The following is a 72089-nucleotide window of genomic DNA, read 5'->3' as shown; positions in this document are numbered from 1 at the left end:
CGCGTCTTTCTTCCTATGCTCAGAGTCTGGCGGGCGAAGTGAAAGAGACAAGAAGACCTTCACCAAATTCAGCGCGGAAAGAAGGCGCACGGAGGGAGCGAGCGGGAGAGGGTGGGAGATGCGATTCCCTGTTGGACAGGCGATCGGTGGGGTCACTGAGAAGGGCGATCCATTCCCCACTTCCCCGCCCCCGCGGAGTGCTCTGAATCCCGGCTGCCGTCGAAGAAACGTGTCGTTTGTTCCTCGCACCTCGAAAAAGGCTGTCTCCGCGGAGTCCTTTCTTTCGAGAACAGGCCCCGAGGCGCTGCATCCTCTTACCCTCAAGGCAGGCCCTGCCCTGCCCAGTCCCGAGGGCAGCAACATCCCGCTGATAGGGTCCACACGTAGGATCCGAAGTCACTTCCTTTCCAGTTTGTCCCTGGCTGTGGGCGTCAGACGTGCTCTCGCTAGCTCGCTTTCACGCGCGCCTAGGGCGTCGGTAGAGCTACTCTGGGCTTAACTGTTTGCAGGATCGCCGCAATCTGCCGCCGCAGTTCCTCCGATCCCGGCGAAAGTCTCCCTCCCTAGTACCGGTTTCTCTGCTTGGGCAGAGCAGGCGAGCTCTGTAGGCGAGCGGCGCTCCGAGGGAAGGGGGGGCGGTTTCTGCGCCCTCCAGCATAAGTGAGGCGCTTTGGGGTCCCGCTGGCTTCTACTCCTGCTTACCTTGGTCTGGATCGGGTGGCCTGTGTTTAAATCTATAGGGATGGGCTCTCCGTAAGCGATAAATTAGAATTAGTTATTGTTCCACTGCGAGGAAGCGGGAGACTGATCTCCTTCTTACTTCTCAGCCCACAATGCGATTCAGCCGGAATAAGCCTCACTGAATACGACGTGAGCTGCTGCCGAGTAAACGCAATTTTTCGCGGCTTGGTGGGATAGGCAGCGCGATCCTGCGCCTATTTCCTAAGTAATAAGTCTCAGTGACTTCATGAGACTGGATCCCAAGCAAGCCTCTTCATTTCCAGCGCAAAGTGCACTTAAAATGCGTGCCAAATGTGTGGCTAGCGGCTCCGTCTCTAAGGCTCATCCCTAACTTAGGCTACTTCGGGCCTAATTTGCTATTTGCTATTTGTACAGATATCCCACCCGTCGAAAAGAAAAGAAATATTAGCTGATCTCAACAGCTCTGGGCAAGCAGGTTTCCTAATCTTTGCGCCCGCGACTTTGTAAAAATTGTCCTCAGTTTTCAAACCGCGAGTCTTGAATCCTTACCCGGGCGACCCTGACCGCCTTTGGAGAGCCTCGCTGGTTTAAATGGAAGAACGAAGCAGCTGCAAATACGTTGTCCGGCGACCCAACCCCATTAAACTCAGTGGGACTGAATTGTTGGATAAACGTGGGCGGCAGGGATAGAAAATGTGGCGCCCGCGAGATGCTTGCTGGACTCCCAATTCCCATCAGCCCTGATCCAGTATGGCCAAGGTGATGAAAGTTGTAGTCTAGCAATATCTGAAGGGGGCCGCGTTGGCGACCTCGGATGCACAGGATCGCGCTGCCCGCCTCCCCCAGGGAAGTGTGCTTAACCAGACAGCGCAAGTATTTCCTCAGAAAACAGTCCCGTTGGTTTCAGGGAGGCGCGAGTCGTATAGGATCAGACAAGTGCATAAGATCACAGCCGAAATGTACTGAACATCTTGAGTTGGATCCTACTCCAAGATGACCTTGGAGAAGAAGGAAAGTCTTCCCTAAAGAGCTCCTTGCATTTGAGCCTCCTCAGCCAATAGATGGTGCGTCGTGACCATACCCCAAAGCCCAGATCACAAAATTCCCTCCCAAAAAAGTTTCCTTTTCAATCCGTTCACGCCTGCGCCTGTTCTCCCTCCTGTGCCCCCGACCTCGCCACGTTCCCCACCTCGCTCTCGCCTCTGCGCGTCCTTCCCAGCAATTCCAGGTCTCTTATCTTCCAAGGAAGGTATATTGCAAAAATTAACATTACAGATGTCCTACACACTGCGAAGCCCATAAAAACGCGTTTACAACGGTGACTTTAAAAAAAAACACCTCGAAATTTATAACTTTCATATGGACCTTTCTGGTGCAATATGCAACCACCATATGTTTCCTACTTTCATCATTCAATTCTTCTTTTCTTTCTTTTTTCCTCGGCCGTTCTTTTTCTCCCTTTGTGGGTCTCTCTCTCTCTCTCTCTCTCTCTCTCTCTCTCTCTCTCTCTCTCTCCCCCCCCCCCTCTCTCTCTCTCTCTCCCTGGACAGCTGGAGCAGGTAGTGCTTCTCCAAATCGATCTCGTGTAACCTGAGAACCCGCCTTGCGCGCCGAGGGAGGCGCGCTCGCCGCAGCAACCGGCCCAGAAGAAACAAACCTCTCCCGGCCTCAGCCTCCCCAGCGCCCGCGCGCTTCTCCTCCGCGGAGGCGGCCTGGTTCTCCGGAGCTCGCGCAAGGCAGCGCCGCGCACATCCAGGGATATGGCCATTGACTGAGTGCCTCCACAGAGAACTAGGGGTGTTTTTACCCAAATCGTGCTTTTTTGTTATTTTCATTTAAGGACAAGCACACTTTGGCGGACGGGCCCTGCCTGTTACGTTTAGAGTTTGCCACTGAAGAAAGAGCAGAAGTGGTACTGCGCGCTACCAAGTTTGTACATAGCCAGAGTTGCAGTGAAGTGGAGTTTAGACTCCGGATTGGTCTTTCTAAAGGGCATCACCTCTTTCTTGTTGCATACTTGTGCCAATTTTGCTCAAGGTTACCTACATGGTTCTCCTCTGCCCGTGTTATCCTCACAACAGGGGTTCTAACTTGAATAAAATATTGGGGGGGGCAGGTGAGCCCCGCCCTGCATAATCGATCACATGACGCGGTGAACGCAGAACATTTGAATGGCAATTGCCATCAACTTTGGCTGGGGTGCACCCCCGCCTAGTATTTTATTGGGGGAGGGCGAAGACCCCCTCAGCCTCTAGGAGTTGGGTCCTATGCCTCCCGACAACCCTGCGAGGTGGGCTAAGAGGCAGGGACTGTCCCAAGGTTACCCAGTGAGCCTCATAGCTGAGGGGGGATTCGAACCCTCAAGTTCTAGTCCAACGTTCTAAGCAAACTGGTAGCATAAGGCGCATCACTTCGGCATGCGGTCGACCAGCACACAACTCCTTCTGGGTGAAGGCTGGTCTTCCTGTCCCAGAGTCCTGTCTTGATAGGCACCCAAATCCTAGATACGTCGGCTGAAATAATTGCATTTAGAGGTACCGGCTTCAATAATAATAATAATAATAATAATAATAATAATAATAATAATACCCGGATCCTAAAAATGGCACGGATCAGAGTGGAAATACCACCACCACCTGAATAAGGTTCACCTTTACCATGAGGGAGAATAAGAGTTATTATGGCCACACAGTAATGAGTGTTTAGATAATAATAGTTTTCTTATCTAACTTTCTAAGCTATGGTTTTCCCAGTAGTGATGTATGGAAGTGAGAGCTGGACCAAAAAGAAGGCTGATCGCCGAAGAATGGATGCTTTTGAATTGTGGTGCTGGAGGAGACTCTTGAGAGTCCCATGGAGTGCAAGAAGATCAAACCTCTCCATTCTTAAGGAAATCAGCCCTGAGTGCTCACTGGAAGGACAGATCGTGAAGCTGAGGCTCCAATACTTTGGCCACCTCATGAGAAGAGAAGACTCCCTGGAAAAGACCCTGATGTTGGGAAAGATTGAGGGTACAAGGAGAAGGGGGCGACAGAGGACGAGATGGTTGGATAGTGTTCTGGAAGCTACAAACATGAGTCTGACCAAACTGCGGGAGGCAGTAGAAGACAGGAGTGCCTGGTGTGCTCTGGTCCATGGGGTCACGAAGAGTCGGAAACGACTAAACGACTAAACAACAACAAATCTAACTTTCTTTTCTTATGTATTTCAGTTTGTAAATGAAGTTATATCTGAGCTAGGGACTTTTCACCCACGAAAATCCTACCCATGTCTCAGTGTGTATGTGTGTAAACGGGAAGGAAGGACGGACCGACGCCCAACTGTGCTCAGTGGTGTTTACCTGTTTGTGGATGGGTTTAGGATCGCAGCCTTTAGAAGATGCCACCACGAGGCGCTGGGATGTGACATCAAAAGCAGCAAGAAGCCCCTTTAAGAGGTGGTGAAGAAGGAGAAGGAGAAGGAGAAGGAGAAGGAGAAGGAGAAGGAGAAGGAGAAGGAGAAGAAGCCTTTATTAGGACCAACCAAAATTGTCCCGAAAACGTGGCAAGCTTTCGAGTTCTCCAAAGCTCTTCAGATGCTCCACCAAGCAGCGAGCGAGCTTGGGTGTGGTAGCTGGGGGGTCAGCTCCAAGGTGTGCACTGCAGTTCACTAACTCGGCTTCCTCCACTTTAGGCGTCCTTGGTTCCAGGAGTGCCAACCTGAATAAAATATGGGGGGGGGGGAGGAAGCAGTTAAGCCCCGACCAGCATCATTGATCACAAGACCCATGCACACCGTTTGAATGGCAATGCCCAACAACGGAGGGGACGGATGGACCTCGGCCCCTAAGGAGTTGGCTCCTATGCTTGATTCTAATGTCCGGAAGTAGTATTTAGGGTGGGTGCCGGTGGCTCTCCATCAAAGCAAGCTCTTCTGGGTCAACAGAGGTTTCCTTTAAGGAGGCGCATTTGATGTCAGGAGTGTTGAGCAGGAAGATATCCTGAATCCAAAACCTAGCGGAGGGGCCCGGTTTACACAGGAAGGCAAGTTGGGTTTCACACAGGCGATATAAAGGGAACTCTGTAGGGGAGAGGGTTGTTGTTGAGCATTCCCTAATCCAGATCTTAAACTAGGAGGGCTCTTTGCTGAACCAGCGCCATTCACACAACCGGTGGTTCTCAGTCCTGGCTACTAAGGAACTTGAAAGCGGTTTAAATTTGTCGTCTAAGGTCAGAACAAACCGGATCCCCTACTGAGACAACTTGTCCACCGCTTCCTTCGACTGGGTTGTGGGCAGTGTCTCTTAAGAGTTTGGGGTTTGTCTGGCTGGTTCTTCTCCAGGGCAAATTTATCTTTTCAAGAGGGTCAGCCCACACCTCTGGACCCTCAAGACAGGACTTTGGGGGCAGAGGGCCGGGGTCAGGGCCCCTCTCAGCGGAAAGAGCAGCGCTTGCGTTTTGAAGGCAGAGAAACGAATAATACGCGATGCATTGCCAACTAAAGAGCGGAGGGCGTAAGACCACGAAGCCCAAATTTGCAAATGTCAGCGATTTCATCCTCTGTTAGAAATAAGAGATGGTATTTTGCCTTGATAGCCCTGGTGAGTTTCCACCGCCAGAAGCTCTATTAATTCCATTCCTCCAGAGTTTTTATCAGCCAGGAAATGCAGGCGAGAATAAAGAGTTTATTTCCATCCTACAACCTTATCCTGGTCGCTTTGATCCTTTCCCACGGAAGGACTCCCGCGGCGCGGACGGGTCTACTTTTTAAGCTCAGAGTGTCAGGGAGGCGGCAGCCTGCCGACCTTGCAGGGGTGTAGCCTCGGAAATCAGTCCCGGAAATTGCGAGGCGTGTCCCCCCCCCCCAAAAAAAACAAGTGAGAAAATCTGCGCGACAGAAGATTGCTGCGCGGCAGAAGATAGCCCAAGCGGCCAAACCCCATTGAAGCCAGCAGGGCGTAAACATTCCCACTCAAGAAGCAGGCTGGCTCAACCAATTGCAGCAACAAGGCACGATATTTTTATTTTTATTTTTAATCTTGTTGTTGTTACACCGCTCAACGCCAAAGTAGGCTCCTAGCAGATTTACAAAATCGATCAAATCTCCTCCAAACTAAAGCGACCTTCCTGTCACCCGGGCCCCACGTCCATTCTCAACAATGCTCAGGCATACTGTATTTGCCTTTTGCACGGTGGGCCTCCGCTCGGTAGAGCAGGATGAATCCCACTAGCTTGGTGAAGGGGGTTGCTTCTAAGCAAGGGTAGGAGGAATTAGGAGTCCGGGCTGATTTTGAAAGGCAAGGTTCAATCCTGGAAGATATGAAATAATAAATGAGTGGTCTCTGAGCATGTGCAAAGAACCGTTCCCTCAGCAGGCACTCCGCAATGAGTCCGCCCCTCCTCGCCCACTCCCCTGCAGCTGAAATGGGAGAAGGGTGGCGGGGCTTGCAGTTCATTCTTGGGGACATTCTTCGCCTCTCCTTCCTTTCTTCCTTCCTTCCTTCCATCATTAACGGCGAATCACCGTTTCACCTCGTTCATTTCAAGCGGAAATGGAATCTGGAGTCCGTGTGGCTCCAAAGGCCTTGCAGAGTTTGTGCCTGGTTTAGCAGCCACATGGGGGGAGACACCTGTGCCCCTTCCCTCCGAGGTATTTGCCCCAAGTCGCAGCCAGATCCAAGTTTGGGAGGAAGACGAGGGCACGCTCCTCTTGCCCCTCCCTTCTTCCTGCCTCACGTCTCTTGGGACCTACACTGCACCCCGACTCCACAAAGAGGTTAAGGGTCTCTGTTGTTGTTTAAAAAACAAAACAACAGTAGCCCAGTTTGGGCACCAAATCCACCCGAAAAGCCTTCCCTCCCATTTGCTGCTACAGTGTTTGCCATGACTTCGACGGGACGGGGCTGTACTTTTGAGGACCGTGACTGCCTTCACGGCTGCAGCGCCCGGTTGGACGCAGCGGCGGCCTTAAAACTCTCCGGCGTCCCTCGCATAGCTGTCAACATGTTTCATATTTTAAGGGAAATTCCCTTATTCCGAATAGGATTCCTCGCAAGAAAAGGGAAAAGTTGACAGCTATGGTCCCTCGGAGCTCAGCGGGACGCAAACACCTAGGTTAGAGAACCTGCTCATACAGTTTCCATCATCCGTGCCTATCGGCCATGCCGGCGGGGCTGACGGGAGCTGGAGGGTCACAGCGGGGCTGGGGAGATCCCGGCACAAATCCATCCCCGCTCAGCCACGAAGATCGTCTTGGCTTGGCTTGGCTTGGGGTCAACCACTGCCTGTTTCTCATTCTAACTCACGGTTGCTGCGATGATAAACTGCGGGGGGAGAGGGAGGGAAAGAGAATTGCGTGCCTTGCTTTAAGCTCTGGGAGGGATTGAAAAATGTGATCAGATAAACATAATAATGAATCCATCGCAATTGGCTTTGAGGGGTTCGAGTCAGGGTGATCTCCCTGCCCTGGCCAAACGTGAGCGCCTCTTTTGCCTCCTGCTGAGCCCGGCTCTGCTTTAAAACACCGGGATGCTAAGAAGCGAAACTCACCGCCGCTTGCTTGCTGGTTGGGTGGAAGGAAGGATCTTTGGATCTTTGCGCGAGTTTCAAAGACCTCCGGAGGTCTGCCAAGAGCGTCGCTCTCTGGCTCACCCGGGCAGAGAACGGCTGAACGAAAACAACCGCCTGGATCAGAAGGCAGGGCTCCTGCCAAGAGTTACTCATTAGCGTCGGCTGGTCAGGGGGTTCGGACGTCCCTGCGGAAATCTGCGGGACGCACCTCCACTGGAGCGCAACCTGGAGGAAGCGAGGCGACTCCTCTCCGATTCCTGTTGCTCAGCACACACCGACCCCACCACCCGCAGAGTGCACGCATAAGACGCGTTTTGGGGTTAGGCCCAGCGTCCTCAGGATTAGGGGCTGCCTAGGATTAAGGGCTGGGCGGAAAATCGCTAAACCTCGCCGGCCTTTCCTGGAGCTTGCGCAGGAAGACTGACCCCGCGTGCTTTGTATGGGAGGGAGGGTAAGGACGCCTAGGATCGCATTCATTCCACACCTTGCAGGGCAGTGGGCCTCACTTCCAGTTGAGGGTGGGCCCTTGGAAACCCACACATACCCCCCCCCAGTACACCCTTAGCAAAGGGATGCTTACAAGCACTAGATTGTCTTCTGCTTATTGGACGGAGCAGGCGGTCTAAAGTGATCCAGGATGATGATCCTGAACATGGACGTATCCAAGAGAGGGAGAAGGGGGGCAGCTCCCCCCCCCCCATCAATAAAAAAAATACACAGCAAACTGAGGTTCTGAATAAATGTACTGGAGGAACCAGATGTTGATTCCTCTTAAACCCGCGTATCTTGTGGAGGAAACAAATCAGGGCTGATACTCTTATTCCATTTACACGGGCGTTGTAGAAACTTTTCCGGGACCCTTTTGTTATTCCCTAAACAAAAGGGAACTTTTAAACAATCGTTCGGTGGGCTTAGTATGAGTCCTATATCTGATGCAGCCCATGTATATAGTACTGTACTAGGAGATAAGCTGCTCGAACCACGAGTCCTGTCAAAGCCTCGGTACAGACGCTGCTTGTACTGCCTGCGATGAACGCAGCCGAAAGTTGGTTGCTGTTGCGGTCCCGATGAATTCATCCTCGTACAGTTCTCAGATGAGACTGGAGGGGAGAAGACAAAGTTCGAGTTCACCTTTTCCTCCCAGTTATGGAAGTAAATTATATTTTATTCCAACAGATTTGTTTATTTAAAAAAAAACAAACCTCAAGTTCCAATGAACTCAAAGCGGTTTCAAAATATGCTCTCAGATCGGGAGTCATTGACTCAACTGCAGGCGGGTGACAGCGATTTGCAGATTGCGGCCTAACTCGCGGGTGGGAGGTGTGCAACGGGACTTACTCGCGTGTAAAGCGGGTCCCGCTCGACGAGTGGGAATTAAGTTCGAGGGGGCGTCCTGCAGATGCACTCCCGTCCCTTGCCGGAGATGAAAAGCACTCGAGCGCATGTTAGATTTCACGCAGACCGCGAATCTGAAGGAGAGAGAGAAAGAGGGAGGGAGGGAGAGAAAGAGTCCTCAGAGGACAAATAGTCCACCAAGAGAAACCGACCCCTCCCCTTTTTAATTTTGATTTCCAATATGTTTCTTCCAGCCTCACGATCTTTGAAGTACCTTTTTTAAAAAAATGTTAACGTTCTACCATTGCTTTGTTGGCTGATAGTGAACGTGCAACAGGGGAAAGGAGGGAGGGAGGGAGTGGAGGAGGAGAGAGAAGCGCTACAGAAGCAAAGGGGAAGGAGGAGGCTTAAGATTCCTCCTTGTTCCAGAGTCTGATTTGGCCCGGGAAGGCGAAAAGGAGAAAGTGTCCTGTTTTCACAACGAGCCACGCCACGTCTCCTGTCCTCGGTTTTGCAGCAGTCTGCGCGCTGCAATGCTTGCTAGCCATGGTCTACTCGGTCGTAAGCGCCACGGACTTCCATTGGACACACATCCTGGACACTTGCATACAGGATTGCAACCCAGATTTAGCTCCCCATGACAATAATTCCAGAGCAAGCTATAAAATAATAGCGCAACTCATTCTCTCCCACTTTTTCTTTTTTGCTCAACGCAAAATAGACAGTGCCCCTGGAAATATTTTGATTGATCTTCCATAATCAGCAGACCATTTACCTGGGAAACACAGCAGGCAAACAAGGGGTTTGTTTTGGAACTCAGATTCCTCCTCCCCCCCCCAGCCATTAAAAAAAATCTACGCGTGTATAAGATGTATAAATAACAGAGGTAATGTCTGTCGATGGATTTCAACAACATTTACTTCCCAGTCAGTATATTTAGGCTGTCAGAAAAAGGCACGTGAACGGGAAATAACATAACATCCATTTTTTGCGGAGGGGGAGATTTATTTCTTTTTACTAACAGGCTGGCTTCGGCTACAGTCTTGTGCCCCCTTACTTGGGACGTGACCCGAGCTGAATAAAATGGGACTGGTAAAAACCGTAGGATCGCGAGCTACACGATGCCCTTATACCGATTCTAAGCTAAACCCGTTTAATAGGAGATTTCTCGTAACGGATAAATAGTATTAGTGATGGAATCCTGTTGATAAAAATGACTACCCTTCTTATCGAACTCATTGGAGTTCCCATCTCAGCATTTCATCTCAGTTGTTAAGACAATCGCATTAGGGGAACAGATGCAGCGTTCACAACATCTCATATCGGCGTCGCGCTGCAGTTTAAAGCGACGCGCGTCTCTGCAGGTTCGAACTGCACCAGCACCTTAAGAGACCAGCGGATGGGTCCTTAAAGGTATATCTCGTCCCCATCCTCTATAGCAGCAGACTTTGCAAGACTCCTTTAAAACGATTTTTTGGAAACATTCTTTTTTGGCAGATCGTCTGCCTGAAACCATGAAGAGGAGAGTCCGGAGGAATGAATGACAACCTTGGGGGGAACCTGCACAAATTGCTTGGCGCACTCTCCCAGCTTTTTTCTCAAAGGGATGCGGAGGCAGAATTCACCTTCCGTTGCACTTGTAGAAAGCCCGGCGAATCCAAGCATCTATTATTTATTATTTTAAAGACAAGCAGGACACTGACAGACAGCTGCGGAGCACCGGGTGGAAAATCTGGGCTCCGGGAGGGAGCAAGTGACTGAAAGCTTCCAGCATTTTATTTTGGCGAAACGGGACTCTCTTTAGTGGTGACGAAAGATAAGCCAAGGTGCCTTTCGTAGCACCGCGCAGCCGGATCCTGTGAGTGTGGATTTGGAAGCAAGCCTCCCTGTGTCGGAGGAGGCTGACTCCCAAATAAGTGTGCGTGGGACTGCCTGCCCCCTCCCCCCCCCGCGCCACCTTTTCTGTCCAGGACCACAGTAGTGAGATGCTATGGTCTATTCTAAAGCCTTTTTCTCCTTCCTTTTTGCTCAACGCAGTTTCCTTGAGATTCTCTAAGTTCTGTCACACTAACACGCCGCATTACACGCCGGGACACACTGACCTGCCTCGCTGAGTACAAGGTGCAGGGGGCCCTGCTATTTGGGGGGGGGGGAGGACGGTACCCCGAAGCCTCATATCTCGGAACAAGGCGCCTCTTCAACCCTGGAGGGCAAAGTCGGTGAAGAAGCCAGTTCAGCCTTAGTTGTTGAACGGAAATTCGCTTTAATCGTGCCCTGTCAAATGCTTTGCCCCCCCTAGTAACCACACACACACACACAGTGGTACCTCGGGTTACATACGCTTCAGGTTACATATGCTTCAGGTTACCTATGCTTCAGGTTACACACTCCGCTAACCCAGAAATAGTGCTTCAGGTTAAGAACATTGCTTCAGGATGAGAACAGAAATCGTGCAGCGGCAGCGGGAGGCCCCGTTAGCTAAAGTGGTGCTTCAGGTTAACAACAGTTTCAGGTTAAGAACGGACCTCCGGAACGAATTAAGTACTTAACCCAAGGTATCACTGTAACTATATATATATATATATATATATATATATATATATATATATATAAACACGGGAATACATTTGTTTCAAAGTTATTTATCTCCCACTTCCCTTTCTTTCTTCTCCTCTTCCCTTTCCTGTTAAGGGGTCTTGTTAAGTGAAACAACTTTATATATAGAGAGAGAGAGAGAGAGAGAGAGAGAGAGAGAGAGAGAGAGAGAGAGAGAGAGAGTTGCGTTCAATTGAGATTGCTTTCTGCCGATTGAATGTGTTTGTTACTCTTTGGGTCGATAGCTGAATGGTTAAACGGGTGGAGAATTTCTTAGATGCCCTTTAACACCAGCAAGAGAGACCCAGGAAGGAAGGAAGGAAGGAAGGAAGGAAGGAAGGAAGGAAGGAAGGAAGGAAGGAAGGAAGCTCAGAAGATGTAATCTGTAGCCTATTTCTATTCTGTCTCTCTCTTCCTGCATAAAGCGAAGCGTTTCCTTGGCACTCGCCTGCCTCTTAAGAGTCACTTTGACTTGCTCCCAAGGAAGCGTGCACAGAACTGCAGCCTCTACAGATAAACTCTGTTGCTGATCCCCGCTCCCCCCCCCGGAACGACCCTTTATTTCTCCAAGAAAATACTAATAATGATCAACCCCCCGATTTACCCCTCTGGACACAAGACAAGACCGAGGAGGAAAAGTATTTCCCCCAGGAGACCCGTTGCTGCTTTAGCTTCCAGTGGAAAGGGCAGACCGCCATTGGCAACTGCTTGCCTGGGTGACCCCAGTCGAAAAGAGCCGCCCCACCGAGACCCACCAGCGACCTCTTTTTTCTAAGACTCTCGCAGGAGCTTTAAAGCTTAGCGCTCCTTGGGCGTCAGGGCCAAACGGGCTTAAATCTATGGGGCAGGGCTTGGAGCGTAGCTTTGTTGCTTGGCTAGCAGTATTAACAGCCCGATCCATAGCATAACTTGGAGGAAGCTCCGCGTTAAAAATCAGTGGCGCTGACTTTTAACCAGGTTTGCTCAGGAGAGTAGTGATTATATATGCATGTGTGTATGTGGATAGATGGGGAGCGAATGATCACCGAAGCTTTTGAACTTCCAGAGTCCCCTTCTTGTAAATGCTGACCTCTCCAGCTGCCCCGGCCGCCAATGAAGCGACAGATGGATTTACATTTTTTGTGACATGTTAAATTCCATCCTCCAAACGTTCCCATTCGCTCTATTGCTCGGGCTCCAGAGATGCATCGTTTTAAGAGGAGTAAGAGCAACAATAAGAACAATATTATAAACGAACAGGAGGGAAACACACGCGCGCATTCAACTTCAGACTCTCAAAAATGTGCTCGGGAAAAGGATTGCTCATCCAAAGAGAGTAAAATAAATAACTACATCGGCACACTGTGTAAGAAAATTGCTGCTCCGCTGTGGCTTAAAAGTGGGACAAAAACTGAAACACGAATCCCTCTTAGATTAAACTATGCAGTTCATAATTCATTGTAGAATAAATTGAGTTAAAAACAACAACTCCAAAACGGACCTAGATTATTTCCACGGTGGGTTCCAACTGAGTGTGTTTAGGCTGTGAGATTACCTGCTCCAGAGTAATCTCATTAACAACCCTGGGGCTCCTCCGGAATGATCACAGTATGCGAATGGCAAGTCACTGTGTCTGAATGCCTCTAGTTCCAGGCGACCAGTTTTATAACCTGCTTAGTTAAAGAACAAAGATGTCCGCCCAACTGCAAAGGTAGCCTTATCTGTAAAAGAGAGAGGTGATATTTGCTCTTGTCTCGGTCTCCTTTGGGGGGAAGGGAGGGAGAGAAATCGAATAAAAGAATCACAATAGTAAATAACAACGTAAGGCCAAGCTGGCAGCGGGGCGGGGGAGCAATAAATAAATATTTAATAAATACAGTTTGGATCTGAAAATGATTACTGGTGAAATAAATCAGGCAACGATGCCCCAACTCTGTCAGGGACAGCTCTCTCTCTCTGGTGTGATTATTGTACCTAGAAAAAGGCTCAGCTGAAATCAGCAGTATTTCCTTCTAAGAAAATGCATACAGGGGTGTAGAACTACCCGCCATCAAAGGCACACACGTTCACAAAGAGAGCAGAGGAGAGGAGAGAGAGATGGTTTTGAAGCCTGCTCGCAGTGTTGGGATGAAGCCCGCTTGTTGCTTATAATTTAAGAATTTTAGTGAAAAAATTAAATTGGTACTAGAAACACCCAGAGCAGGAAAAGAACACACACACACACATACACACACACACACACACACACACAAACAAACATTCTAAGGCTGTTCACCCGACTGGCTTTCTCCAGAGGCAATAAACAAATAACTTTTTAAATGACAATATAACAAAAAAACTTATTTTATCTTCGCTTCTGAGAATGTTCGCAAAGATAGCGTACATAATTTTGAATAAGCATAACGAGGTCCACAGTTCGATTTGGAAAGGGTATACAGTGTGGTTAATTTGTATAATCTGCCCCAGGTTGTATGCTAATCGTTTGGGAATCGCAAAAAAGGGGGGGAGTTTAAAACAGAAGAGGTGGTGCATGGATTAATATTTATTTACCAGGCACCATCAGAAACAAATTCATATGAGATTAAAATTATATTTTAACCTTGCAGTCGGTATATTATCCGATGAATTGTATCTATTATTTGATTAAAGTTTTCAGTCCTAGGTCATTAGTTAGACTCTAAGGAGGAATATGAGGGGAAGGGAGACAGTGGGTGGCACTATACCCGCATTGACTTTATGGGAGTCGCAGACTCCTGGGAATATAACTGATGGAAATAAAAGGATCCTGCTTTCACCGAGGGAAAAAAATCCTTATGTTCAATTCACATTTGAAAGAATATAGGAACAACGGTCTGTGCTCTTGCGCAGGAGAACTTCCCAGTAAATGGTGCGCTACGTCTTCAGTGCTCGGGTGCAGTTTTAAACATGTCTAAAGATCCCTCTATATGGAGGATTAAATATGTAGCTCTTATTCTACACATGTGGTGTTTTTTTAACTATTAATATTTTTAAAAACTAAACGTTCACTGCTCAGTTTATGCTGGAAAGGAACAAAACAATTGTCCTTAGGAAATATATCCATAAGAATGCATTAATTATTCTCTCCGCCTCTAAATAAAAAATTTGCCATACTTTAAATAAGTTTATATCTCAGTTTATTTATTGTTTATTTTGGGGTTGGGGAGCAAAGTGAAAAACGATTGCAAACGGCTTGCGCTATACCAGCCTGAGCTGTCTGTAATTTTGTAAAACATTCTGAGACTTCTCCTTCTGCAACATTTACACTACTTGAACACACATCACCCAGTCGCGGTTATTTCCATTTTACGGATGGAGAACTGAGGCTGAAACACCAGGACTCTCCCAGAGCCACCCAACGGTCTCCCCAAGGAGGCGGCACCCAGCCCCCCCCCTTTCCTCCTGATACCACCCAGATCTGAATTTCTAGATTTAGTTGATTTTTGGTTAAATGCTAGATAAATCCAGCACCTTGCCTGGAGAAAGTAAAGGGCTGTAAGAATATGAAAGAGACGGGGTTGCTTTGGGGTGCTAGGAACGGAAGAGAGGGTGGCAGGCACCCCTTAGATTGCTCCCCCGCTCCCCATCCACTTGCATAACCTTCTAAGGAAGAAGCAACCGGGTTTGGGGGGGAGGGTGAGGGGACCCGTAATTTCTGATTGGCCGAGGGCACCTCCTGATTGACAGCCGTTCCGGTCCTTTGGGCTCCGCCCCGTCGCCGTCCCTTTATTGACACTAATGAGCAAGTTCTTCCCACCGGTCTCCTGCCTGGAAGTGCTGACAGATCAAGGCAACAAATTTCAATTACAAGCCCTAATTTGTGTCCGCAGAGCGTTTGTTACCCATGTCAGAGCTGTTTGGCCCCTCAGACGAAGCAGAGCTTGCAGGAAGAAGAAGAGGAGGAGGAGGAGGGGGAGGAGGGAGAGGAGAAGAAGAAGAAGAAGAAGAGAAGCGCTGCTTTTCCAAAAAGGAATAGATCGGGCTTGGAAAGAAAAGAGGAGAGAAAGGGAGAAGAGGAGGAGGGGGGACACGAACCCCAAACCTCTCTGGGCTGCCTGAAGTCGGATGTAAAAGAGAAGGAGGCGACGCGAAGGCGGACGGCGCGGCCTGGAAGGAGGCGATCAGGCGCCCGGGAGAGAGTGGCGGAGGGCTCCCAGCCCGGCCCGGGCATGGCGGAGAAAAGGCGAGCGTCCCCGTGCGCCATGCTGAGCCTCAAGGCGCACGCCTTCTCGGTGGAAGCCCTCATCGGCGCCGAGAAGCAGCAGCAGCAGCAACAACAGGAGCAGCAACAGCCGCCCAAGCGGAGGAAAGTGGCCGGGGAAGAGGCGCCACCGGCGGCCGCCGAAGGGGCGAGCAGCTGCGGGAAGGGCGCCGCCGAAGGCGCGGACGCTTTGGCGCCCAGCGCCGAGACGGGGCCGGCCGCTGCCGAGAGGAGCTGCGGGGTCCGGGCTCTGCCTCCCGGTGAGTGAGCGAGGTAGCGCCCCGGCCTGTGTTATTGCGGGGTGGGGTGGGGGGAATGCCCCTCTCGGACTCCCCTTCTTTCCGTGAAAGCCCGTCTCCCCAGGCGCCCCGCTTCCGAAGGCTTCCCCCCCTCGGGGGGCGATCGTACTCTCCTTGCACCCAAACCGAGTGGCCTCTCCGGGACAGCTGTCATGGGTACCCTGCTAAAAACCAGGCGATCTTGACTGTGCCCAAGTGTCCCCCCCCCCCCCCCAGTTTTCCCAGGTCTGAGTGGGTGGGCGAGTGGGGGAAAAATGCAAGATCAACCCGCTATTGTTAAAGAATACTTCCGATGGCGTGAGAATAACACCCCCCTCTAACGATCGTTTTCATTATTCAGCATTAATTTTATGCACATTGCAATATCCGTGCGATTCCTCTCCCTTCTGAGAGGAGTCCTATGGGTTTCCTCATCTGCTTGAGTTCAATGGGACTTGATCCCAAGGAAGCGCCCAAAGGCATGCGAACACAAGAGTCTTGTGACGCTAAACCAAACCGGGTTACAGTACTTGGTTTCAGCCAGTGGGCACAAAATCAGGCCTGCTTAAATCTTACTGGTACCGAAAGGAATTATATACATGAGGGTTTATCTTTAAATTACTGGTTGTGATAGCAGTATTAGATGTTCTTAACTTTATCAGATAATTGCAGATGTATCAAAATGTTTTATTTGGCTTTACGCCCATCATGAAACACACACAACAACAACAACAAAAAAATGGTTTCAACCCTTATTTAGCCTGACATATATAGCTCATCCTATTTTATTTTAGAGCTGAGTTAATATCCATTAATAAATCATCCAGTTTATACAAAATGCAGTCTAAACGATTTCTAGCTGACATATTTTTTATTCTTAATAGGAATGCTCAAGCACACCCACTTATGTCTTAATTGTTCTGTTTAGGTGCCAAACTAATGAACAGATACTTAATAACATTCTTGGTCTTTTTTCCACACTATTGTTTTCATATCTGCTTCAGCTTTAACTAATTAGAAACACAGAGGTTTTAAGTGCACCCAGAGTCAGAAGATGTTGGGTGTCTTTTATTAAATATCAAATAAACATATAAGAATAATAATTATACGGAACAATACATTCCATATAATTTGTTTCTAGTCATTCATTTTTATTATTTTGGTGCCCTCCCACAAAAAATGGAACTAAAATGACTAGTATATTATCTTAGGGGTTTATTTAGCGAGAAAATGGATTAACATCCCTTATAAAAATAAAGAAACCAGTTCCTTTTATATTTAATCCATTTTATATTTAATTCATTTCAAATCCTTAGGGTTTATTTTCAAATGTGTTTTGGATTGGAATGCTTGGCTTTCTATTTTAGACTGCAATCCTATGCCCATTTATCTGGGCGTAAATTCTATTGAACTCAGTGGATCTTGCTGAGTAGCGTCTAGGGGCGCACCGGGCAACATGGGTGTAACCCACAGAAATCTTAAGAAAGTCTCTACACTACAGTTGAAATGCCGATTTTATAGCATTTGGGCCTGCGCAGTTTTGCACCTCATAATCCCCGAGAATTGCAGAACCTGCCCAAAAGTCCCCCAGCGAAAATGTTCGTCGTTCAGCGAAGAAAAATAGCCGTAGTTTATGAAAACGCATGCCATCATAAAGATGCTGCAAAACTCTAAAACATGCAGAAAAACCGAGGATCTTAAAACTGCTGTTGCGCGGAGTTGCGCTATAATGCAGGAAAAGATGAACCTAGCTTGGCAGCTCGATCCTGACCCTGGTTCGGGACTTCCACTGACACCGACGGGCTTCCTCGAAGCGAAGGCCCTCGACCTCCCAACAGACGGGCCCGAGGTGCCGGCTTCTTCCAAGCCGCCCTCGCTGACCCGAACCGGGGCTTCCTTCTGCTCGGAGGAAGGGCCACGTCTTTCGCAAGGACGCGCGCGCCTGCTACCGAAAGACACCCCCCCGCCCCGGCCCCCTTCCGGGGCTCGTCTCCCTGGTGTGGCGGTGAGGGAAACGGGCCCTTCTTCCCTTCCCGCCTTCGGCCGGGCCCGGCGGCCTTTCTGCAAGCGAATCCCTTTCCCAGCCCTCTTCCTTGTGCGTTCGGGCCCCGCGCAAAGGAGCGCGCCAGGCTGCGCCAAAGCGAGCAAAAACGCGGCGCGGGGGAAGGCGCAGGACGCACGTGCCGCTGGGAGAAGGAAGGGGCCGCCGGCTTGGGCCTTTCTCGGCTTGGCCCGTGATCCCTAGAAGCGCCGGCCTTTCCCGAGAAGGCGCGCAAGGCAGCAATGAGGGGACATTGCGCCCCTCGCCTCTCTCGGTTTGGCGCCGGCCTTTCCCGAGTAGCCAAAGACGCGTTAAGGCAGCAATAAGGGCACATTGCGCCCCGCGCCTCTCGAGGTTTGGCGCCTCCGGGCCTCGCGTTTCTTTGCCCGGCGCGCTCTCTAATCCGTCGCCCGCTTTCCCCCTCCTGCAGGTGGCTGCGAGGACAGCTTCCTGAGCGCTACGTCGCCGCCGCTGTCCCCCGGAGGCCCCGCCAAGGCCAAAGGCTCCTCCCGGCCTGCTTCTCCCTTGCTGGCCCCGCCGGTGCCTCGCGTCGACCTGCAGGGCGCCGAGCTCTGGAAGCGCTTTCACGAGATCGGCACCGAGATGATCATCACCAAGGCGGGGAGGTAAGGAACGAAACGCGAAACAACACGAGCAAAGCAAGGCCTCCCGGACCCAGCCAGCCAGGCAGGCAGCCCTAGGAAAGAGTGGCCGAAACACTTTGGAAAGAGCGGCAGGCCCGCAGCGCCCTTAGGCGCCTTTCCCGCTTTCGCCAACGGCGCTGCGCCGCTTGGAGAAGGGCCGAGGTTTTGCGTTTCCTCTCCTGGCAGGGATTTGCCTCCCCGCGAAATTTCGTTGCGAATGCCATGCATCCATTTTGCGCACTCTTGACAGTTCTCTTCCTCACATTCAGCCGGAGGGGGTTGCCTCAAAACAGTAGCATTCATCTCTTAATAGCCTTAGTTTATCTGCTTAACAATCCTAAAAGGTGTTTTATTTCCAAGCGGCATTCTGTTACTCTAAACTACTTGTGAGCAGGTCTTTGTAAACTGTTGAATTCTGTGTCGTTTGTTTAAGGTTTGGTTATTAGATAAGTCATTCTGCCCCTGACCTAGAGATACTGATTTTAAAGTAAGTGGCAATAAGGCTTTGCGAACTAACAGCCTGATCTGGAGTACTTGAAATAAAATCACTTGATTTAAAATTGAATTGTTTACAAGTGATGGGGTCATTTTAGAAGTGAGCCATCTGCCTCTTAAGAAGTCTGTATTGACTCTGTAGAAATATATATAAGACGTGTATAATTACAGTGGTACCTCGGGTTAAGAACTTAATTTGTTCTGGAGGTCCGTTATTAACCTGAAACTGTTCTTAACCTGAAGCACCACTTTACCTAATGGGGCCTCCTGCTGCCGCTGCAAGATTTTGTTCTCATCCTGAGGTAATATTTCTGGGTTAGCAGAGTCTGTAACCTGAAGCGTATGTAACCTGAGGTACCACTGTACAGTGCTTGACATTTTTAGCATGATTAAAATTCTACTAGATGTTTTCTGAGTAGATTATTGCGGAAGATCAAGTCAAATCCATATATACAGGAGAAACCACTGATCTCTCTTGGTTTTGCAATGTGGATGGCTTAAGATGTTATATGTTGCAGCATGTTGTTTCACAAGATAGCTTTCTCCACCATCTTAATCAAATACAAAGTCTTTATGCTGCAGAAGCTGGATGTTTAAATTGCCTCTTAATTTCTGTAATGCTTAAAGTTGAGAATACGATTCCAAATCTGTCAATATGTCAAAATGAATTAAGCAAATTGATTTATAAAGCTGGATAGGCCACAGTCATTTCAGATGATATAGAAATATGTGGACTTCTAGGTTTCCTGTTCATTATGTTAAAGGGCATGAATGCTAGGTTCTTAAAAGAACTTTTTTTCTTCCCTTTCCAAAGGATACACATGGTAAAAACCTGCACAGTATAAAAGTATCTGAACTTATTAGAAATTACAGAAACATATTTTATTGAATCCATATGTTACCTTCTACATTTTCAGAGGGGCTTTATTAATGATTGAAGTGCAGTCTTAAACAGCACAAGGCAACATTTGTCTTAAAAGTTGTCCTGTCAAAATTTTTCTTTTTTATCTTACAGGTGCACTGAAATAACAGCAAGAACTAGTTAGCAGCAGCTAGTTTTGCCCTCTTTTTTAGTTAGCCATGATGTCAATAACTCCTTTCCCCCTTCCAAAATCTAACTTTGATTTCATGCTTTTCCAACAACATCAGTAATACAAGAAAATAGCATTGCACGTTCATTTGTATAGAAAGAAAAATATAGCATGCCTTTGTGAAAAATATCTTTCAAAACAGATGAATAGAGACAGGTATCGGGTATATGTTAATTTGAAAATAAAATGTATTTTAAACTTCTACAACCTATAACCACTTCAGTGTGATTCTAGCAAAGCTTCACATGTGCACCTTTGTATTAGTGTAGATTTGATATCAATTCCTGTCCCTAAGAAAATGAACTTTATAATATCTAAAAATGAAGATTTTACATATCTTCCGAATTCATAGAACACATCCCTTGGCTTAAACGATCCCTCTGCAAGCCCAATTGAAATGAATGGGAGCTGTGCTCTTTGATTGTACTTTGTCTATACTAGTATAATAAATCCTATGGCATTGTCATGATTCTATATTTAGACTGTAATTCCATAGAATTCCATTATAGAATTGCTAATTGTTTGATATTGTTAAATAATAAAAAGGCTGCAGTCCCAAGCATATTTATGCAATCCGAAGAGAAACCAGAGTATATTTATTAGAGAGTAAGTTCCTTTGAAGTTAGTGGGGATTTCTTATGAGAAAACAGGTTAGGATTGCACCTCAAGTAACTAATTCACCTTCTAGTGAAATCCTATTCATGTCTACACAGACGTAAACCCCGTTGAGTTTAATGGGATTTACTCCCAGTTAAGTTTGTATAGGACTGCAACCTTAGACTTAAATTGTAGCCCAATCCTGATTGCATTTCTGCAGAAGAAAATCCCATTCATTTGAATGGGACTTGTTTCTAATGTCATCTTAAGCATATAAGGAAAGTCCCGCTGGATCAGACCATAGACCATTTAGTCCAGCATTCTGCTTTCCCGCTGGGCAACTAGATGCCATTGGGAAACCCCTGAGCAGGCAATGGTCACAATGACACTCTCCCTGATTCATGGTTAATACTCTCTTAAAAATATTTTTGATGTGATCTCGGTAATCAGTACAAGCCTGCACTGGAAATAAGAAACAAGCATCACCCGTGGTCCTGCTCATGATTTCAATACACGGTTGTGTGCATGCGGAAGATGCTCATTGCATACAAAGCCAGTGCTGGATGCAATGATCTATGTGGCTTAGAAATTACTTCAATTTGCTTAGAATCCAAACTTCAGTCTCTGAAAAATCTGTTCTTTTGTGAATTACAGTTCCAAATTAAGCACATGTTTTCTTAGAATTACCTTTTTTTTAAAAAAAAAACTGCTAAAAGAAAAGCTCCATTAAAAAATGCTTAACAATTGCATCTGAATGATTTGGCAGTTGGCTCTTTGAAGAAATTTCAGGGGAAAAACACAAGTGTTGTTCAGCAAAAAAAATTAAATCCATGGAGGCGTGTGCCGTAAGTCTATTTTGTGAATGAGTATAATTATTTAAAAAGAGAAGCTTCCGACAAATAACTTTAAATGAAAAAGAGTTGGAGGTAGATTCCACAAACATGTTGCTGTTTCTGTATTCCATGTCTGTTTTTTATTAAATGCTCTTCTTTTTCTGTGTTCAGACGGATGTTTCCTGCAATGAGAGTGAAAATTTCAGGCCTAGACCCTCATCAGCAATACTATATTGCCATGGACATTGTCCCCGTGGATAACAAAAGATACAGGTAATTGCAGTAGATAATACTTTGGGATATCAGGAACTGCAAAAGAATATTGCTAGTTTGGAAATTAACAGAAGGTTGTGCTTAACTCCCAAATTCCTATCTTCCTCTCACTGCATGAAAAATAAGTGCCTTGTGCCAAGCACGTGAGAACAATCAAGGCTTGTTTTATTGAACTGCTTTGTACATTGGCTCATATTTTGAACACATTCTATATTATCCAAATCATATCCCCCCATCACAAGCTGCTTCCTTGAGCCCCCTTACTTGGAAATACTTATTGAAGCTGGGAAGACTGGGGTGGATTGTCCATAACCTGTATAAACCACCATTCAAACCCAGTTAAAGAACAGCACTATGAGAGAATATTGCGTATTTTCAGTGGCTATTCAGATAGCAGTTCTCTGCATAAGGTTATTAAACATTAATAAGTAAGTGCAAAAAAACCCCTTAAATTCTGTACTAAACATATAACTTACTTGAACTATCAAATTATTTCAAGAGAGTGTTTGTACGAGGCACAGGTTCGAGTATAATTGCAGAAGAGCACTTTCGGTGGCTTTCTTTGTTTAGTTATTTAACAGCATTTCTGTCTGTGCAGCCATTTGCAATAATTGGCTAGTAGCTATCAGTAATCACTCCTTAAATGCTTTAACATAAGGTCTTGATCATGTAGACTTCGACCAAGGCAATGCACATCTAAGTAATCATTTCCCTCTAGAACTCCTGGCATGAATTTGTAGGAATGGGAACACAGTGACTTCTTTTAGCAATTTAAGAGATGACAGATCTGCATCCCAAGTATATTTGCTGTTGCATTAAAGAAGGGTTGCCCAAATGGTTCTCCCTGTTCTTGCCTATTAGCACTTTTAATGATACCATCATTAGAACAGTTTTTTTTTTAATTCTTTCGTTAAGAAGCCCAAGTTATCGAACTTAAGGAAGATAGCTTCCTTATGCTTAACTTTCCTACTCCCAGTCCTCTCAGTCTTGTTGTATAAATAGGTTCAGTCATGCCTTGTATATGGTCTGAAGTTTTTGCTCCTTTTTAAAACCAGTCATCTTACTGTACAGTACGTATTATGTGCCGTTATTATTTCTGTTTTACGTTTAACAAGTTTCTCAGCAAATTGACATTTTAAAAATGAGGGCAAACTTGCAGTTCTGTTATAGACTGAATGATATTAAGGAACAGAGAATGCTTTTTGGTCCAGGCTCTGATATGGACATGGAATTTTGTATAAGCAAAGCCTGTGTCCTTTTTTTTTTCCTGGCAAAGAATGTTGTGTACGCTCATACCTCATGGGTTTATGGAGCATTTACCACAAGTGTTGTGAAAACTGGGGTGATTTCTTTTGTTGTTGATGACTTTCTTATCTGCCCTTCAACATAAGTGAGCTATGGCAATTTTAAAATGTAACATTAAAACAGTTTAAAGCAAATTACTGTTATATGAATAGGGGAGGTACTGAAAATATCTCAGGTGTCATAGGCCAAGATGAAGAAGTGTGTCTTGAGCATGTGATAGATGCAAAATGAAGGTGCTATGTGAGCCTTTGCATTGACACAGAGCTCTGTACAGTGGTACCTAGGGATAAGTACTTAATACGTTCCGGAGGTCCGTTCTTAACCTGAAACTGTTCTAAAGTGGTGCTTCTGTTCTGAAGCACCACTTTAGCTAATGGGGCCTCCTGCTGCTGCCACGCTGCTGGAGCATGATTTCTGTTCTCATCCTGAAGCAAAGTTCTTATCCCGAGGTACTATTTCTGGGTTAGCGGAGTCTGTAACCTGAAGCGTATGTAACCCGAGGTACCACTGTATATTCATTGGAGAGTGTTACCATTTTTTGCTTGCAGCCATTTCATGAAAGTACCCATGAGACATGCTTCCAACATAATTTTATCATGGTTGTAATACCAGGCTGTGACTCCAGCATTAATTTGGGGAAAGAATCTATGCAGCTCTCTGATACTTTCTTAATATATGGAATATTGCTGCTTTCAGATGGCCTGGTTCACTTCTACGTTTTGACAGAATATCTGGATTTAAATGGTTAATTTAATTGTGTCAGAAAAATTAGGATCATTATGGTTTTACTTTATTTTAACTAGCTTGTGCCTTGCACTAGCAGGAGCATGGCATAATTACGCTTGCTTTGTGGGATAGTTGAATTTGTTTGCCCTTGACACATTGTTATTAAATTTCCATCAAATATTTGTCCCTGTTTATAAAAGGAAAACACTGGATACACTGTTTAGCTACTCTTAAAATTGTATATCTGGCTGGATTGTAGTCTGTAATCTTTCCTTTGGCTCAACATAAATTAGATTGTTTTTTAAAGATCAGTGTCCTGAATTGGAATCAGATAACATTTGATGAGTTAGTCTAAGCGTACAAACCTAAATAAGGCTTTCTTTAGAGGAGATCCCATTGAACTTGATAAGTATTCATGAACGCTCATACATTTGGCATATTTTTTGCAATGGCATATCTCTAAAGTTAGCAACAACATATTTCAAGATTGAAATTAGTAATGAAATTAAATCACCAGTAGATTGGTTTGACTGAATTTTATGTCCGCGATTCACACACGCAGATGATTTTCAGTCTTTCTATATGTCAACGGCATACTCATTTCCTCCCCCTCTTCCCTCTTGAACTGAGGTAGAAAGCTTTTCATATAATGGATTTAATTAAAATTAAAATGACTAATATTATTTTAAATGGCCTAAATGGGACCAGTGCTTTGTAGATTGTGTCCCTAGGATCAGATTCCGAGTTCTTTTGAGCAGAACATGGGACATTTCCTCTGTCTGTGGTGTGGGTGGGTGAGACAGATAGGTGTTTTTCACTGATTTCTCCCTTTTTCCTGCTATCCCTTCACCTCCTGAACATCTGCCCTGTGGGGTAGGGGGCCATCTGGAATAGGTAGTGGTGGTGCTGGATCTGCAAAGGGAAGGGAAATTGATGAATCAGCCAGCAGGAGTGTTTGCTAGGGCCACAACGTTTCAGCAAACGGTATGAGCCTTTCCATTTGAAGAAGGGACACTTGGAATTCAAGCCAATGATCCCAGTTCTGCTTCTCTTGATGTCAAGGCCATTATTCATCTATAAACAGTTTAAAATAAAATTCTGATATTTAATAATTCATTATTGAAGCCCAGTTAATGTTTAATGCTGTTGTAAATATAAGAAATGAAATGTTGATATAATATTTAGGACCATAGTACAGTATAGTTTGCAAATAGAAAAATGACAGTGATTTTTAAAAAAGTTTCTGTAATAAAATAGATTAGGTTATGACCGCATCACTGCACTAGATCTCCCCATTCCAGTAATTGTGAGGCTCCAGTGCCCAGTTCTAGTGCCCTGAAGTGTTTTAATATTCACTGCAGCCCAGCACACAATTCCAGCCTACTTGCAGGAGTTCTGTGTTTGCAGTTGCATATAGAAGGGCCTTTGGCTTGTGTATAGGTGTAAGAAGGCATCAATTTACATTTCAACCTGTGTTTGCTGGGGGCAGTGCTGTTTCCAGTTTGCTGCAGTTCGGCTTCTGACAAAAGTTTCATTATTCATCTTGCTTTCTTCTGTTGCAGAATTTTACATAGATAATTATGCAATTAATTTCATAATTGCGTTATGTTTACATTACTCTGCACCGTTCATTTCAGTGCAAATGAAACACAGTGCAAATGAGATGAGGGGAGTTATCAATTACATATCATTTTCAGACTGAAAACAAGAGCGACAGTGAATACTGATAATTATTGCTGGATTGATTTTTGTTCCAGTCATGGGATGAATAAGTGACCATTGCCAAGTTCTCCCATTTCTGTTGGAATTGTCTGACATCCTCAGATTTTAAAAATACTTTTATAAGACAAAATTTCCATTTTGTCTTGATTGTGTCAGCTGTGATTACAATTAAACAATTATATTTTCAGTGTGAGAGCAAATAGAACTTATGATGCTTACTCCCTTTTAGAACTAAATGCCCTAAAATTAAAATGCACACGAAAAAGTTAAGGCTGTTTTAGAATGCTTTAAAAAGTTTCACCTTACAGAGGTTTTTTATAACGGCTGAAAATACTTCATAAATATATTGATTGGCTCGGTTTTCAATAAATTATTTTAAATGGATTGACCTATAAGTGAAAATATTATTCTGGTTATAAGATAAAGCTCAGAATTACTCTAATTTTGTGGCCTTTAAAAGAGATCTTCCTAGAATTTTGTTTTCAGTTGAAACAATCCATTTGTAATGTTAAATATTAGGCTACAGCTTTTCCTGAATTCCTCCTGATATTTAGCTGATTTGTGCAACCCCCAGTTGAAGATTTTCAACAACTAGTTTAATTTGGGGGAAAGGGCTAAATAAAACCAAAATAGTCGGTACCAAACTGTTTTTCTCCTTTATAAATAAACCCTTCTGCCTAGAAGTGAGGTGCTCTTTCTCCTTCCCTCATCTGTTTTTCCTCCCCCCCTTTTGCTTCTCCACAACGATTAAGCAATGCCACCACATTATTTCCATTCTGAATCTCATGCACATTGGGTTTCTTTCTACAGGTATGTTTATCACAGCTCCAAATGGATGGTAGCTGGGAATGCTGATTCGCCGGTTCCTCCCCGTGTGTACATCCACCCAGATTCACCCGCCTCAGGAGAGACTTGGATGAGGCAGGTGATTAGCTTTGACAAACTGAAACTTACAAACAATGAACTGGATGACCAGGGACATGTGAGTATATTATTTTCTACAATGTGCATCTAACCATCAATTGTATTTAAAAAACAACAACAATTCTTTTTGACCTACACTCTCACATTAGCAAAAACTGATTGATTTTGTGAAGCTTAGGGCAGGTTAGATACAGACATGTTTCCCTTCCCCGCCACAACAATTCATCCGTAACTGTGTGTCATTTCCCCTCGTAGAATGATTTGGACTGTTGGAGAAGCAGAACTGAGCTTCCTAACTAAGGGCTCATCTGTACTTCTGCTTTTCCAGCTGCCTTTCCCCTTTAGCGCTCAATCAGAACAAATGAAATTGGGTTTTCAGCGGATTTCTGTTCCGATTTAAAGCTAAAGAGCGGGTTTTCCCTGGGAAAGGAACAGGGCAAGGGAGAAACTGCTTGGATTCTTGCCTAGAAAACCCCTTGGATCTGTGCTTCCTACAAGCAGAAGTATGGATAGGCCCTAAATTAACTTAACTGAAAGTGCAGATCTACCTGAACACATTGGTATTGTATACATAGTCTTCAGATCCCCCTCTGTAAGGTGAAACAATATGTCTGTACTTAATGTGAACATCTTCAATATCTAGCAGCCTTAACTGGGCAAAATAAAATTCAATTAATGATTTTTTAGAAATAAAATCATTTGTGCGAAAGCCTCGTGAGGTGTTAATAACAGTATTTAAAAGGAGCAACACGAGAGCTACGGTTCCTCTGATAGTGATTTATTACCTACCTTATGGAGCAAGACCTTTTCACAGCTGAAGCTCATTACTTCTGCAACACTGGCAGGGAATTGTGCAGTTAAGTGTTCTGTTTGCAGGCTCCAGATTGTTTAGCTATGACAACACCTCACATGACAAAATACACTATGGTAATATTTCATTTTCTCTTCAATGCTTATGAGATGGAAGATAGACAGGCGAATTAATACCTTTCAGTTAATCCTTAAAATATCCTGCCTTGGTAAAAAATTATATAAAATGGTTTTGAGACGGGACTCTTTGAGCATTTTGAAAATTCGTTAATAAAGGAATAAATTAACCTCTTTTAAAGAGAACACTGAGGTGGATTTCTAAAAACTGAGGGATGTGATGGCCATCCTAATATTCTTACAGACATGACCACACTTGTGAGAACACTTCCCTCTTGGGCGCATGAGGGAAGGATTTGCATGCTATGATTTCTTCAAGGCCACCTCTGCCTGTTTTGTGGCCCTGATCCATACTGAATACTCTAAGCACTTTTAGAGTCTGTAATTTTGTTTAATGAAGTTATGAATGAATCTGCTACTTCTTCTTCCACAAGCAAGTTGTTAGCCAAATTGTTGGGAATTACTTGTACAAAATCAGCTTCTTTTGAGTTCTAAGGAAGGATGAAATTTCAAGGTAAATGGTCAGTTGTTTTAGAATGTCTGGAAATACAACAGTGCTGACTTTAGTTCAGTCAAGGCTGTATGGAATTTTGACGCACATCACTATGTTTTGCACTTTGCCTGAGTCTCTCCCCCCCCCCCCCCCCGAATTCCACGAGTAACAGTTCAGAGATAGGAGTTGGAAATTGGAATGCCTGGCCAATTGTTTTGTAAACGTCAATATGATGTTTTAGAAAATAAACGAAGCATCCCATAATACATTTTTGTAAGCCAGCTGAAAGCTAATTTTAACTTTTTGTCTCTGTAACTTTGAGCACTCGTTTGTCTCTAGATTGCTGGGGTTTGATTCTGCAATCATCAGGTGAATTAGATGGAAGAGGAATATTTATTTAAAAATTATATATATCCTGTTCTTCCTCACTACGGAGATCGGAACAGTGTAAAGTAAAAACAGTAAAATATAACAGGCAATATATATATATATATATATATATTTGCTTTCGTAGATTTTCACGGGTACAGGAATGCAGGTTTTGGTGTCCTCGGGTGTCTTCCCGTGTAAAAGTTGGGGTGTCTAGGCGAGACACCCCAACTTTTACACGGGAAGACACCCGAGGACACCAAAACCTGCATATATATATATACACACACACACACACACACACACACACACATAACCCAGCAGACTATTTCAGTTTCAGTTCAGCGAGCCAAAATATCTGAGAGAGCATATTAAAAAGAGAGGCTTTAATTTCTCTCCTGAATATAATCAGCAAGGATCGGAATGAATTTCCTTGGGGTGGGATGAGAGAGTTTCAGAAGTGAGGTTTGCTTTTTTCTGCATGGTCACCTTAATACCTGTAGGGACTGGAACTGTCTGGAATGCTTTAGTTCTAGGTCAGAATTATATAGAGAAAGACATTCAGACAAACTGGTTTCCAGCCACTTAGAGCTTTTTAGAACTCACACTTCAGATCGTATCCAGAAATTAATAGGAAGCCAAGGTAATTAGTACAAAAGTGGTGCTTGGAGTGGGAAAAACATGAACCCTATATTTCACCTCCAAATCAAGTCTGGCTGTTGCATTCTGAACGAGTTCACATTTCTTAACTGCGTTCAAAGGCAGAGCGTCATGTAGAAATCAAGATATGAGAGGTGACTAATACACAGATCACCATAGCAAGTTTGAAAAGAGATGCAGCTGGCATGTCAATCTTAATTCTGCAAAGGTGCTTCTGACTGAAGCCAGACAACCCAGGTCCAAAGCTGGGTCCATACACATTCTCAAGCTGCAAGGCTGTGTTAGCAGAGGGAGTGTAGCCTCTTTTATGGCACCAGTTGGATACTGAAACTGATACCTTTTGTACTGAAGAACCTCTGTTTTGCCAAGATTTAGTTTGTTAGTCCTCATCCTGCCCATAACTGACATCTGAGCTAGCACTGGTCTAGAACATCTACAACCTCAATGGTATCATTAGAAAGAGAGATGTAAAGCTGAGCAATAGATACAGGTGAATTAACTCTATTTCAGGAGCACTGTTGCATACCTACGGCTACTATGTATAGGAGTACAGTGGTATCTCAGGTTACAGACGCTTCAGGTTACAGATTCCGCTAACCCAGAAATAGTACCTTGGGTTAAGAACTTTGCTTCAGGATGAGAACAGAAATCGTGCTCTGGCGGCGCAGCAGTAGCAGGAGGCCCCATTAGCTAAAGTGGTGCTTCAGGTTAAGTACGGACCTCCGGAACGAATTAAGTACTTAACCTGAGGTACCACTGTAATAGGATTGGATATTAAATAATAAGGCCACTTGTAAAGAAAGAAAGTAGGGTATAGGGTGCAGTATATCAGGCCCCATCATTTTAAATAACCTCTAAGAGCCAAACATGGGAGACTCCTAAAATTGAGTTTTATTCAGCAAAGGTTCTGGAGTCTGCAGCTGACCATGCATGAATTGATTGCTTATAATCATTATTTTCATTGGATGCAGCAGGTAGACAAACCTCTGTGAGTTAGATAATGGTAGTCTACAAACAAAGTCTCAGGATGGAAAGAGCAAGTTTCCATATTGTGTGATAATGAGGTTTAACTTCTTTCCCCTCTGAATTGAAAACTCTATCGTGGTTGGAATTATTTGAGCACTCCACTTTAATGAGTACTTCAGCTTGGAGGAAAGTCAAGTAGCTTTTTCCTAGAGGATTTCAAAATACACATTGAACTGATTCAGTCCCGAAATGTGCCTTGAAAATTAAAATATAGGTTTTGGAGACAAAAGATTTTATAAGAAATTCATCTTTCTAAAATTGGAAAGTTTGCAAAGAATGTCATTTATTGTTACCAGAAAATGCAGAAATATAAACCAGAGAACTGGCTGTTCCAACGTGTATACTTTCATTCTTTTGCTTTACAGCAGAATGAAAAAGTGTTTTGAGATGGCTGAAAGATTGCCCATGTAGAAACACACAGGGGAAATTTTTTCTTCTATAAATGCAGGGAGGAAAGTTGGAGGTAGAGTTATACAAGCTGGTATTCAGAACTGTTATACTCTTGCAAAATAAATTCTTAGCACAGTGCTTATTCCCAGTTGAAACAATGATGAGTAAGGATGCATAAATATTTTGTGGATGGCACCCTGCTTGCTCACATTTGGATGAGACAAAGAATATCGCCATACTTACCTTACTCATTACTACAGTTGCTCCTTTCCCTAATGCAGAATACAGATAATTTAGTCTTTTTGATACAAAAGGTGCCTCCAGTTTTCATTATTATTTTTTCTTCCTGCTTTTTTTAAAAAAGGCATATCTGTGGCACAAACAGTCCCTCAAATAAATAATCAGTTTGTTAAGTATTACTCTTCTATGTATTGTTCTTTGAACCAGACATAGCGTAGGAACATATATGCTTGAGTGGTGGGCGTGCCCAACTTACAGGAATTCTGAACTGGTTTTTAGGGGAATACAATTAATAGTGAATAAAAAAAATCAAAATAATGCAGCAGTTAGCCCTTCTTAATATAGTCACTCATGAAAATAAAGTTTGTCTTCACAGCAGTTAATAGGCAACAATGCTAGCACGGACTCTGAACAACTTAGAGGGGCTTAGCAAAGAAAAGTAGTATACTCTAATCTGGCCTTATTTGAAAAATTGACAGAAAAGCGCTGACTAACAACCACTCAAAACAAACACATAGATATCTGTTTGGTCTAACTTTATTGCTTACACAAATCAACAGCAAGTTGCCTGAAGAAGCCCACCAATTATATACGTCTGTCCACTTACAGATGATATAGCAGCATCACAGAACACAGGGAAGATGAGGTTATTTTGCAAAAGGGAAATAGGGAAAGTTAAAATTTAGATTTAAGACTTTAAATTCAACATTTGAAGGTCACAGATGCTCTAATACAGGCACCCCCAAACTCGGCCCTCCAGCTGTTTTGGGACTACAACTCCCACCATCCCTAGCTAACAGGACCAGTGGTCAGGGATGATGGTAATTGTAGTCCCAAAACATCTGGAGAGCCGAGTTTGGGGGTGCCTGTTCTAATATTAAACTCCACTATGTCCAATATTTTCACAAGCATTACACACTCTTAAGACTGTTACTTAGGTATTATTTTCTGTTGCTGACTACCTGTTGTGTGTTTTCTTGTTATTTAAAACCAAGGGCAGAATGGGAAGCTTGTATGCCTATATTTTATTTACAGATTTGGAATTTGGGTGGAGGGTTGGTTGCTATATTTGTTAGTTTTCTTTTTCTTTTTAAGACAGTTTTATGGATAAGATAATAAATAAAAACAGGGAATTATGTTAACTTTATTGATACTATCTCTGTACGTATAGTATGTATACTTTATCATGTCGTTTAATAAAAGAAAGTTTGAGAACTGCAAAAGAAAACATTTTTATATATTGTATCTGCACTTGTTCCAAGAATTTCAACAGTATTCTAAAATAGCCTCTTTTTGTCATGCTTATGAAATTACAGCTAGGAAGCATGAAAGCATCACTAAATAGAACACAAAAAATCCTGCCAACATATTTGCATTTTTAAAATCTTGCAATATCTTAAGTCTGTGATCCAGCGCAAAACTAGTCAGACTAAGCTTACTAATCTGTTGCCTCAGCTTTTAAGTGGCTAAAAATATAAACTGACAACATTTGATGATAGCAACACCTGTTGGTTGTCATTGACTCCAGCTGGTTGGATATATAGGTGAATGTTCCTGGTGCAACTGGGGTTCTAAATGTGGATTAACTGTTAATGATCCATCAGGTTTTTCATGTGCGGAGGCTACAACATGGGGGTGAAATTATGGCCAGGATCAAAAGATTACCGTAACTCCTGCATGGGAAAGCTGGCAACTGTAACGGGAGTTAACTGTTTTCTATTTCAAGACATAAACAGAGATCCCCTTCTATATATCTTGCACAAGACATACCCACAATTTAGCTGAAGCAGAGCAATGAGAGCAGTATTTTTCTGCATGTAATCCTCTCCATCTTGACCACAAATTATAGAGCTGTAAAGTGCAATTTTGACCATCTACTGTTGCAAAGCTAAATGTTTGTGGGTGATGGATATTTTGGGTACGTTTTGCAGAATATCTATAGTAATCTGTAACCACACCACTGGATTGGCTAGGTTTAAGCTGATTCAGGTTACAATCCTGTTCTCGTTCACCTTGGAGTAAAACTTGGTGAACTCAATGTAGCTTACTTCTGAGTGGGAACATACAGATTTGCAGACCCACTGATTTCAAAGCTTTATTTACAGTAAGGGTGCATCTCTATGCTACAAGACAGGAACACTGGAATGAGAAGTAGAAGAGGGAACAAAAAGATTCACAATATATTTCTCTCTTGTCTTTGTTGCTAGTCCAAAATTATCGTGTGTGTGTGTGTGTGTGTGTGTGTGCGCGCGCGCGCGTGTGTCTGTGTGCACATTTCTGTGTACTCAAATCTGAAGTTTACTAAAGATTGCCTGTCTGTAAAACTGTAGGTGTGGGGGACTGGTTCTTGATGCTATGAAAGTGATGGTGAAATCTAGCTTTACAGGTGCTTTACAAACACTTTAAAAATGTTGTATGCTTTAACAGAAGCTCTTTGTAATTTTGGATTTGGAATCCATTAGGCCACACACAGCTGATTTTCTAATCTTGCATTATATCATTTATATCATGTATCAGTGTAAGAAAAAATTCAGTGTGTTTTACAGCACAACGCTATGCTTAGACACTGCGTTCGGTAAGGATTATTTCCACGTAAACGTGTATAGAGTTGCAACCTCAGTCAGGGAATTCATCTCCCATTGCTGAATTTCATAGTGAAGATAAAAGCTATCTGCTCTCCACTTCCCTGAGCAGTGAGAAATTCCAGAGATGCAACGTTTTCCTAGGTTTGGCGTTGTTTCAAAATAATTTGCTATACGTTTTTTAGTATTTGAGTTCATTTGCAAATATGCATAGGTGAGTGGTGGTGGTGGAGGATGGTGTGCTGCTCCAGCCATGGGACCTTTGGTCAGTCATGTTGTTGCTGCTTCCCAGGAGAGGGAGGGACAGCACATTGGGGAGGTTGGCATGGTGCTAACACACTGGCCAAGTCAATTTGGCACTCCTGCCAGTCCATTTGCACCGTAACAACCTCCCTGCTGCCTTGCCCTTCCATCTCCTGGCAAGCAGCAGTGATACGACCAGCAACAGGTCAGGTGAGTGGCAGTGATGCACCACACTGTCCTTGATTGTAGGTGAGGTAGAAAGCAACAGGGCCGCACAGCCCCATAGAAGCTATCCAGAGAGAGACAGCTCCCGAAGCAATGTACAGTGGTACCTCAGTTTACGAACTTAATCCGTTCCGGAAGTCTGTTCTTAAACTGAAACCATTCTTAAACTGAGGCACACTTTCCCTAATGAGGCCTCCCGCCGCTGGTGCCCTTCCACCGTTCAGCTTCTGTTCTTAGACCGAGGTAAAGTTTGCAAACTGGGACACTACTTCCGGTTTTGCGGAGTTCATAAACCGAATAGTTCATAAACAGGGCTGTTCTTAAACCAAGGTACCACTGTATTCATCCTTTGGGGAAAAGGAATGGGAGATACACACACACACACACACACACACACACACACACACACACATCTCCCCTGCCCCCTTCTTGGACTAGTTTTTTTCTTATTCAAAAAATGCCAAAGAGGTCCTGTGTCGACAAGCAATCTGATCCGTGTTCATCCATGAAGGTCATTGGGTGACGTTGGGCTGGTCACTGCCTCTCAGCCCAACCTACATCACAAGGTCATTGTGGGAGTTAAATGAGGAGGGGGAGAACCGTCTAGGCCACCTTGAGCTTCTTGGGGGGGCAAAAGTGGGGTATAAATGATAATTATAAGAATAATAATTATGCATGGTGTGAATGTGACTATACACAAAAAGACACACTATGTCGAAGCCAGTGTGTTCAGGACTGCAGCATAATTTCTTACTTTTCAGGGTCCTTTAACAAAGCATAACGTAAAGATCAGAACCTTTCTCAAAATGTAATATTTAACCCAGCAGAAAGCTTTCTTGTATCTTGCTCTGTATTAGGTGCAGAAGTCGGGAGATTTTACCTAAGCATGCTTTTTGGTTTTCTTCTGATGTAATGGTCTGACTTCAGTCTAGTGAAAGTTCAAGTATCCAGAAAGTTGCTTATCCAAAACAATGTCGTGTTCCCCAGTGAGGAATTAATTCATATAAAAGCATCTCAGATGGACAATACCTCATTTTTTTCCTTTTATTTGGGTAATTAGGTTTCATGGTATTTGGCATCCAGTGTGATGCCAAAAAAGGAGGGCAGCGGGAAGGATGACATACGCTTCTGAATTTAGTATTCTGTGGCTAATAATGAAACAGGAAATTAAAAAATTCCCTCCTTTTTAATTAGATTTTCTATCGCCTGGTCCCATGGAACTGTTTATATATAATCTCCCCATGGGCTTCCAAAAGTAATAGTTAATGTTTTTGATTCTGAACTATTCACAGTCAATTCATATGCAACATAGAATGAACGCAAAGCTTTCTCCAAGTGAGTTTGAAAATCATGATTCATGCAGCATTATGAAAATATTTAGGCATTTGCTTCTTTGCACGTGACTCGTTTTGAATCAGAGAAGGAAAGAGCGGAAGTTGCTAATTCAGGAACGAGAGACGAGACCTCACAGATTCACTGGAAATGTTTTATTTAGTCCAAAGCATTTCCAGTTTTAATTATTTCTTTCAGGACTCTGGTTAACCAAAACTGTCTTCTGTACAGTGTCAGTGTAAACGTTTCTGATCCTCTTTGAGATCTTCTCTTGCTCTTTCTACTTCCAGTTTTAAACAAGGTAACTAAGCATTTTTTGGGCCATTTAGCTAGCTTTTGTTCTGTTCAGCCTCAGTGATTATCACCATATGTCTACATATAGACGAACCCACATATACAAATGAACAATGGCCGTTCTTCATTCTCTGGGTGGAATCCAGTGTTCCTTCTACTTACACAATAGGATGCCACCTTCCTCTCATTTCCTCCCTTGTCTTGCATAATCTGCTCAAGAGGGTCCTCCAACCATTTGGAGCAGAATTTGAGGGTTTCTGGGAAGGAGGAGAGGACAAAAAGGCCTGTTGCACAAGTGGAAGTTCTTTCTGCTTGCTCTCTAGAATGAGGTATGTCTTAAGTTTAATCCTATAGTGCAGCTGAACTTGGTGGGGAGCTTTAGGATTTGGCAAAATCCCCACTCAACCAGCAAAGCACCAGTTACATCATTTGCCACGACACCTTATACTTGCCCTAGCCTATCAGGTGAACTTGGGTGGTGCGGATTGGTCCTGTGGGTTCCCAGGGAGAAACTACTTGGGTCCTGAGGTGATTGTGGTCAACAGCATTGTGTTTTCCTTTCCTTTTTCTTTTGGTTTATTGTGTTTAGCAAGCAGCCATTACACACTAATAATAATAATAATAATAATAATAATAATAATAATAATAATATTAACAGGAATACTGCTACTAATCACAGTTGACATTTCTACTCTCCGACCCCTAGTGGATAAATCATTTTCCTTTCCCCCCTCGAGTTTTATTAAGGCTTTACAGATTTGTGTAACAAGAAATTTAGATGTTCTAAAGCAGGGGTAGGCAACCTAATCAACTTCTCAGTCCAGCCTGCGGATGGTCCGGGAATCAGTGTGTATTTACATGAGTAGAATGTGTCCTTTTATTTAAAATGCATCTCTGGGTTATTTGTGGGGCATAAAAATTCGTTCATTTCCCCCCCCCCAAAAAAAAAATATAGTCTGGCCCACCACATGGTCTGAGGGACAGTGGACTGGCCCACAACTGAATAAGGTTGCTGACCCCTGTTCTAAAGGGTATATCTCTCTCAACATCGGACAGCAAAAAACAAGAGACAGCCTTCCCTTCTGTGATCTTAGCAATGGGTGGATATAATGCTTTCTGAAATCGTCATAGACAGGGCACATGGAAAGGAATATATAAGTTATGTCTTCTATTGATATAGAGTTGCAGCCGCAAACTCTATCCTTCTTATGTCCTTTATGTCGGCCTGTCCAGTCTGCTAATGAAAGAACGTTTAGTCTTGCCTGTGTAAAGGCTATCCTCATTTTAGCATTTGGTAAATCTACCAGATATCTTGGCAGGGATAATGGGATAAAAGGAGCATACAATTTATTAGATTGATGGATGTTGGTCTCGGCCACTTGTGATTGCATCTCAGTGTCTCTCAGCCTTTGCAGTATTCATTCTTTAGCTCTCTCAAAACCCTGCATCACAAGAAAGGGGGCAGAGAGTCCTGAGCTCATGGCAAGCGTTGTGTTTGGGGACTTGAATCTTTTTCCTGTAGGGAAAGCTGTTATCTCTGCCCCATCCTGGGAACTGGCAGCCATTGGTGGAGTTGCCAAGGACACCGGGGTGTGACTGGCATTTTTGAGGCCTTTTAAAATGTTTCTATCATGTTTCCCATTCCCCTTCTTGGCTGAGCTCATATTGGATACAGCAGCTGTTGGGCCTACATAGTGATGGTGTATCCCCGTCGCCCCTTGCTAGTTGGTATAATTGCAGTATAGAATTGCTCTGTCCATGGTCAGTGTTTGGCTGTCCTTCTGTAAATATATCCATGCTACATATTTCAATAATAACAGTAGTAATGATTTAAATAGAAAAATTAAAATATTTTGTACATGCAATACATGAAAAACAAAACATAACTAATATTCTTTGTAACTATTTATATGTTGGGCGTATTCAGCGGTTGAGTTTTCATATTTCTTCATGATTCAAGAAACAGAAAGTTCCAGAGTACTTTTTAAAGGCTTTGGACAGATCTGGAGGGAATCCATCTGCAATCTGGCCACATAAGTTCCCCTTTAGCCTCTGGTAACATGGTTATAAAACTATCTCTCATGGGCACTTTGTTGAACTGAAGCCAGGCTAATTTTGAGGTTGCTTATTTATTTCTTTAAAGCATTTTTCCCTTGCTCTTTTGCCGAAAAAGGCTCCAAGAGTAGCTGACGAATATCAGGTATAAGACCAGTTTTGAGCTGTGTTACATTGTCTTTAGTTAGTCCTCAGACAGAACAAAACAGGAAGTGTTTAAAATATTGGCATAGAAGAAACAGAGAGTCTTTTCTTGCAAAACCCATTATTTCTCTCTTTCTTTTCGATGTAGATTATCCTCCATTCTATGCACAAATATCAGCCACGTGTCCATGTCATTCGGAAGGACTGTGGGGATGACCTCTCCCCAGTCAAACCCATTCCTTCGGGAGAAGGAGTGAAGGCATTCTCCTTTCCTGAAACTGTTTTCACAACTGTAACGGCATACCAGAACCAACAGGTAACTTTTGCTCTCCTTCCTTTTTAATGTTCCTGATTTACTGGATTTTCATTTAATTACAAGCAAATGGCTGGGGAAGAAGGAACCTCTGTCTTGACACTAGGTGAGAAAGAAAACCATCTAATGTCTATTAAGCTAGTAGGTCCCAAACCGTTTCCCCCTCACAGACCACTTCAGAATTACTGATGTTCTTGGCAGATGATTTTGCCAAGATGTCTTGATGATTTTTTCTGCCTGTTGTAGCAATTATAACATGCCGTACTAGGCATGGTATTATTTTAATTGTTGGGGGGGGGGGTTGCTGCTTCTTTTATTTCTTATATTGCATTTTATTGTATTACAATTAGCATTTCATAGAATGCAAATTGTAATGTAAAAATATATTATAAAAATACAAGAGTCAATAAATACGATTAAATAACAATATGAGTATTTAATGCAGACATGCCATGGACCCTTGGTGGTCCTATGGGCCAGACTGTGGGAACCCCTGTTTCAAATTATTTAATGGCATCTTAGTGCTTTGAAATATAGTTGTGATTTAGCAATGCAGCAGACATTCAGTATTAACAGAGTGGCTTCTAAGATGTACTTGTTTATATCTCTGGACCTTCGTCATCAGCATATTCTGTTGCCCTTGCAGATTACCCGACTCAAGATTGATAGGAATCCATTTGCCAAAGGATTTAGAGATTCTGGACGCAACAGGTGAGCTTTGGAACACCTTGCAATTTATAGAACTCTTGCTCTTGATGATGGGGCTAGACTGTTTTAAATTCTTTAGAGAAGTTTCACCAAATACGTCGCACTTCCTTTTGTATAGTGCCTTGCTTATGACTGGAGAGAGTGCTGTGTGCATTAGGGTTTTTTTTTTGCATGTGCTTTTGTTGCATTGCTTTCATGAGATTTTATGAGATTTGGAACATAAAATCTACAATGCAAATTTGAATCACTTTTGTATCACAGGTTTGCTAACCCAAAGCAAATGCTGGCTTTAAAATAAATTGTTTTGTAAGAGAAACGATGGCTTTGTGCTTTAAAAGCTCTCTCTTCCTGTTGAACACTTGCAAAGTTAGAATTTATATTCTAGATTCTTCACATAGGTCATAGAAAACGATCCTATAAAAATCTTTACTTGGGGGATATGAACATTTCTCTTTCTTAAGTACTTCAGGAGAAAAATATGATTGCTTTAGTTAAAGAAAATTGGCCATTTGGTAATATAAATTGGAATGGCGGTAAAATGTGAAAATGATTGAAAGCATCTTGTATAAATTATCACCTTGGCTATGCTCCTCCAGGAGGTGGGCTTTTATCTCTACTTTAACTACAAATGAAAAGCCTCCATTAGCATGGGGCGGGGGCAGACTATTTTTTAAATCCACATTTAGCTAATACTTCTGTAACTCTTTCCTGCAAAATTTATTCAATGTTTCTGGCAACAAAACCTTAGAGAAGCAGCATCATTGAACTGCTTTCAACTGCTGTGCTGAAATGCAATTCCCATCTTGATTTAACTTTCCAAAGAAAGCAAATCCCATAAGTTAATTGTGCATTGTATGAAGAAGTGTTGTGTTTTGTCTTGGCTGTCCAATGTCTGCTGCCAATCAGTTTAATTGAGAGAGCCCCAAGCTGCAGGTGTATTAGAGAAATTGAACAATATGTCTGTTATCACATCACACATAATTTTCTAAACCTCTATCATGCCTGTCCTGCCATCATCTTTATATCAGACTAAAACTCCTTTAACTTCTTCTCATAGGAAATGTGCTCCAAGTAACCATTTATCATTTTGGTTGCCACTTTTGTGGACTTCCCCAGCTCTATAAAATTCAAAAATAGTTTAAAACTTGTATACTTAACTCACATGTGCCATCTGTGCAGGCTTTTAAGTGGGCTTTAAAAATTATTTAATTACTACTCCTTTTAATAATGGTAAGTATTTTAATTGGGCTGCGGTTATTCTGATTTTGCTCTTTTTATGATTTTATAGTTTTATGGATTGCACTGTTAAAAACGCTATTTATTGCTGGGTGTAGTTGTTTTGTGTTGTGGTTTTATGCTTCTGGTTTTAAATACATTGGTTATTATATTATTATTAATCTGTTTTCAAAGAGAGCCTACTTGGAATGAATGTTTCCCTCAAAGGCAGGGTATAAATTTATTTATTAAATAATTGTAAATGTTTGGGTTTGGGGAAGCATATGTTGGCCAAGAGAAAATGTTTGTATCAAATTTATAAAGAACGTGTCTGAGAACTCTCAGCATCCCTGTCCATTGTTCTCAAAAGAGATCCAGGTCCCATTCTTTTCTATGACTATGTTGATCTATTGAGTTGGGAAAACTGTTGTTGTTGTTGTTGTTTGCCTCTATGCAAAAGATAGCAGATGGACATTCTGGCAATTTCAACAAGTGCTTATATAAAGACACAACACTAGGGAAGAATTTAATGTATTTTTAGCTTTTAAAATATTTGATTTAGCAGCAGCTAACAAGGAAGAAAGCCAAAATCATGTGTCTTTGGCATATTCTTTGCGGGTCACAAGCAAGTTTATTGCAAATGGCTGTGAGGTCCAAACAACCACAGCTTGGCTGCTGTTTGATTGAAAATATTGTCTTGGAACCAGATTGTTTTCATGTAATCCTTCTACTATATGTGTGTGTGAGAGAGAGACAGAGACAGAGAGCAATCATAAAGTACTGTGAAATATAATAAAAAATTATTATTCAACTCATGATTTTGTTATGTTGTTTAGGATGGGATTAGAAGCTTTAGTAGAGTCTTATGCCTTCTGGAGACCTTCACTGAGGACACTTACATTTGAAGATATACCTGGGATCGCAAAACAAGGTATGAATCTCACTTGGGAACCTGAAGAATGCTAACGATTACTCACTGAGGGTGCAGTCTTCCTCCCATTTTGGTCATTGGAAAAAATTACATTGATTTGAACAGATTTCACCTTTAATCGCACAATGGCACAATAATACAGTACTCAGCAATTCCAGCAATTTCATACATGAAAAAAAATCTGTGATTCTCATTAACAACACAATTCTGTGCATCCTCGGAAGTAAACTCCATAGAGTGTAATGGGGTTTACTCCTAGGCAAGTGTGTATAGGACTTCAGCCTAAATATAATAACACTGTTATGGGCATAAATATAGCTTGTACTCTTATAATTTAATTTCAAAATTATTAATCCATGTTGCGGGGCTTACTAACTGATGTGCTCGGGCATCACTCTTGACATGTGGGCCAAACTAGAGTCAACCAGTCACATTCTGTAAGCGGCAGCTGGTGAAAATGTTTCTTGAAATGCAAATAGTACCTTCTAGGAGCGGACTTTTCTCTGGACTGTGGCAGGAAGAGAACTTCTCCCTTTCCTGGCCACTTCATACATCTCTGAGCTTTGCATGCTTTTCCTTAGCAGCTATTTAAGCCACCAAAAAATGGTCCATGCCAATTGCATTTTCCACATAACCTCATCTCAAGCCATGGCTAGCTTAGCTGCAAGTCAAATAAATGTAAGGCTACAGTTATGGCGATAATCAGAAACAGCATGACTTGCAGTGTGTCCCATCTACTTCAGGGGTAGGGTACCAGAAGTAGCCAACCCTCCATGGGCCACTTTGGCAGTTGGGTGTCCTCATCCACATGTCAGTCACCTGACATATGATATTACGAGATTTAAAATTCAAGCTGCAGTTGCAAAGGAAGAATTGGGAGTGCACTTCAGCTGCACTCCTGATTCTTCTTTTGCAAGTAACAAATTTTCCTGGGCCTGACAGCATATGATGCCAGGCATGGAAAAGTTGGTGCAAGTCATTCAAAACAGCCCGGAAAGCTAGCCACTGAAGCCTTGTGGACTTACACCTGATGCAAGAAGTCTCTCTCTGCCCTGCACCATGGATCTAGTATGTCATGGTTTCTTCCACCTCTGTCTTGCAATTGCCTCTTCAGTTGATACTTGCAGCTACAGCTACAGCTGTGGTGGTACAAGAAAGCCAGGTATATGCAACTTAATCCCAGGCTTTGTTGCTCCATTGTAAAATGCTAAGCACCTCACACTTCTGGGGGGCAGGATCTATATTTTTACTTACTTATATACTAGTAAGGTAAAGGGACCCCTGACCATTAGGTCCAGCCGTGGCCGACTCTGGGGTTGCAGCGCTCATCTCACTATATTGGCCGAGGGAGCCGGCGTACAGCTTCCGGGTCATGTGGCCAGCATGACTAAGCCGCTTCTGGTGAACCAAAGCAGCACACGGAAACGCCGCTTACCTTCCCACTGGAAGCACTTTGACGTGCTTTCAAACTGCTAGGTTGGCAGGAGCAGGGACCAAGCAACGGGAGCTCACCCTGTCGCAGGGATTCAAACCGCCGACCTTCTGATCGGCAAGTTCTAGGCTCTGTGGTTTAACCCACAGCGCCACCCGTGTCCCATATATACTAGTACTCTACAATAAATATTTCAAGTCTCTGCCCAAAAGCAGTTTTTAATCTGAAACTAAACAGAAAGAAGGGAAAAGGGACAGTAGGTAATTGGGACCAGTTATATACAGATGTGGTTCACCCAATTTGTGATGCTAGGTTAGTGCTGAACTTGGGGAGATGCAGGTTCAAATCTCTCCTTACGGGGTGAGCCTGGCCAGTTGCTCGCTCTCTTTTACCCTAACCTCTGTCAACTGTCCTCAGGGTTTTTGTAAGAACTAAAAGGCGGCAGTGGAGGTGGGGAGAGACATATTTACCAGTCTGAGCTTTCTTAGATGGAAGGGTAGAATAAAAACACAAATAAATTAACCATGGATTTCCAATCTCCATTTGTATATTTTGAGAGCCTCTTCAGTTAAACAAAACAGTGAAAAAGCTAAACTGGCCCTAAGCAAATGGTATGTTCAGAGTTCATTAGAGGCACCCCCGGATTAATGTTCAGAACATGATGAGATGAGCAGGAAAAATTGCTGTCCATACCAAATGCTGAAAATTGATCTGGGAGCAGTCAGAGCACTGCTTCGTGGCACTGGTAACTTGTACCGTGCCTGGAGTTTTCCATGTGCTTTGGGTTAGTTTTTTTGTCATGGGTGTCAGCCTTTAGTCATATTGAGCCACTTACCTCCCACAAGAAGGGGAAGATATAAGGTTACCTTTATTTTGCCAGCAGTTGACTCAAGATGCAAACAAAACAATTCCTGATTGATATTTTAATTTTTATTGTTGCATTTATGATTAGGTGTCAGAGTCAGTATTATTTCACTCTGGTTTTAACATTCTCAATTTAGTATGTCCTGCTTAGCTTGCTGGCTAGTGGAAGAAATTATGAAACTTTGCCAATTCTAAGCCTGAATTGCTACGTATTTCAGATATTACACATTGACTTAAAAAACGGGTCTGAGCTGAAAGTTCAACTTTAGTAAATGTGTCTTCAGTAAACTGCAAAAACTGATGTATTGCAAATCTTATAAAGCCCTTTCTATGAATTTTGCAGTGCAGTTCTCCAGTCAAGTAATGTGTAGAAAAACGTATATACATGGGTAAAGTGTCCATAAAAATGTACCTATTTGTGAAATAACATACCAGAATGCAATATTTTAAGGGTACCTGCCTGGCAAAAATGTGACTATTGGGCAGAATTAGTACTATAATGCTGATAAATATTCATGTGGATTTTATTTCATATAAAAGAGCCACAATTTGTTAAAAACTGGAGATGGGGAAACGTGAAACAGAGAGAAACCAAAATTGGCATATTCACCCAACTCTACATGCAACAAATGTTGCATGAACCTAGCATACATTCATACATCCTCATCAAAATTAATGTGACTTGAAAATGGTAACTTTGGCTGGACATTTTTGTTGATGGCTGTTTTGGCATCAGACATTTTTGTTGATAGCATGTCAGTCCCAGAGCATACCAAGATAATTTGTGGTATACACACCCACACCCACATATATACATACATATACTCTTTAGCCCTGTAACAACCCTCCCAACACCTTTTAAAGACTCTAGTCTTTAACATAACCAGAACTCCAATCTTCTGTTTTCCATGCTAAGTCATTTCAGAGTTATTTTCAACAACAGCAAAATAATAGACAATAAGGCAAGAAGTTATTTTCTTCTTCTAAAATCATTTGCTTCAGAATTTCCATAAAAATCCTGCACTAGAATATAAGCATAGGCAAAAACTCCAGGGTGATTCAATTTTGTGAAAACTATGTGGGGAAAATGAGTGTGCCAGAAGTATTTTTTTGATAGGAAGTTAGTTTTGGATCTGAAATCTGCATTATAGAGATACTGATGTAGACGTCCCTTAGGACTTTGCTTGGTGTTTTTCATTCCATATTAATTGCCAGGGATTATGGTGATGTAAAATAAATACCCCTCCTAAATACTTAAAGGAGCAGAGTTAGAAGAGAGATACCATTTTAATAAGTTTCCTACTAACTATGTATGGCTTTGTGAAAAAGAATCTTCTCTGTATTTCCTCCTCTTGCTTAGGGCCACACAAGCTGGTGTTTGCAGGTGTTTAGCATTAGAAAGAGAGCCCAAGAAAACTCTTCCATATGATACACTTCCCCATCTTCTTGGCTTGACATCCCCTTTAGAGAGTGTACCGGTGTCCTGTGGTCTTTAAAAGAAATAGGGGGGGGGGGAATTCTAATTGCCCAGGCATTGGGACTTGGGAAAGGACCTTTGACTCCTCCTTATGAGATGCACTGATCCGGATTCCAAAATTAATGAGAAAAACATGTTCATGTAATTAGTTCTAAGTGCTCCATGTGACTTTGCATAGCTGATACAAAGTGTAGCCTAAGGCAGGTGTGGACAGATGCAAGTGGAGTTAAGGCTTTTAAAAAGTAAATTAAAACAAAAAAGTACCCGCCACTGGCGTAGGAAGTATCCCCCTCTGAATAATTTCTGCCACCTCCCAAAACCACTGGATTCCCCTCTCCCAAAAAGTACTGTCCTTAGTAACAATAAATGTGTCGCCTGTGAATGGGCACTCCGTGTTGAACTTCGAAATTCACCAGCTGAGGCCAGGTAAAATTGAGCTGATTGGGCTGGAAGAAGACTCAGAAAGTTTGCTCAAGGGCAGGTTACCTAGCAGAACCCATGTAAACACACCTTGGTATGAATTACACGTGTGAACTAAAAATAGATATCAGAGTTGCTACAGATTGGGGTCAGCACAGAGCTCCAAAACTGGCCAGCAGTACTGCACAAGGGGAGGAGACTGACAACAGCTTGTATACCAATCTAAAGGCAATGTGGCCAGTGGCCTGCAGTCAGTTTCTGTTTAGTGGAAGCTTCCCCTTCCCCCAGTCCAATCACACGTGTGTGTGTGTGTGTGTGTGTAGGATTGTGCTGAGAAGCACCATGAAAGCAACCCAACCCTATAAATGCATCATAGTTGCAGCAGTGTGAAATGGTGTGACTAGCAAGAGTTGGGCAAGTGCGTGACCGTACTAGACAAACACTCCAGCCTCAGGATTGATTGATTTATGACATTTGTGTACCACTTAATGATTGGAATTTCTAAGCGGTGTACCTGAATAGTAATAATTATAAAAATCTGCTGGATTTGCTATCTGGATTAATGGATACTTCTATATGTATATATTTTTTAAATGCATGCTACCCCTGGGGGGAAAGCTTCTACTAAACAAAAACTTACTGCAGTCCACTGGCCACCTTGCCTTTAGTGGACTTAAAGCGGTGTATAAAATTATGTATCGTATGAACAGAGAGGTTTTCTCCCCCTCTCATAGTACCTGAGCCACCCAGAGATCCTGAATCCTGGAAGGTTCGGGGCACACAGAACTTTCCCCATTTTTAAACTATGAAATTTGCTCCTACAAGATGTAGCAATGGCCATCATCTTGGATGACGTTAAGAGGGAGTTAGATATGGATAAGGCTAACCATATCTTTGAGAAAAGTCAGAGGCACTATGCCTCTGAATACCAATTTCTGGGACCCAGAGGTTATCCTCCTTGTGGCCTTTTCAGAGACCTCTGGTTGGCCACTGTGAGAAGAAGATGCTGAAGTAGATTGGGGTGATCCAGCAGGACCCTTCTTCCGTTGTTTATTATCAGTCATCTTGCTTGGAGCTTCAGTATTGCTCTTTGAGATTTGCATTGTAGAAATATCTGGGTCTGCGGGGGGGGGGGGGGTTGTTTTCAACAAAAGTACCGGTAACTAATACTTATGTGCTAAAGTATAGTTGTAATGTAGATGTACCATTTGAAGGGGGGAAATCTGGATTCAAATCCATCCTTAGCCAGGAAGTTTGATGGGTAACTTCGACAGATCTATATCAGTCTAACTTACCTTACAGGGGTATTGCCAAAAGAATAGAGTGTACAGTCATACCTCGGGTTACAGATGCTTCAGGTTGTGTTTCTTCGGGTTGTGGAGCACCGAAACCCAGAAGTACCGGAAGGGGTTACTTCCGGGTTTTGGCAGTCACACATGCACAGAAGCACTAAATCGCGCTTTGCACATGCGCAGAAGCACCGAATCACAACCCGTGTGTGTGCAGACGCACTGCTGCGGGTTGCGAACGCTGCAGGTTGTGAACGTGCATTTCGCACGGATCACGTTCGCAACCCGAGCATCTACTGTAATCCTATTTAAGCCACCTTGAGGGTCGAATACGTATGTAATAAATAACTCTCTTTTCCTAGGATGCTATTTTATACTTGGATATTTTTCTTCTTCTAGGAAACGCTGGCTCTTCTACTTTGCTCCAGGGAACCGGAAATGGAGTACCAACCACTCACCCCCACCTGCTCCCGGGGTCCCCTTGTTCTTCTCCTGCCTTCCACCTGGCTCCCAACACTAGCCAGCTCTGCAGCCTCGCTCCAGCTGACTACACAGCTTGTGCCCGTTCCGGTCTAGCCCTTAACAGATACAGCACTTCCTTGGCCGAAACCTACAACAGGCTTACAAACCAATCCAGCGAGACCTTTGCAACCCCAAGGACTCCCTCCTATGTCGGTGTGTCGGGCAGTTCGACCGTGAACATGCCCGTGGCAGGCAGCGACGGCGATGCGTTTGGCTGCCCTCAGACAGGCTTATCGATGCAGATTTCAGGGATGTCTCCGCAGCTGCAGTATATCATGCCCTCGCCGTCGGGCAACGCCTTCGCTGCAAATCAAACCCACCAGAGTTCCTACAACACTTTCAGGCTGCACAGCCCCTGTGCTCTGTACGGATACAACTTCTCCACATCCCCCAAACTGGCTGCCAGTCCTGAGAAAATCGTTTCTTCCCAAGGAAGTTTCTTGGGGTCGTCGCCAAGTGGAACCATGACCGATCGGCAGATGTTGCCCCCTGTAGAAGGAGTGCACTTACTTAGCAGCGGGGGGCAGCAGAATTTCTTTGACTCCAGGACCCTAGGAAGCTTAACGCTGTCATCATCTCAAGTATCTGCACATATGGTTTGATAAAGCCTTTTTAAAACAAAAGTACATTGGTTTCTACAATGTATTTCCTTTTCGGGATTATGCTAAGGTGATTAATGTGCCTAGTAAGGTGTTTATGCTTTAAAAAAAAGTCATCAAGGGAAGTTTGACTTAATCTTTTGACTTGCCTATTGGCAGATATTTGAATATGTGCTCGTGTTCAGAGTTAAGCTGAGTTTGTTTGCAGAGCAGCCCATTTAGTTTCCTGGTAGCAATAGACTTCATTTTATAACACGTTTGGCCATATGCAACAAATTAAGAAGGGCTTCCTGCAGCACTCTTTCCCCCCACATCTTTCCCTCTTTAAAGAACAAAACAACACTCAGGTCTGATTTAGATGAAACAAAAAACACTTTTAAAATATATATAACTACCATTTTGGAACAGCTGTCCTTAAAGTGTTCTTACCACAACGTGCTGGTGCCACAATGCACACATTACTTCTCTGTTGTAAGAGAGATAATAAACATATGTGGGCTTGCATTAGGCTTAGTTCAGAAGTCTATCAGATTTTCTAAATAAGGGGACAGGATGATCTCCCTTCTCAATCTTTGTGGTGTATCTGGCTTTTCATTGGCACACCATTGCTTTGCGAACACCTAGGAGCACTATGAAGAGACAATGATCTAAATTAAGCATTGGAACAGGCAACACGGCCTGTTTTTCTGTACAGAATGAATTTAAAGGAGGCTTGCTCCATGTGAAGAGAGTATAAAGATGATAGAGATTTTTATATTTTAAAATATTAAATATATGTTTCCAAATATAAAAGACAAGGCAGGACTTCTACATATTTCCATAAACTTTCTATTTAAGAATGGTGTTAGGAACGGTAGCTGAATGGTGGAGAGGGGCAGTGGCACTTGCCTGAGCTGGTAGGTGGGTCACTGTTGCTTAAGAGGAAGGAGAAGCGGAGGGGCAAGGTGCTAAGCAGGTTGGCACTCTGCAATTTGTATCAGCAGGAACACCATATTGGCTCCTCCATTGCATTTGCCCAGTGACCTGCCTGCTGCCTTGCCCCTCTGTAGCAATGATCTACCTGCTGGGGCATCAAGTAAGCATCGCTACTATTTCCCACCATCCACTCCAGGGTAGGGTGCTGTGGAAAATCACCCTTTCAGTTTCTGTAGTTCTACAAATCATTTGCTCACACACCTTTGTCACACTATAGCTAAGGTTGTAATCCTATATGGTACACCCTTTTCTACAAGGAAGTTCCACTGCACAGTGGTGCTTACCTCTGAGTAGACATGCATGATATCACACTGTAAACCTTACTGCTAGCTTGTTTTGAGTGTGTTCCCAAGAGCAGAAGAACCTATTGCGTAGGTTTGGGTCATCTGAACCCTCTTCTTTCCATGGATAGTGCCCTGCAGTGTGTTGACAGACTTCTGCCACATCTTGTGGTGACACTGGCAACTAGTGTAATGCAAGGAGCTTCAGTCAGAATGGCCATGCTTCAGTAGATGTGCAGAAGCGGCAGTGTACATTTCTTATAACCTCTTCAAAACCCTACAAGTATGACGTTTCTACTTGGGGGGTTAAGAAACCTAAACCATACAAATTTTCCGCTTGCACCATCACAGGCAACAGTTGTTCCCCTTCAATACACAAAACTTTAGTATTTCCTTGCCCCCATCCCAACAAACACTTGATTATAATTTTTTTCTCCTGATCATTTTCTGAGTATTTGTTTTGCCCGTAGACCTTAAAAGGAAGAAAAACACCCACGAGACACAATTAAAAAAACTATACCACTGTGCTATATAGAATACTAGAACCGTAACTGCAGAAGAAACTGTTCGTTATCCTTTTAGCAATCTTACATCTGCAGAGCAGTGAAATGAGAGTAGAAGAATTCAGGTCCAGAAATATTGTGTCTGGCTATTCCAATTGCAGGTAGGATTTGTCCAGACTTAAGCAGCGGCTCTTGTCAGATAAGTTCTGAGAAGTTCTTGTATCCGTTATACCTGGTATTTTGAATTTGAGTGCCCAATTTTAAACTTGAGCCACATTCCGGTATAAGAGGTTTGGGATCCAAAAAGCCTTATGAATGAAGAGGAAGTGTTTCCACAGGTGCATAGGGCTGGTGTCAAGAGTTTCCTTTCAGCAGCATCTTTTCACACCACTCTGGGGAGACCACAAGCTTCCAAGATTGGCTTTCTGAAGGCTGTGAGTGGCTACAGTGGGAAGGGCAGGAAATATGCACAGTGTTCTATGCACGGCTCTTTGGATCCTGGCCAATATTGTATGGTTCCTTAAACCCATAACATCAACCTTGCTTGTGAAGGTTTATGTTTCACACATTAGAAGTCTACTCGGCTAACCTGCATAACTGTAAATCTTGAAGTATATTGTGTGAACACTCAGCAAGCACAATGTCATAAAAGCACATTAGGTTTATAGTTCTGGACCCTCTTACTGTAGTAGCAAAGTAGGATTTCCTACTGAAGATGCAGGATCGTAGTTCTAAAAGTGTTGGCATGACAAAAATGGTTGTGCCAATAAGTGGAAGCAAATACAGCACCGTAAATGATGTTAAACATGTATCTGAATTGCAAAATTTGAATTTAGGATTCTGGATGAGATTCTCCTTGAGTTTGGAAGTCTCATATCAGTGTCTTACACGTTTCTATTCTAAGGTTGTCAGATATCCTGAACAATTGTTTTACTTGTTGCATGAATGCTGTTACAAAGGCAGTCAAGTTTCAAATAACAAAAATATATTAAATAAGACCCCTGCATTGCAGGGGCTTGGATTAGATGATCAGCTCTACAATTCCATGATTCCAACACAGTTACAAGGAATCCTGCTATAATTGAAAACATTAATATTTATGTTACACGAAATCTTAAATGGACATAATGCTATATTTAATTTTTTAACGCAAATGAATTATATGCTGCCACCTTAAAGGAAACTATGCTAAGAAGTGATGGGGCAAAATGGACCATTAAGGTCAAGGTCATGCTGTCTTGTAGCAAAAAAAATGCAGCACAACTGAACCCCCTGGGTATGTATGCACAATTATAACAGTATCTGCTTTGTAATTTCTATTGGATTTCCATTATCCTGCCTTTTTTGCAACATTTCCCCCCTCATATATTAATAAAGCCATTGTATTATAATTGAAACACATTTTCTCTTAAAATGCAGTTGCTTCTGTACATAGTAAATGGTGTATGATTACAAAGTCCAGCTTTTCATGGAATATAATGAATGCCAAATATGCAGTATATCTGTAATTATATATAGCTGTATTTTGTTTTTTAAAGCCACAGAAATGATATTAAAGTGTGTACCTAAAAACACTTTTTATTAAATTTTGAAAATAAAAATCCTTTAAAACCAACAACAACCCTAAATCTACAGCCATCCTCTTCAGAAAAGTGTTGTGCATTTTGACTGGGTGTTACATTTCTTCTTGAGGAACTCTCAGTGTGATATATCTTCCTGTCACTTTCTCCCTGCAGGGTGTTAACATTTTAATATGGTAAACGTAATACAGGAGTGGAACCGCCCGCCTCCTTAGCTGTCTTTAACATAGCGTGAAACAAGAAAACCTTAAGCACCTGGTACAAGCTTACCTTCGGAGGTGGCAATCAGAACTCATAATAGAAATTATGTACAAGGAAATCATGTTCTGACTCTACAGCCTTCTAGGCATGGGCAGTGGAAAATTCTGGTGCAAAGAGAAACCATGCAGCAAACCATGGGAGAGATTTTTTTTCATAATCCTGTCTCAATATGCTACTAAAATTAGGGTATAAATGCAACCAGCTGCAAGCTGCAGAGGAATGGGGGTTTGCAGTCACACAAGACAGGAAAACCCCCATGTTGCTGTAGAATATGTAATGGCTGCATTATTAAAGGTCTCATCATGATCCATTTCCCTCAAAACACTTGTCCCAGGTGTAAAAGTTGAGGAAATAAGTACCACTTGGATGTCATTAGGCACACAGTCGGTAGGCTTGCGGAGCGAGAAATATATGTGGAGTTCTTTTACGTGCTTAAATTTAAACCTGTTGCTATCTGTCCCCTCTTGTCATTTGAAGGTGAAGGTTGTGATAAATGTTGAGCACATGAAGAGTCTAATGCAGGCAGCCAACCAGCGACGTTTTTATTTTGGAACACAGGAATGAATGGCTTGCCGAGCTGAACTAGCCCCTGACAGACCCTTGCTATTTTGCCACATGCCTGAACTCATTCCAAAAGATGTGACGATAGGATGAGAGCTGTTTATCGGCCAGATCTAGAAAATTAACATTCGCATGCATGTTCCACTTGGCTTCTCCCTCGCTCTGCACCCCCCAAGTATATGGTCTGTTTTTGCTGCCTGATAAAAGGAGGGAAAGATATTACTCTGCTCTCCAGATGTTTTAGACCACAGCTCACAACAGGCCAAGAACATGGTCAATGGTGATGGGAGATGTCCTCAACATCTGGAGGGCACCATGTTGGCTACCCTTGACTTAAATGTTGCAGAATATATTGATTCACTGGCAAATGTAAGCAATGGATGATTGCACCACACTCGAGGAGGTGGGGAGGTAGAAAATGGCATGGTGGCAACCACATTAGCTATATCTGCTATAATATGTGTGGTCCTTGTAAACCCCTTGAAAACACAGCTATTGCTTCACCTGGCTAAACCAGGTGGGGGTAGCCAATGGGTCTCAAATTCTCAGTGACTTAGGGACTTAGGTTAGGTTCCCATGGATTGAGCAGATGAGACCAATAGTGGGCCCAACACTCCAGATGAGACCAGTAGTGGGCCCAACACTCCAGAAGGTGGTTTCTTTACATGCTGTAGAGGGAAGTGGGGGCCAGATGGGGCTCGTCAACCTGGAGAAGGAAAGCTCTGATCCTAAACTTCTGTTGTCATGTGGAATATCTTCAGGAGAAGAAAAGGCTACGGCATAAACCCCTACACTAAATATAGCTCTCCTGAAATCTAGCAAGATTCAACACCCCGCCCCCCATCAGGCAGGCCGAATATGCCTGATTTCAAACAGATCTGCCAAAAATAAAGGTATACAGGTAGATTGTTCCTCTATATCTAATCTCAAACTTTTTCTTTAAAGATTGCCTGTAATTTTGTAGGCTTTATCCTACCTACTTGATGACCTGCAAATTTCATCTACTTCTGCAAAAAAACCCCACCAAATACTGAAAGTGAAGATGAAACTTCATCCCCCCCCCATTGGCCTTGGCCCCCAACCCAATTTTTCCAGCCTCCAAAGTACTCAAGATCAAGGTAAGCCATTTCCCAAAGTGCTGAATCTTAATAATATACAGCACACAACTTCTGGTCTTTTGATGACACATCTTTCCATTTAGTTTTTTGTGTCTGCTACTCCTGAGTTATAATATTAGACTGTAGATTTCAAATTGTATTTTCTTTTATAGTAAGCTGCTTTGCACATTTTGGGGGGGAGGTTGTATCTAAATAATTTAACAAATTTAAATAATTTAACAAATAACGTAGAGGTATCCTACATTGGGTAAATAGGCCTGATGCTGATAGGAATTTCTACACATGATCATGTGTCTCATAGAAGGCAACTAGCAAATCTCCTCAGAGATCACTTTGCTCTCACAAAATTTCCTCAAATATTTTATTGCTTAGCACTGTTTCTGACAATCATTATATATGTGTGTAGGTGCACTACCTTGGGGGCCAAAGTGCCTTTTGGTCAAAAGGCAGGCGTAGAAATAAACTACCTACCTGTATCATCCATGGTAGCTGTTCCGAGTCTGCCCTGTATCACCAAGTCCTTAATATACTATGTGTCATATGCTGCAGCGCTTCATTCCCTGCTTCACAAGTGTATGGGATGGATAGTGTGTCACAGAAAATGGAAGGTTTCCTTGAAGTTGCTTTGGCCTATGCAATAGGAAAAGAGACATCAGGGTGGGGAGAGTCCACCCTAAGAGTTCAGCAAATTGGCCTATTACTTTATTTCCCTTTCAAACATTAACATTTTTGCCCAGGTTTGGTAAAGCAGCTTAAGAGGAAGAGGTGCACAAATAAACAGATTTGTGGACATATCATGTTTTGCACTATTATTGTGGTAGTTCTTGTAGACTATGGTAATCAGGAGATCTACACAGTCACAACAGAGGGGGCAGAGCACACTAAATGGTTCTCTTCAGTAGGTTTCCCCATCCTGGTGCACCCCTGATGTCATGGACTGCAACTGTCTGACCATTGGCCGTGCTGTCTGGGGCTGATGAGAACCGTAGTCCAAAGCATCTGCAGTAGAAGGGCAACTGGAGGAACCCTAGTGTGTTGCACCAGCTTTATGAAGTGATCCATGTAGGATTGCATGAGGCAGCTACACTCATAGTCCTTGCTGTGTTTCTTGTGCTTGTGAAGTGAAGAACTGGGAAGAGAACATACTGTCTAAATTTTCCACAACCGTGCTCCAATGGACTGTGCTTCTGGCAAGCTTGCTTTGAGCCAATGGACGCCAATGTGATGATTTCCTCATGCTCAGAGAACCCCTGAGTTGGTGGTTGCAGCTACTTTTCCTATGCTGCTGACTGTCGCGTAGGCTTACAGTAGGTGAGTGCAGCAGTGGAGCACCAGGAATGGATTCTGGACAGCTTTCCTGGCCTGTTAATGGTTGGCAGAGTATTTGATGACAGTTGCAAGAATCTGATGCACAGCAGTATCCTTTACAGCAGTTTAATCTTTGTCATCAAATCCTCCAGCAGCCATGATTAATAGCAGCACTTGAGCCTAGTTTGAAAGTTGTATATTTGGCAGCTATGAACTTTGATCTATGGTTTCACTTTAAAGAATCATTATGACACAAACGTCTCCTGTGATCCTTCCCTCTAATTAAACCACACACAAATACAACATGGAGAAATCCGATGCTATTGATATAAGCTCTGTGTTTATTACGATATTTTAGGCACTTTATTAAAGTGGACTGTCCTTCCCAGCAAGATAGTAGATAAGCTCCCTAAGAACAATAATATCAACCAGAAGCATCACAAAAAGGAATTTCCCAAGGCCAGAGTTGGCTTGAAATTGGCTCTGTTGGTTTATACAGCACCCAAAGCTCAGTTAAAGGCTCAGGCTTTTTAACCCAAGCTGACATTAGTTTAATTCAATGATCCCAGCTCTTGGGCAGACTTTTCCACAAACTGTTTCCCTTTCCCTGACTGACACACAGTAGCTACCCACAGAAAGCAGAACTGTGGCTGGGACAAATGTACAAATGCATCCAGCATCAAGCTACAAAATGGCTGCTCACAGGGGTGGCCTTGCAAATACGGCAACTATTCAGAGCAGCTGCCCACTCGACAATGCAAAAGAGAGGCCCACAGAAATGAACCATTTTGTCGGTCACACACTGCAACCGCTCACCAACCTGGAGCCTGCACAACACACTTTTGCAGAGAGACGCAAGCACCGACATGCATATAGCACCTACATGCAGAGGTGTGCACAGAAGCAGACTGCATATATGTGCACACAAGATGCCCACACCTATTTCAACCAACCACAGCGTGCTGCTCAGCACAGCATCCTTGACAGACAGCTGCACAAACATGCTTGGCAGCCAGCTGGACAGATGCACACAGCAGCTGCCCCACCCCAAGGTTTGCAGCAGCAGCAGCAGCTCAGAAACATGCACATAGTGACCCACAAGCATCTACCCACCTACAGTAGTTGCCTGCACAAGCAGGCACAGCAGTTGCCCATGCACACATCTATAACAGTAGCTCAAATAAATGCACAACTCCATGCGGCGTCTGCCTGCACTACTGCACTCTGTGGCTGCCCATAGTAGCTCCCCACACAGATATGCACAGCAGCAAACAAATGCATCTGGCTTGGCTATCAGGAAGCATAGTCCACCTATATAAAATACTAGGCTCTCCCATTTCCCCCCCTCCTTTTAACATTTAATAATTAATTAAAGTGTCTGTTCCTAACTGGCCCCCTTCTTTAAGAAGACAACAAAAGGGCATGCTCTGGATTTATTAACCATATTAAGATGCTTGCTTCAACTCCACTGTAATTATTCTAGACTCCCAGTTGCTTCCTCCACCACCACCATGGAGATTAAAAAAGGAACACAGCAAATCAGAAGCACACCCAAAGACACTGAAAAAACAACAACATTAAAGTGAAATATCCATAAGATCCAAAAATGCACAATAAGATCATACAATAAAATGCATAATGCAAAACTACTACATTCCCATGGAATCCTCTGCATGTTTAAAGGTAAAGGGACCCCTGACCATTAGGTCCAGTTGTGACCGACTCTGGGATTGCGGCGCTCATCTTGCTTTATTGGCCGAGGGAGCCAGTGTACAGCTTCCAGGTCACGTGGCCAGCATGACTAAGCCGCTTTTAGTGAACCAGAGCAGCACACGGAAACGCCGTTTACCTTCACGCCGGAGGGGTACCTATTTATCTACTTGCACTTTGACGTGCTTTCGAACTGCTAGGTTGGCAGGAGCAGGGACCGAGAAATGGGAGCTCACCCCATCGCAGGGATTCAAACCGCCGACCTTCTGATCGGCAAGTCCTAGGCTCTGTGGTTTAACCCACAGCGCCACCCGCATCTGCATGTTTAGTTGGATGTAAATCCCACTGTGTTCAGCTGGGCTTACTTCCAGGGAGTGTGTATACCTCAGACCTGGGGCCAAATGCAGCCCTCCAGACCTCCATATCTGAACTTCAGGACTCTCCCTTGGCCACACGCCCCTCTTCCAGGCTACAGATTCCACTGGTCTCTTCTGCATTGTCCTTGAGTGCCTCTGGCTGGCTGGGATGTGTCTCATTGACCTTTGTCAATGCCTTTTGTTTGCCTGGATGTAGAGGTGTGCATATGGGATTTTAAAAAAAAAACCTATGACTTTTGCATGACCTTACTGTACAAAGGTAAGAGTCACATCTGTTTCTCCACCCACTCTTTCACTCCACTCAATATTGGCATGCAGCCCTCAGAAGACTGACTGGCCATGAGGAATACAGCCCCTGGGCTGAAATAAGATTCACTGCTCCATATATGTACTGTATGTATGACTGAAGTCACATAGCAACTGGCCTAAGGTCACCCAGATTGCTAATTACGTGGGGCCTCACGCCATCCATTTATTTACTCTATAACATTATCTGGACAGTGTCCATGTGACAAGAGAAGGATGAAATTACAGGTACCATAAGTAATACAAATTACTGAGAAGCTTCCTCTCCCAGTCAACAAGTTCACCAAAGGTGCAGAAGTCCGATTCACCTTTTTCTTTGACTGAATGTGACTTAATATTTTACCATTGTCTATTCTGTTTTTTTATTTGAACATAGCTTTTGTATCATTACTATTTAAACTTATAAGTCAGCCTTTAAAAAAAGAAAGAAAAGTACCTTAAAGCAACTTACAGCAATATAGCCCAAAACAGAACAGAAAACCCTCAAACATTTTACGTAACAGGGTGACTTTAATTTAGAAGAAAGGCGCATGCAGCTTTACAGGATATTTTTTTTGTTGCAAGTAAATTGTTATGTTACAGTTTAACCTTGTCTGGCAAAAGAATGGAAGTTCTGGGAAAAAGAGGCTTCCTGTGACTTTCCCCACATATCTGAAACTCGATCCACTTGGTCCAGGACCAGTCAAACCGACAGATTTCCTCCGGTGACCTCAGCGAAGGCTAAATTAATTGCACTCATTGGTGCCTGTAAGTGGTGTGTGTGCCGCAGGTGCCTCTTCAATCACCAAAATGACAACATATGCATGGCATGAACGCGGCCTTTTTCTTTTCTGACACCTCTGTACAATCAAAGTTTGAAACCCGGCTGGAGCTCTTTAAGACATCCTGGCCCCAATGCTGTCAACCATATGTTCTTCCATCAACTGGAACTACAAACCCCTGTAACTGTATGACTTACACTGCACTCCAGTGTAGCCCGTTCTGCGTTGGCTTTGACTGACAATCTTTGGTCATTGCTACAGATGCCAGAATTTATTTCTTTGAAGTCTTGTGTATTTGGGGCTTGGGGGGCGGAGGTGGGGGAGGGGAGGGGAGGTGCTTTCAAAGACATGGCCCAATGTTATGTTTTGCATAAGCAGGTTTTGCGCAACATCTGTCACAGCTGTGGCTGATGCACTGACATCCACTTTCCGTTGTAGTCTATCTTGCTAAATTAAAATCAGTGATGAGGTAACTATGAATACACAAATCATGCAGCACAGTTGTACTGACCTGGAGCTTTTTGTGGCTGGCTTCAGTAAATGCAGTGGGAGGAAAGGAGGAAACGTCAATGTCCGGACCTCTGGATTTTGGGTCAGCAGACGGTTCTCTCACTTCAAGGAGGAAATACAGGATGTTGCAGGGCATGGCTGGCATTCTGCCACTCAATGTAGCAATGGCTTTATAAGAGGGTTAGAAAAATTCATGGAGGATAAAGCTATCAATGGCCTCTAGTCACAATGGCTGTACGTAAACCTCCAGAATCAGATATGGTATGCCCATGAATACAAATTGATGGGGAACAAGAGGAGTAGTAGTAGTAGTAGTAGTAGTAGTAGTAGTAGTAGTAGTAGTAATTTATTATTTATACCCTGCCCATCTGGCTGGGTTTCCTCAGCCACTCTGGGCAGCTTCCAACAAAATATTAAAAATACAATAAAACATCAAACGTTAAAAGCCTCCCTAAACCGGGCTGTCTTCAGATGTCTTCCAAAAGTAAGATAGTGGGGGAGAGTGCTATTGTCCTCATATTCTGCTTGTGATCTTCCAATAAGCAATGGCTGGCCACTGTGGGGAAAAAGAAGCTGGATTAGATGGGTGTTTCCTCTGTTCCAGCATAGTTCTTTTTATGGTGAACCATGGCCGCCTTCTTTAAAGTGGTCTAGTGGCAACACACAAGCACACACACACACCATTGTAGCAGCATCATTTGAAAGATATTTTTGCACTCAGAACTTTCCAGAGAGATGTCGTATCATTTTCTGGCCATTAAGCTCCATCAGAAAGCCAACCACTCACCAGCACTGGTTTGGCCAATCCCAGCATTGTTTCAAGGCAATATTTTGTGGCAGCTGCAAAACAATGGCTTTGGTTCACCATTCTGGGATGCTATTCTGTTCTCATGCTTCTGTGTCCAATGACTTGGGATAGGAGACTAATTCAATTCATTTCACTTTTAGAGGTGACTCTATCTAATTTGCCCTTGCACCATTGCACTTGATTCTTGCATCGTTTCTTGAAGCAGACACTCGCAAGTACAACAGGACCTCTGTAAAAATTCTATTACCGTCCCAGGGTCAAAATTATGTAAAACCGAATACCAATTAACCACTCTTCTGATTTCTTCTCAAAATCATTCCCCAAGCTGCCAAAACCCTGCAAGGGTTCCAGATGTTTGTTTGCAGTGTCAGGTGCGCTTTTCGGGGGGGGATTGGGGGGGATTACCAGCAGGAAAAAGGTTAAGACACTTTTCCACTACTGCACTTCAACTGAAATCCATAGTCTTCTGAGTGTGCTTTTTGATGTAAAAAAACAAACAAACCCCAAACTGATGGGACTTTAATACATGCATGCATGTAAAGGGCAATTTACATCTTAGGGCCAAAAGAGAGAAAATGACAGGAGATCTATTATCATGCCCCCCACTTTTATTTAGAGGGCAGAGAGTACTCACAGGGTGTGGGGGTTGATTTGGATCTGGAAAACTAGAAGGAGAAACATATTAACCTTCCCCCAGCAGCACAACCCTGATCCAAATCGCACCTTGCCCTTTTGAAAAAAAAATGTGTGAACTCCCACTGTCTTATCTAGTTACACCCTTAACATACTTCACTGAAAGGAAATATCAGAGTTGACCTTTTTGTTAATTAAGCTTCGGCAGGACAATCCTGCAAATGTCTACACAGCTCACCTACCAATGATTGTGTACATATTACTGACTTAAAATTCAGCTAGGGCATTCTTTCTATCAACTTGGATCAGAACAGGTTTGAGAGGGAGTGCATCAAAACATGGTATTTCATATAAAACACCTGGACAGATAAAGGGAAGAAATGAATTGTGACTAACATTGTGTATGTACACCACTTCCTTAATCAGTGTCAGGAGCACACTGGAGTAAATAGGAATGTGTACTCAGCCTGTGTGTGTTCTAACCAAGCCACCAAACTGAAAACGGTGCACTTTGATAGCACTGACAGAATCCTTGAAATTTACTATGTACATGGAAGTCACTCACACACAGTGACCGCAACACTTCATGGCAGAGTTTCCATGCTGGAGAATAAGCAAAAAGCTACTTTTTGGTGTTAGCTTGCTGGCAATTGTTCCACTGTTTACAATAACGCAACTTGATTGTTCATGTGGTTGTGGTATAAAATAGATGTGCAGACTTATAAATGGTTCTTGTAATATTGGAACAGCAAGAGTTGCTCTAAATTTGGGACACTGAGGCTAAACTTGAACCTTTAATGAGTTGGGAAGGGCTGGACAGAGTTGTATAGTTATATGCCGTATTCCAGAACACCACCTCATACCATTTATTGTTAAAAATTAAGGGCCATAGTCTGCAGCAATGGACACCCTTGCTCAACCTAATAGCCTTGAGTATTACATATGAAGCACAGAATTGACTATGTCCCACTTCAGAGTGGCAAAAGACCTCATATGTCATAGATGTGATGAACAGAGAGGGAAAGGCATGTGCCTCTGGCTGCTCCTGGGTTACTAACTAGAGCTGAATTGGATTCCACTTACGACACAAGGGGGATTCTCCCACCCAGTCCTATGAGCTGCTTGTGAAAGTGGAGTGCCTAAAAGACTTGGGGTTTTGGAGAGACTGACACTTAAGTAAGAATAGCTTGGCCGTGCTCCAGAGTTTGCAACAAAAGGGAACAGCAACACGCTATGCTGTCTGACAGAAGTAAGAAAGCAGAGCTGTTGAAATGACAGACATGATTGCTAAAGTCTGCTAAAGAGATAACAACACTTCCACATGAGAAGGAGGGTGAGGAGAGAGAGAGAGAAAAGAAAGAAACCCAGAGCAGCTGTTAGACACAAAAGGATCTTTGGCTGTGATAAAGAATTTCTCAGCAGGCGGATAATTAGACAGAATCCAGGCACCAGTCAGCAATCAATGCCACATTACATGAATAGAAAATAAAGAAAACCTAAGGAGAACCTGTTTTCTTATTTTAATTTATTGCCCACCCTTCACCTTAAGGGCCTAGGGTGGAGTACAGCAATTTAAAATACAACACAGAAAGGACATGAATGTTTCCCCCCATAAATACAGTTCACGTCATAGTACAAAGCATGTTTGCTATGGCTGCATGTTCTTCTGTATCTTGGTTATACTGAAGTAAATGTTATGTGTGGCTTCATAGATACACATAAGATGATGGCTGTGTGCATGGGATGTGCAAAAGGTGTGCACATTTGCACCATCCTTCTTGCTACCTTATTACACCTATGCAGTCACAGGAATCCAAAGATCTCCGCAAGTATCACAAGGGGTTTGTTTGCCTTCATTGAGAGCACATTTATTTCATGAATGGGCGAATTCTTAAGGCCACAGTCTTTCAAAAACTGTCAGACATTTTAACCATCAAAAGATGTGGGAGAAAGATTGCTGCTGCTGGCATCTGTCTGTATTGAAAGACAATGGAGTGTGCCTCTGGGGGTGAAGCCAAACTGTTACGTTGGCAGCGCCAAAGTGACCTCTCCGGGGTGCAAGCCTGGGTGATGTGTACGGAGGTCCTGGCTACCCAAACAAGACTCCTCTCTCGGCCTTGCTGATGTGGTCCAAAGGACAGTAAAAAAATATGTGTGGCACAAGCTTGGCTGCAGGCGTTGCGGGAAGGAGGAGTACAAGGTGCCATCCAACTGCCTTAGAAACTCCACTCTGGATTTGTGTAGGGTTTATTCCTTAGCCTTTTCTTCTACCAAAGATAGCCCACAAGGCAGTGAAGGTTAAGATCAGGATTTTCCTTCTCCTAGATGGGCTACCTTTCCAGGTTGATGAGCCCCATCTGCCCCTCACTTCCCTCTACAGCATGTAGAGAAACTGCCTTAATGAGCATTGGACTCACTATTGGTCTCATCTGCTCAATCTGCCAGAGCCTATCTTTGCATGCAGGGAAATGCAAGCGTTTGAGACCCATTGGCTCCCTCACCTGGTGCAGTTGGCCAGTCGGAGTCATCTCCCAGGGTGCAGCCGCTGTTGCATGCTAACAACTTCTAGGAGCCACAGTAGATTCTTAGGAGCATGCTTTCTTACAATCTAAGCCAATTATGCTTAACACATCTACATGGAACAAGAGGCACTGAAAGTGGCTCTGGCTTCCTGGTACATTGGTTCATTTCAGAACTCTAAATGTTCCTGTGCAGATAATGTCTCTGTCTCTCTCATATAACTCGTGTCTGCATATGTATTTGACAACATCTCATCAACATTTGGAGAGAGATCATGTTCATACTGAGATTAGGATGCGCTGTCCCTGCCTGGAATGTCACTTGATAGGTTCCAGCAATGCTCTTCCCTGCCCTGCTTCAAGCACTTCGACATTTGCTGATGACTCTGTGGATAACTGGCATGATTTGCGATGTGCTTCTTAGCAAGCTGAGCAGCAGAATACACTAATGTGGAGAGATTTGTCGCCACCAGAAATAGAAACTTCTGCAGACAGCCCACTCATCTTGCTGCAGTTCCCTTGCCTTTTGACTTCAGCACAACTCACTCGGTGTTGGACGAATGTGTAAAGATACAGTGAAGATTTCATGATTCAGTTGAAAGATTCCATTTTGACACTATCTTTCGGCAATTTGTTTCAGAGTGACACCCAGTATTGCTTGTTAACAGCATGTATTGTTAAGAAGCATATCTCAAGAGAGGTGTCCATTTCCTTGCTCAAACAGCTTTTGAGTTTTTTGGAGCATCTAGGGACCCCTGCAGACTGGTGTTTTGGTGGGTGCATTCTGCAACAGGGCACAGATACAACAGTGCAATTGTGGTGGATTTATACTGGATCATTCAAATGTCATTATGCTTTATTAGTTGCATTAGCGATGCTCCCCCAGCTTTGCCACATTATTGGAACCAGGACGGTCAACAAACGCAGAGGGGGAAACAAAAAATCCAGAATGCTTGTGGTATAAACAGTTACAGGATTTCAGCAGGAACATAGGGAATGTAGTATATCCACCCTCCAACTCTTGCAAGCACAAACAGTATTGAAAGTAGGGTAGTGCTTAACCTTTCTAAAGATATAACTACCAGTATGAGTACAAATACAGTGGTACCTCAGGTTACAGACGCTTCAGGTTACAGACGCTTCAGGTTACAGACTCCGCTAACCAAGAAATAGTACCTCGGGTTAAGAACATTGCTTCAAGATGAGAACAGAAATCGCGTGGTGGCAGTGGGAGGCCCCATTAGCTAAAGTCATACCTCAGGTTAAGAACAGTTTCAGGTTAAGAACGGACCTCCAGAACAAATTAAGTTCTTAACCCAAGGTACCACTGCAATCATGAACCCACAATAAAAAGGTGTCCGGAGAGGGTGGTTGTAGCTCAGGAAAGAGCTTTTAGCTCAATCCTGAAGCCTGTGTTGGCATGCAAAAGTCCTAGCATAAGGTAAAAGATAAAGGACCCCGGACAGTTAAGTCCAGTCAAAGGCTACTATGGGGTTGTGGCACTATCTCACTGTCAGGCCAAGGGAGCTGGTGTTTGTCCACAGACAGCTTTCTGGGACATGTGGCCAGCCTGACTAAACCGCTTCTGGCGCAATGGAACACAGTGATAGAAGCCAGAGCGCATGGAAACACCATTTACCTTCCCGCCAGAGCAGTACCTATTTATCTGCTTGCACTGGTATGCTTTTGAATTACTAGGTTGGCAGCAGCTGGGACTGAGCAACAGGAGCTCACCCCGTTGCGGGAGTTTGAACCGCCGACCTTCTGATTGGCAAGCCCAAGAGGCTCAGTGGTTTAGACCACAGCGCCACCTGCATCCAGGTCCCAGCACAGAGCTGGGAGAAACCCCTAGAGAACCACTGCCACTCAGTGTTTGTGGACAAGGCTGACCTTAGATGGACCATTAGCCTGACTTGGTATAATGTAGCACACTATGTAGCATTATATGGGGAGATTATCCAAAGCATGGACAGACAGGCATTTTCCTGCAGGGCTGTGCTTCCTCGAAGGAGCTCCAGAAGCAGCAAGTCACTCCTGCTTTTTCCATTGCAGCTTTGGCAAAGTGTCCACGCAAGATACATGCAATCCCAGATGGCATATTGAAGTGGCCCTGAAGTTAGTTCTGGTTGCCTAATGAATTACTGACAGCACAATGCCTACTATTATGAAATTAAAAGATCAGTGAGCCTTGCTCCCAAAGAAGTGGAGCTAGGATTGTATGATAAAATGGTGCATAAGCTAAGAAAACCCTAAAGACCAAAATGGTAGAGCCTAAGCCACTTGTGAATGCCATTTCCTTTTAAGGGTTGCAGAACACACAAGAGCTCTGTCAGAAAGAAAGAGTTGCCAGTTAAGGTGATAAAACTCTTAATTAGGTTAGCAGAACAGGGTGGGGGCGGTCTACAAGCCAGTGGAGTTTCATTCTTCGAATCAACTCTCTCTCTCTCTCTTTCTTTCTTTCTTTCTTTCTTTCTTTCTTTCTTTCTTTCTTTCTTATTCTTAGCTTACTGTTTTCTTATGGCGAAAAATTGACATTAAAAAACCTGAATACAGTAGATTGTGGCTATTTCACACTCATAGATGTCAGAGCTCTGGATGACTTTGTCCTGTCAAGCTATGAAGCAGCAGCGATTCCAGAGCTTCTGCAGCACCACATTCTCCTTTTGGAAAAGGATAATCAATACCCCCCTCTACCTCCCCCCATATCCTTTTTAAATATCCAAAGGGCCACCCATGTAGGCAGCTACCATGTTTGGTTGTCAATCAGAGACATAAAATCTGAGCCAGAACAGGACAGAAATCCTTTGCAGGTTGTGTAGAGACAACTAATTTTAGCCTTGGGATGATATGAAGAATGATTGGGCCAGGCACTTGTCCAAAGCACAGCAAGGGTTGTGGCAGCATGATGACCAACAACTGCATAAATATGAGATGGGCCACGGCTGTGGGAAGAGTTACCACAAATTATCTGAAGCAAGACGTTACCTCCTCTCTCTTTATTTTTCCAGCTCTTTGGTCTAAGACTATTGGAATGTGGTGCTTGCTGTCAGTTGCTTCCATGTCTGGAGTGATTTTTACATGCACCTCTTTTTCAGGATCAACATGATGAGGATATGGTCATTACTTTTTGCAGGGTTACTATTATTTTAGTAAAATATGTTCAATGCAGCTAGTGCTGGATCCTGCACTAGATGGGACATGCCTGATCCAGCAAGCCCTTTTTATGTTCTTATTTTCCAAGTGAAATGGCTACATTTGGAAATATTGTAAATTGCTCTGTGATTAAAAAAATTAGAGCATTTGGAAATATTGCAAATTGCTCTATGACTGAAAAATCAGAGCATTTGGAAATATTGTAACTTGCTCTGCGATTAAAAAATTAGAGCCTTCCTATAAAATAATCAACCGAGACTCTATAGATCAAGGCTTTATTTTTATTTTTTTGCCAGAGCTCATTGGAGCTCAACTCTGGCACCTCTCAGGTGGGCACAATTGCCATTCAAAGAAAACAAGGGAGAAGTGCATTGTGAGCTCCAGCACCATTTCCCCCTAGAAAAATAGCACTGCTGAAGATCAAGATGGCAATGAATGGGTCATGTTCAAGGTTCTCCAGTCCTGAGTAAAAACTGCATTTTAAAATAGCACTAAAATGGACTCTTCATTATTCCAAGCACGGTACCTATTGTTTACAGGAACTTCATTATATCTGCCCTCTTAAAGGTTTAAGGATAAGGCATTAAAGCACCCAAGGAAGAAACTTCCCTGTATTTTGGAACAGATATCCAGTTTAAATAAGGCGTCCCATTCTTAGAATTAAGACACAGCAAACCTAGTGACCCAGAGGAACAAGATCCCTGGGCTGTCACATACAGCTGCTGTAGGTTGATATCTATCCATCTCTGTTTACCAATGTGGTAAGGCAGAGTACAGAAGAACTGCTGAACTGTGGACTTCATCTTTCAAGTGGGGGTGCAGTTCTGTATAAGACCACAAGTAAATCATTATTTGCTTTCCCAACTCACAGCACTCTGAACTCAGTTTTTTCATCTTCATCCACTCCAGAACCACCCTACTTTAGCTCAGAGAATGAAAATGAGACGTAGAGTAGAAATCTCAACTGTAATGAATTCAAACAATTTCCATCACCCCAAACCACCCAAAGCTGAGGGAAGCTACCACCTGCTCCAGCACTCTGCTCTTAAATGGCAGATTTGAAACTAGGCAGAAGCAGAGTCTACTTCAGCATCGTTCCCACGGGTCATTCCACTGTGCAGCTCCTGAGGCTCAGCAAGTAACAAAGCATTTTGTTAAGAAAGCCGTGTTGTCTTCAAGATAAGTCTACCTCCCAAAATGAATTCAACCTTGGAGGATATTTTCATTCAACACTGAAAAGAAATGACAAGTCTGGGTTAAATGCTTTGGTCCAATCCTCAATGCTTAATGACCAATGGCATGGAGAGTGGTTTCATGGGATATATTAAAATTTTCAAATACTCAAGCACTTCCCCCCTCACACCTGAAAAGGAATGAAAAATCCTGGATGACCAGCCAAGGTGGAGGATGGTTTCATGAGCTGTATCAAAACACCCGAATACTGAGGCAATTGATAACTCCCTCCCCCCAAAAATGAAAAAGTCTGGGCTGAGTACACTGGCCAAATACTAACCAACCAAGGTCAAGGAAGGGTGGTTTCATGAGATATATTAAAGCACCCAAATACTGAGGCAATTTATGTGTCACTCACAAGGGTGGTGAAAGGAATGCCATCATTCTCCTGGGCTGTCATCGAAACATGGCAGCCTGTCTCCATAAGCCAAGTGTCCACATGCCCCCTGATGTGGGTCAGGAAGCCTGTTGTGCTTAACTCCTTGCGCTGCCAGTTCCCCTACACACCAGTCAAGATAGAATAACAGCTGATTCACGCATCACTCTCTTGCTTGTACAAGATCTAATCCTGATAAACTTTTGTTACCTCGGTTCATGTGCTGGGCAGAAAAAGTATGGAATCCAACAATTATTTAGAGCTCTCAACAGGCTCCCCGCCTTTCTACTTGTCAGTCATATTTGACATGCATGAAATTTGGGAAGTGGGCCTAAAATCAGCACAATGGATGTTTTTGTTTGACAATTCCTTTATGAAAGATTACAGGTTTAAGTGCTTGCTTTCATTTCATGCAATACTGGCAGCAGATGGAGACATACAAAGAAATCAATTTCAGCTTACTTGCTCTGGTTATTTGGATCTCTTCCCAACTCACTGTTATAGTCCAGAAGCCTAAGGAAAGAAGGAAGAAACAAGATGTATCACTGCTCTGCGATCCCTAAGTACTGTCTTGGATCTTAGTGACCAGAATTCCAGCTTGCTCACAGCTCATTGACATTTGACGCAAAGCTGTTAATTTAGAAACTAGCAACTGAATGTTACTTCATCTATTGCAGGCACGTCCAACTGATTCTATTGGTATCAGTTTAAGCTTGCCTCAAGGGGCCAAAAAAAAATGTTCTTTAAATTCAAGAATTCCCCAAGTTCACCTGGTATATAAATCTAAGCAGTTCATCTGTTTGGGGTGGAGATGTTGTAGTTTTGAGACATACAAGAACCCCAATGAAAAAGGTCACGAGAAAAATTTGTGATATGGTGAGGGAAGGAGTGAAAAGAGTTGCAAACAGAAAGGGGCTGTAATTTCTATCATCCAAGGGAATCATTCCAAAAAGGCTTCTGGGTGTGCTAGAAATAGTGTGCGTCAATTCCCTGCACAGCAGGAAACCTGGGTTCAATCTGTGACTGGGAAAGAGTAAGCTCTTGAGTGTGATTATAGCAAAGTGGAACAAAAATGTATTACCGTTTTCAACAGGCAGCCCTCTGGAGGTAAAGAAAGAGCACTCTTAAAATTATGCTGGGCAGAGCCTATACCCTGCACATATTTCCTCTTTGTCTGTGGCTGGGTCCCAGGGATGAAGCGCTGACTCAGGCTTCCATGTGCTCATAGGTTCTGCTCCCAGGTCTGCACTCAGCAGAGATAGGTAGGTTCATAAAATACTTTCCTTTGCATTAGAAACAATCCAGAGTCTTGCTGCAGGAACAGAGCAACACATACGGCGATCCCTTCACTCTCATATGCACACAAAGGAAGGCCAAATAAAAGCCACACTCACTCAGTCAGACTAAGATGCGTAACTAGACAGTTCCATTAAAGGTAAAGGGACCCCTGACCATTAGGTCCAGTTGTGGCCGACTCTGGGGTTGCGGCGCTCATCTCGCTTTATTGGCCGAGGGAGCCAGCATACAGCTTCCAGGCCATGTGGCCAGCATGACTAAGCCACTTCTGGCGAAACCAGAGCAGCGCACGGAAATGCCATTTACCTTCCCGCCGGACTTGCACTTCTACTTGCACTTTGATGGGCTTTTGAACTGCTAGGTTGGCAGGAACAGGGACCGAGCAATGGGAGCTCACCCCGTCGCAGGGATTCGAACCGCCGACCTTCTGATCAGCAAGTCCTAGGCTCTGTGGTTTAACCCACAGCGCCACCCGCGTCCCTCAGACGGTTCCATTACAGGCCCCTAAAAGCAGCAGCGTAGCGTGGGTTATCAGCACCCGGGGCAAGGCAAGTAATTTGCGCCCCCTAACCCGGGGCAAGGCAAGTACAGTAATTTACTCTCCCAAGCAGCAGCAGCGAGGCTTCTCTTTCCCCCGCGCTCTGCCGGAGCTGCCTCTTTTCTTTCCTTTTTTCCCTTTCTCCAAGGCTTTTCGCTTTCTCTCCTTAATTGATTCCCCCTCCACACCGCGGCGTTTCCTGGCTGCTTCCCCACCCCTTCCCCTCTCTCTCCTCCTCGCTCTGATTGCCTTGCCCAGCCCTGCCTGAGGGCGCCCTGAGGAGACTCCACTCTCCTTTTTGACCAGGCGAGGTGGGAAAAAGGGGGAAAAGTCTCTTCCCGCCCCCTCGCCAGACTCCCTGCTCGGCTCGGCTCAAATTACCATAAAGCTCCTCTCCCTCCGCTTCGCCAAGCTGTCAAAGCCCGGCAGCAGCGGCAACGGCAGCAGCAGGCACAGCCAGACCCCCGCCAGCCAGCCAGCCAGCCCGCCCGCCCGCCCGGCTTCCTCTCCTTTTTTTGCCCGCGGCAGAAGGCTTCGCTCTCCCCCTTCCGCGACCTCCTCGCCAAGCCGAGCGAGCGCGGGCTCCCTAACGCGTGGATTTTAGTAGGGGCAGAGAGCTGCTAGTGCGAGTGCGCCCCCCGCCCATGTTGCGCCCGGTGCGGCCGGCACCCCTGGCACCCCCCACGCTACGCCACTGCCTAAAAGGCACATTTGAGATATCACACAATGCATGGGTACTCCTCACAGAGCACAGAAACTAGCTTGGCTTTCATTGCTGTAAAAAGCAAATCAGAGTGTAAAGGAGAACATGAAGATGTCTGCTGGAGGCCAGCAGAGGCTGGTCCTTTAGGGTGAAAGAGGTATTGCCCCACCAAATTCATCTTTACTTCACCTGCGTACCTTTCCCCTTACAACCAGTTCAGAGAGTGATGCTGCCCATCATTAGCTCTGATTCTGCCTGTCATTAGCTCTGGCTCCACCCACTGTTGAGTGGGGCCAGTCCATGGGAGCACATACAGTACATTTAAAGATCAGATTTGGGGACTGTTTATGCCCTTCTGGCAATGAGCTGCAGTCTGATCCTGGGCATCCCATGTTTCCATCACAGAATATAATGGAAATGCTCAGGCTCTGCACTCACAGAGATCCCTGAGAAAAAAATGGCCCCTCGCTGGTAGGCCATGGAGTCCTAGCCCAAAGTGGGGGAGAAAATGCCACCCAGGGTTTATTTTTAGGTTGGAGCATAGATAGTGCTTTGGAAATCCAGGCATTCCTCCTGATGTTGTGCTTGCTACATCCTTGAACTTTGATAGCATATATGGTAAGGTTGCAAATTTTGAGCACCAAAGAACCACATTTTTCCATAGATAAGAAGTCATTATATCTGTGATTTACAAGGAACATACAGATCTGCATTACCAGTGTCAAAGTCCACCAATACAAAGCCAGCAAATGGGATTTTTTAATCTTTCAGCACAGTGCATAGTGGATACATATGATACATTTCTTGGTCTGCAGGTAATCAATCTAATGCAAACCATCAACTTCAGGACAGGAGGCTACACTTAAACTGCTTTTGCACGGGCTGGTATCTTAAATATGTTTGACAGTCACAGTTCCCATGATCTTTTGCAAGCTGTGCATGACCACAGCAATATGTTTGTCTCTCTGTAGCGTGAAACAGTTACCCGATGGGGGAAAGGGAATGTACTTCCAATGAGCATGCTGACAGGCCTAGGAGTGAACACTTAGCAAATATCAAAGTGCCTTTTTAGTGTGCATCAAAACTGGTTTCAGAACTCTTCAAAGATGAGAAAAATATGTCCAGAACCAAATCCTCAGGTTGAGAATAAATTGCTGTTGAGCCACTGGAAATATCATAAGACAACAAATAGAGCCTGCTGGATGAGGATCCCAAAAATAGCCAGATGCCTATGGAAAGCCCAAAAGCAGGATCTGGGCATAAAAACACTCTTCCCTCCTGCAGTTTCCAGCAACCAGTAGTCAGAAGCATACAGTCTCCAGAAGCTTATCCATCAAGCTTGGTTGCCACTGATAGCACCATCCTCCATGAATTTATCTAATCCTCCTTTAAAGAGCCACCTAAGCTAAACAATGCACTTTTTCATATTTGTAATAATCTTGCTTTTGTCCTCTGGAAAGAAGTGTTTAGATAGATCTGGCTTTTGACTTTTCATTGCTTACAGTCGTTGAAGGAAGGGTCACTTCTATGTATGTAAAAATCCACCATCTTCTTTCATTAGCACTGAGAATATCCCGAAGGAAATTTAGGTTGAAAAATTCATTAAAAGGCAAAATTTGGAAGGTTCAATGCTTCAAGGCTGGAATTATGCATTAGACTGGCAAATATCTGTTTCACAAAAAGGTAACAGTAATGTGGACCAAGGGATATTTGTGGGAGAGTATTACCAGTGAGGGATGGCAATGAAAACTTCCCTTACCTGTCATTCCACTGCCGCCCCCCTGCAACTCTTTGATGTAGCCTGACCCCCATTCCCAATTCCCCAATTGGTTATATTTTCAGAGTCAGAAAGAGCTGTGGGGGTGTGAAGAGAGCCAGTGGGAATGGTTTGAGGTAGGCAGGAAACCCATCTCCAAATGGAAGGAAGAAGGAAGATATGCTTCATGTCCACCATAGTGACATAGCTTCCCAAAACACCCATGAGAAAGGAGATGGTTCTTACGTAGGTCCAGTTATACATCAGATTTTTTGTGTGGAACTTTGGATCACGACACGAGTGACTTTAAAACAGAAAACAGGGCATCACTGCATAGGACTGCCCTACTTGCCAGAAATAGGACACTTCTTCAACAACTGCAGTATAAGCCATTTTCTACCCTACAGCTAAAGCAGATCTTTATGACTGGCCACAACAGCTGTACAGTACAAACTACCAAGAACTCTCTGCTGTGGTTGCTTCTCCCTTTCATTAAATGAAACAGAGGCTTTCCAGAAGCTGTGCTTGCTTGTGCTGAGCCCCTTTACATTCTTAGCACAGGGGGCTCCATTCAGTTTGTGCCGCCATTTTGAGTTATGTTCTCCTGCCAACATTTGATGAGATGAGGGAGTGTGTGTTTAATGTGAATGAGAGGTCAGCAGTAATCTCTCACTCACCATTTTTGCTGCATACAAGGCCTTTGGAGAGGTTTATGATTTCACCTTTGACCCGGGTAATAAATACACAGTATGGAGGTTATGGGATGCGTGCATTGGGTGTTTCGTCCCTAAATACTTTCTAAAGCATTTGAGAGCTATATTAGTTGGGAATCCACTAAGTTCCTGGATCTACTCTGGGAAAACTTAGGATGTTTCCAGTCAGAGGCTTAATATTATAAATGGGTAACTGAGAAACTGCAAATGAGTCACTGGCAACAGGTTTTGTTTTTAACTTACAGGCTTTCCTTCAGCAAAGGTACATCAGGGTTAAATGGAGGGAAATGGTGGGCAGGCATTTTGATGGCAATGACATTGTGTGGATGTTGCGAAAACCTCACTGCATGCATGAGAAGCATCAATTCCAAAATAAACATTCCTTTGGATGTAAAAGTTGTATACAAAGGGTTTGATAAATTAAATAAATTAAGGTGGCAATCATATGCACACCTGCCTGAAGTATTTTTCCAAGTGAGCATACATAAGGTTTGGCTGCACATTCATTTGCAGAGGGAAGACCCTGGACCTGATTAGTCTTGCAGAGCTGGCAAAATTTGCTCATATGTTTGGGGGCTAAAGTGAACACTTAGGATCTTGCAAAAGGAACCGGTGGCGGCTCCTTGTGTGCACAGCTCAGTTCTGCCACTGCATCCGATGATTTTGTACAGTGGCTCAGTTGCTCCTGATTTCTGCACAGTGTCTCAGAGGGTCTTTGCTTATTGGAATTATGTATTCCATTACTCTTCCCACACCCCACCGCTAGCAAAACCTTGGATGGTATCGTCTATAGTTACAGCCAAAACTTTCCTAAGATCTCTGGCTAGCACACTGGCCTATCAAATATACAGTTGGAAATTATGGTTTCAAGTACCCCTGTAGATGTAGACTATCGGTTACGTTTGGCAAGATTCTTCCTCCATGTTTCCCATCTGTGAATTGGATGGGAATCCTAGTGACCTATCTGGCAGAATTACTGTGAGGACAGACATAATAAATACTAGAGATATGATTAATAAATAACACATTCATTTAAGTTATATATAGAAGTGA

At 43.6% G+C, this 72089-nt stretch overlaps 1 protein-coding gene and 1 long non-coding RNA gene across 2 annotated transcripts; one reads left to right on the top strand and one right to left on the bottom strand.

Moving 5' to 3' along the window:
- Positions 1 to 14903: 14903 nt before the first annotated feature.
- Positions 14904 to 50444, top strand: TBX18 (T-box transcription factor 18). The gene is made up of 8 exons (XM_083730432.1): positions 14904 to 15638; positions 18128 to 18323; positions 21529 to 21630; positions 26194 to 26365; positions 37436 to 37603; positions 38247 to 38311; positions 40360 to 40454; positions 46336 to 50444. The coding sequence occupies exons 1-8, from the start codon at positions 15347 to 15349 to the stop codon at positions 47058 to 47060; spliced, it is 1815 nt and encodes a 604-aa protein (XP_083586558.1). The 5' UTR covers positions 14904 to 15346; the 3' UTR covers positions 47061 to 50444.
- Positions 50445 to 54002: 3558 nt separating this feature from the next.
- LOC310840837 lies at positions 54003 to 61425 on the bottom strand. Its single transcript, XR_014562191.1, has 3 exons — positions 61251 to 61425; positions 57310 to 57476; positions 54003 to 55204 (listed from the first exon to the last, which is right to left on the bottom strand). It is a non-coding gene; the product is annotated as an uncharacterized lncRNA (long non-coding RNA).
- Between the last annotated feature and the right edge of the window lie 10664 nt (positions 61426 to 72089).

This window comes from Podarcis gaigeae, assembly GCF_964106915.1.
Source record: "Podarcis gaigeae genome assembly, chromosome: 3".
Classification (NCBI taxonomy): domain Eukaryota; kingdom Metazoa; phylum Chordata; class Lepidosauria; order Squamata; family Lacertidae; genus Podarcis; species Podarcis gaigeae.
The sequence above is the reverse complement of the archived record's forward strand: the minus strand, read 5'-3'. Positions and strand labels throughout refer to the sequence as shown.

What these genes read in the sequence shown, in the direction of transcription:
- TBX18 (XM_083730432.1), top strand. Translation starts at nt 15,347, where the DNA reads ATGGCGGAGAAAAGGCGAGCGTCCCCGTGCGCCATGCTGAGCCTCAAG. An exon ending in ATCATCACCAAGGCGGGGAG is followed by an intron (nt 18,324 to 21,528) that starts GTAAGGAACGAA and finishes TTCTGTGTTCAG; the next exon opens with ACGGATGTTTCCTGCAATGA. An exon ending in CGGCATACCAGAACCAACAG is followed by an intron (nt 37,604 to 38,246) that starts GTAACTTTTGCT and finishes TTGCCCTTGCAG; the next exon opens with ATTACCCGACTCAAGATTGA.